This window comes from Anolis sagrei, chromosome 3 (genome assembly GCF_037176765.1).
Source record: "Anolis sagrei isolate rAnoSag1 chromosome 3, rAnoSag1.mat, whole genome shotgun sequence".
NCBI classification, from domain to species: domain Eukaryota; kingdom Metazoa; phylum Chordata; class Lepidosauria; order Squamata; family Dactyloidae; genus Anolis; species Anolis sagrei.
In genome coordinates this window covers 10,047,140-10,108,087 of record NC_090023.1, presented here as the reverse complement: position 1 = coordinate 10,108,087, position 60,948 = coordinate 10,047,140, and the positions used below count along the sequence as shown (strand labels likewise).

Below are 60,948 nucleotides of genomic sequence, written 5' to 3'. Positions count from 1 at the left end.
CTTTGAATTGTACTCGGAACTGGATCGGCAGCCAGTGGAGCTGACATAGCAGGGGGGTGGTATGCTCCCTGTATGACGCTCCGGTGAGTAATCTGGCCGCCGCCTGTTGGACTAGTTGAAGTTTCCGAACAGTCTTCAAAGGCAACCCCATGTAGAGCACGTTGAAGTAATCTATTCGGGATGTAACAAGAGCGTGGACCACCGTGGCCAGATCCGACTTCCCAAGGTACGGGCGCAACTGGTGCACAAGTTTTAATTGCGCAAAAGCTCTCCCGGCCACAGAGGGTATCTCAGGGTTACTTTCTCACAGCTTCTAACATAATAATAATAATAATAACAATAATAATCCTTTATTTATACCCCGCTACCATCTCCCGAAGGACTCGGTGCGGCTTACAAGAGGCCGAGCCCAAATACATCAATAAAAAAGCAACAACAGCAATACAAACAATAAATAAACTCATAAACAAAGCAATAAACAGTAACAATAACACCACGACGCATTAAAAACCTATGGCAGGGCCAAATGTCATAATTAAAATTTTAAAAATGCTGGGCATGACAAGGTGACCTATAACTAGGATAACTCCTATAACTAGGATATCCCTGGGGAGTGAGTTCCAGAGTCGAGGGGCCACCACCGAGATGGCTCTCTCCCTCGTCCCCACCGATGGTGGCGGGAGCGTGAGCAGGGCCTCTCCAGATGATCGAAGAGATTGTGTGGGTTCACACGGTCACGCACATTTGATTCTTATTCATCCAAAGGTTCATATTTCTGGGTTTTGTCTCTCCGAAACATGAGTAAATATGAGGAACAGAAAGACACACAGATGTGCTACTTGTTTTGGGGTATTTAAATAATGTAGAACCAGAATCAATGAGTCAGTTTGACTTGATATATCAACTATATCATAATTTGTAGTACACACATACACACATATATATATATCAAGTTTTTTATTATATGTATTAGTATTATGGCAGTAAACTCATATAATCCTCTTCAAAGCAGATAATCTCCTCCTATGAACCAGTTAGGATGTTAAGATCGTCTGGGGAGGCCCTGCTCTCGGTCTCGCCGGCTTCACAAGCACGCCTGGCAGGGACTAGAGACAGGGCCTTCTCAGTGGTGGCCCCTCGGCTGTGGAATGCCCTTCCTACAGACATTAGATCGACCCCCTCCTTATTGGCATTCAGGAAGAGAGTGAAGACCTGGCTCTTCGAACAGGCTTTCAACTAAGCAGCACAATTGATTGATTACTGGAATATGGATTAATGGACGAGATCGGATGCTGATTCTATTGATGAGACGTAGAATCATAGAATCAAAGAGCTGGAAGAGACCTCATGGGCCATCCAGTCCAACCCCACTCTGCCAAGAAGCAGAAATGTTGCATTCAAATCACCCCTGACAGATGGCCATCCAGCCTCTGTTTAAAAGCTTCCAAAGAAGGAGCCTCCATCACACTCTGGGGCAGAGAGTTCCACTGCTGAACGGCTCTCACAGTCAGGAAGTTCTTCCTCATGTTCAGATGGAATCTCCTCTCTTGTAGTTTGAAGCCGTTGTTCCGCGTCCTAGTCTCCAAGGAAGCAGAAAACAAGCTTGCTCCCTCCTCCCTGTGGCTTCCTAACACATATTTATACATGGCTATCATATCCCCTCTCCACCTTCTCTTCTTCAGGCTAAACATACCCAGCTCCTTAAGCCGCTCCTCGTAGGGCTTGTTCTCCAGACCTTTTATCATTTTAGTCGCCCTCCTCTGGACACATTCCAGCTGATGGATTGTTGTTTTCCTGTATTGTTGTATTGATGTCCTGATGTTAACTAATTGATATTACTGTTTTAAATGACTAATGATTTTGTACTGTATTTTTGATACTGGTTGTTAACCGCTCTGAGTCGCCGTTGGCAAGTGAAGGAAATAAATAATAATAATAATAATAATAATCTGGATTATGTGCTTTAATAATCTGAATTATATGGCAGTGCTGAAGGGGCCAAAATAAGGGAAACCACCAAATAATAAATATCAAGTGTAGATTATGTTTCATTTCCTGAGATAATCCTATGAAATTAATGGAGCCAGTATAAATCAACAGGCTGATTGGGAACACATCCAGAAACACACACTTCTCCATCTTCTCCAACATAAACATACCTTGCTCCCTGAATTCTTATTACATTATTAGTTTTTAAAATAATTCATTCCCATTTAAATCAATGGGATAACACTGATCTCCACCAAGTGCTCACCCTAGGAGTTGGAAAACCAATGAATGAATGAACTATGGAACACATTCAAAAGCAGCGCGCAGGCGCAGTGCTTACACGATTTCCCCCCTTCCGCACATGCGCACTGAGGCAAGAAGCCGTTCTTCAACACAAACTCGCGGGCGTGGCGCATGCGCATTCGATACCGACGACTCCGCGTGCTGCTCTTGCCTCCTACTACGCATGCGCAGCAAAGGAGACTGTCATGGCGGCGGAGAGAAGCGGCGGGTGGTTCTTACCTGTGGCCTTTGGAGTCACCCTTCTTAAATTCCTCTTCATCCCGACTTAGTAAGTGACTCAGTAAGATTCGTTATTCTCCATCCGATAGAACTGGCGGGGTTTGTTTGTGTTTAAAGTGGGTTGAAGGCCTCTGTCTTGTTACCATGGGATACGGCTGTTCTAACAAGGGGTCTCCCTCCCGCTTCTGTGCTGTGTGGCTGTTCCTTTTGGCGGGAACCCCTCCCTCCGGTGTTTTGAAAAAGTTTGCATGGAATTCTGTACCTTCTGTAGAAACTTTATTGGGAGCTCCTCCCCCAGCAACAATATAGTAATATAGTATATAGTAATATATAATACTATAATATAAATATAATATATATAGTAATATATAATACTAATATTGTGCTGTGCTAATTTTATAATATTTTGTATACACATGCAATATTGGTAATGTTATAATGTAATATATATATATATATATATATAAATGCTCTGTGCACAATGAGTACCTTAAAAACAAAAGAACCAATGAACGAAATCACACCAAATTTGGCAACAAAACGTCTCACCACACAAGGAGTGACCATCACTCAAAAAATTATGATTTTGTCATTTGGGAGTTGTAGTTGCTATGATTTATAGTTCACCTATAAGCAAAAAACGTCTCACAACACAAGGACTGACCATCATTCAAAAAATTATGATTTTGTCATTTGGGAGTTGTAGTTGCTGGGATTTATAGTTCACCTACAAGCAAAGAGCACTCTGAACTCCACCAATGATGGAATTCTACCAAACATGGCATACAGGACTTCCATGACCAACAGAACACACTGGAAGGGTTTGGTGGGCATTGACCTTGAGTTTGAGAGTTGTAGTTCACCTACATCCAGACAGCACTGTGGACTCAAACAATGATGGATCTGGACCAAACTTGGCACAAATATTCAATACACCCAAATATGAACACAGATGGAGTTTAAGGGGAAATAGACCTTGACATTTGGGAGTTGTAGTTGCTGGGATTTATAGTTCACCTACAAGCAAAGAGCACTCTGAACTCCACCAATGATGGAATTCTACCAAACATGGCATACAGGACTTCCATGACCAACAGTACACACTGGAAGGGTTTCGTGGGCATTGACCTCAGGTTTGGGAGTTGTAGTTCACCTACATCCAGAGAGCTCAATATGCTCACATGTGGACACTAGTGGAGTTTGGGGGAAAGAGGCCTTGACATTTGGGAGCTGTAGTTGCTGGGATTTTTAGTTCACCTACACTCAAAGTGCCCCTTGAATCCCACCAACGATAGAATTGGGCCAAACTTCCCACATAGAGCCCCCCTAATCAACTGGAAATACCGCAGGGATTTGGGAGGAATTGACAGTGATTTAGGGGTGATGTAGTTCACCTACCTCTGGAGAGCACTGTTTTCCTAAGACCATCAGATATATGTGTTTTCTGATGGTCTTTGGTGACCCCTCTGACACTCTCTTGCGACCCCGTCAGGGGTCCCGACCCCCAGGTTGAGAAACACTGCTTTATTGGGTCATCAGTTGGGAGCCCTTACCCCCAGCAACAATATAGTAATACTAATATTGTGCTGTGCTAATATTATAATATTTTGTATACACATGCAATATTGATAATGTTACAATGTAATACAATATAATACTAATAAAAATACAATAAAATAATTATATATTTTATATTACTTGTAATATTACTAATAATGTAGTAGTAAAGTATGATATAGTAAGATAATATTGTGTAATATATGTACATATATAATACTGATGATATTCTAATGTTATGCAATATAATACTAATAATGCAATATAGTAATTTATATTTCATATTACATGTAATATTACTAATAATATTACAGTTTACTGCTAACCCCAGTGAATGTGGAAAGGTTACTGTCTTTATATTTGTAAGAAAACATGCATAGGTATACAGTAAGGAAATATGTACTACAGGGTGAGGCTGCATAACTTCCTTTTTTAAAATGCGCGCCATTCAGTCTGTTGAAGGCTGTAGCGGACCGCTTGTGGTCTCGTTTGAGAGGTAGGGGTATAAAGTTTTGTCCTGACACAGTTTAGTCGCCATCATGCGTTGGAACAATGAGGAGCATGCTTTTGCCATTGAGGTCTACTTTTCGAGGGGATTTGGAGTGGCCGGCCCACTCTCCAGATTTGGCCCCTTGTGATTTTTTTCTATGGTGATTTTTGAAATCCTGTGTTTATGTGAAACGTCCAAGGGCCCTACAAGATTTGAAGACCAACATCCAGGAAGAAATTGCCAACATAACACCTGCTATACTGGCAAGAGTCATGACAAATGCCAGAAATTGGTATACTCAGTGAATGGAGAACGGGGGACGTCACCTACCTAATTTGATCTTCAAAACTACGTAAAACAAAACTTTAGGTATGCACCTTCATTATAGAAAAAATTCTGATTCATACAATGGGTTTTATTAAGTTTTGAAAAAAGGAAGTTATGCTGCCTCACCCTGTATATATGAATACTATAGTCAAGTGATTAAAAAAGGAAATCTATGTTAGCACAGAGGGGCTTTACTGAACAACTTGAATTGCACAACCACTTACAAAACTGGATTGACTTTTTTGTAGACTAGGGTGTCATTATTTAAGTACATGTTTGAGACTATCTTTTTTATCTTTGATTCCTAGCAAATCCAGTTCTGCAAGTGTCAATCTGCGTGTAAGCAAAACCTTTTCCTCCATGCACCACAATGGAAGCATTGAGACATTTTGGGGGAACCCCGGACATTTAGAAAAAGAACCTAAGTGTTTGGGGCACCCCAAAAAACTTAAATTGGTCTAGAACAATGGTGCCCAACCTTTTTTTTTTGACCGGGGACCACTCTCCAACATTAGTACCGAAAGGGTTACTAATCAGTTTTGGACAACTTTAGTTTTGGTTTGGTTATTTGGGGTGCTGATTCAGAAAATTGCATTGGATAGACCACATCAGCTCTAGTTTCTGATACGGAATATATGCCATCCAGTAATTGCCACCTGCTCACCCATATAAAACTATATTTAATAAGCCTTTGCACTATAAGGGTTTTGCGAGACCAGTTGCTCTTGTTGCAATGGTGAAGCCGCGGACCATATTATATTCTTGCGGACCACTAGTGGTCTACAGACCACAGGTTGAGAACCACTGGTCTAGAATGAATATATTGACTGCAGGCTGAGAAATTGATAAAATTTAATATCTTGAAGACCCAATTGGCAAACAGGTGCAGATCACGATTACATTTTGTTACAGACTTGTTTTAGGCCCCATCTAAACTGACAATTTAATGTACTTCCAAGCCGGTATTGAAGAAAGGAGCATTACTGTACATAGAAAATCTTAGAATCAGTTTGAGGCCCACCTCAAACTGATTGAGGGACTGCCTCACTCCCTACCAACCCCAGAGATCCCCCCGTTCTGAGGACCAAGATCTATTGGAAATTCCCAGTGTCAAGACTTTGCGTCTAACGGCAACCAGAAGCAGAGCCTTTACAGCAGTGGCACCATCACTCTGGAATACTCTGCCACCTGAAGTCCATGCCTTGCGGGACTTATCAACTTTCCGCAGGGCATGTAAGACATACCTGTTTCGACAAGCCTTTGATTGTTGATATTGCTGTTTTTAAATTGTGTTAGATTTTAGTCATTCTTGTAAGCTGCTCCGAGCCCCAGGGGAGTGGCAGCATATAAGTTCAAATAATAAATAAATAAATAAATATGGTATTACATAAACAACAGAGCACTAATGCATATGAAGGGCTTTCTTTTCCACACTTTTGTGGCCATTTGTTGTCTGGCCGCCGCTGTTTGAAGCTAGTTGCAGATCATATTGAAAGGAAGGGGCACACATTAGGACAGAATGGAAAAAAATGCAGTGCAGCTATTCCAGCAAACACCCATTAGGTTTAATAATGCAGGAGGTATGAGGTTCTTTAAAACACTGCTATTTCTGGGGAAATTGGAAGCTTTTCAAGTCATAATTTAGATGTCGTTATTGGTATTTCTGTTGCAAGATGTGGTCAGAGGCTAAGAAGTCTTTACTGGGGGAAGGTTTTTGATTGCAAGTGCAATTGGATTTAAATCTCTGTCTGTGCAAAATGAAGACTGGACAGAAACCGCTTTGCAAAGGCAGCATAACATGGCTCCTCTTTTATGTTCCAAAAAGGACCCCTGCACACACACAAATGTAAATCAGTGCAGTATAATGTTGATACTGCTGTATCACTTCACCATTTAGGCTAGCAGCTTGCCTTTGTGGCACATCTTCTGAATATAAGAGAAAGAGGCCATAGAAGATCCATATTAACAAAGAGATTGGGCCCTCTGTCCCTAATAGTAATTTAAAGCAGGGGATTTTAGTAAGTGCAACTTGTCATGAAAAAAAAACCCACAGAATTTCATGTTCTGTGTAACTTTGAGAGGTACAGAAATCTTATCTCTCTGGAACTCAGATCATGCAGCAAACCTGCAGTATGTTGTGCTATGACTGTTATGTACAACCTATAGTTCTAATTGAATTAACGTGTGGGCAGGGAATTCCTTTCTGGTGCTTATTTACCAGAAAAAATGCAGGCCAAAGAAAGCTCTGTTGTATGCCATCCTCATATACATCTACTAATTGTTAACTTCTTGTAGTCATTCCACAGATTTTGAGGTGCATAGGAACTGGCTTGCCATAACTCATAGCTTACCTGTCTCTCAGTGGTATTATGAGGTAAGTGTGTCTGTTTCACTGTATTGTATAAAATCTCCCTCGATTAAAAATGTGACTGCATCTCATTTTGAAAACCAACCTCCTGCCATGCAATCAATCATAGCACTCTTAGCTGCTCATACTTCTTGTACTTGTGTCCAGCCTTCAGATCTTATGACTGAAATATTTTAATACATAGAGAAGAGCAATGATTGGATTTTTGTGTGATTGTTACTGGAAGTTGAATACATTGCAGGCAAATGAAATATCTTTTGTCTGTGCTTTTCAGACTTCCTAGAATAAAGTGAAGGTCTCTGTCTGGTTTAGAGCAGTCAACTAAGCCAGATCGTTCCCCTTTGCACATTTTTGAAATATAAAACTACTCAGAGCCAGAATGTAACAACAGATCTATAAATCTTGCATGTTCTTGTGTCTTGTGTGTTTTAAAAGTTTGCATACTGAGAACAAATCTCAACATGCTTGGATATTTTACATAGCACATTCTACTCTTGTTTATCAAGATGTGGGAGAATTTTGTCTAAGTTAGGGATGGAGTATGGTGATATGTATCAGCATTGTGTATGTATATGCAATCCTAGATTAAAACTTTGAGAGGCAAGGTGGGACAGGCATGGAAACATTTTCTGTGGTTTGCTTTATGGTAGTCTGTTCTCTCAGTCAAGTCATCCTTTGACATTGCACTCACCAATTTTATTATATTTTATTTGTTTATGCCGGACCTTTCTCTGTGTATGATGTCCAGGTATGCAACAGTGTATTGTTTTACATTCCACCAGTAATTGACTCCTACAATCTCACATATATTTTTGTTATGTCTACTTCATTTCAGGCAACTTCTGAGTGGACTTTGGACTACCCTCCCTTCTTTGCCTGGTTTGAGTATGTTCTTTCACATGTTGCCAAGTACTTTGACAGAGAGATGCTGGTGGTCCAAAACCTCAACTATGCCAGCCATGAGACCATACTGTTCCAAAGGCTTTCAGTCATCTTTACCGATTTGCTCTTCATATATGCAGTTCATGAGTACGTTCACGCATTATTGTTTGGGTACAACACCTTCTCAGAAGAGAGGAGTGATTGAGTGAATACTGCCACCATGAAAAGCCTCCATTACATGGCTGTATCTCAGTAAACAAAGTAGATGTGTTCTTGGACAAATACCTTTTTAACAGAAATGTTGGTAACAGAAGTGGAAATAATATGAGAAAGAACAAGGATAGTTTCCTACACCACAGATTGGAAAAGTGGGTAATTTAACCTCATTTCACATATGGGCTCCTGTAAATTATCCTTGTAAAAAGCAGCTTCTTTGTAAAGGCTTTGTTAACTGAGCCATGCCTCTGTTCTACAAGAAACTTTGAAAAGCCATTAGCGGTATCGATATACAATAGATACCCTTTGCAAAAATGGTGTGAGGTTGCATATTATACTGCAACACAGTCTGGTTGTCACAGGTTTGAGAAGGGAGGCTTCTACTTCTTTGCTTTCTCTCTTACCTGCTTTTCACTCAGCAGGCAAGAACAAGATATGAGCATTTACTCCAATGGAATATGCACCCAGTGTGTTGGTTTCTTCCTTTTGCATATAGAACTTGCTTTTTTAAAAGTGATACTTACAGTGGAAGTGTGCACAGGTTTGGAGAACTTGCCAAAAGTAATTGTGATTCTTAAAGAGATGCATAGGAGAATAAGGCAAAGCTCAGATTATGTATTTTGCATTCTTCTTTATTCAGGTGCTGTAAATGTGTAAACGGAAAGCAAGGTGGAAAAGAGCCTTTGGAAAACCCTCAGTTTGTTCTTTCAGTTCTCCTCTTGTGGAACTTTGGCCTTTTAATTGTGGACCGTATCCTTCCAAATCAATACTTAAATTGAAACCAGGTCAGGTTATCATAGCCAGCTATTAGATATGGGGTGTGTGTGGGGGGGGGGGTACTTACCCAGTTATTGCTAATGAGATCAGTTGGACTTGCTTGTAGTTTGATTTATAAAACATAAATCCTCCCTTGACTCAGTTTCAGATATTCACTTTCAATATAATGGCTTTCTGTTCGGGTTCATGCTTCTATCCATTGCACGACTATTTCAGGTAAGACATAAATAATTCCAGAAAGTGAAAGTGACACTCAGTCTCTGTTGTGCAGATGTAATTCTTAACAAGGAGTCTTCAGCTATGATATGATAGAAATATGGGCAGACTCTAAGTTTAGCTTCATTAGAAGCTTCAGCATGTCCTGCCCATCTCCTGTGTGGGTCAGCAAGCTTATTTTTTGGGCCGTCTGCCCTATGATTCGGTAGAGGTTGTATGAGTTCTGATGCAATAAAAAAGAGCCATCTTCATTTTTAAAAGCACCCTCTCTAATGCTGTTCTGTACCAATCAAGGCATACTAGGAGTTGCCATTGGACTTTCTGTTCTAGAAATCTCATCCTGTTGTTGGTCCACATTTATTTATATTTACTGCAGTTATATACCGCTTTTCTCAACCCTAAAGGGACTCAAAGCAATTCCCAACATAATAAATGGCAAAATTCAATGCCTCACATGTATAACACAACACATAGAAACATAGAAAAATAGAGTTGGAAGAGACCTCATGGGCCATCTAGTCCAACCCCCTGCCATGCAGGAAAAGAAAACTCAAAGCACCCCCGATAGACATATCAAAACAAGGACAATAGATTTAAACCCTTAAAATTATAAAACAATAAAACAACAGTCACTCGTAATACATAAAACATTTAGGCCTTGCACAATTTTAAATAAGCTTTTGACCTTTGGTTCCCTTCAGTAACCACCTACCCCTTTCTCTTACCCATCCCTGCTTCGTTTCAGAAAAGGCACTTAGAAGGAGCTTTTCTCTTTGCCATCCTCTTACATCTCAAGCACATCAATCTCTACGTAGCCCCAGCATATGGCATGTACCTACTCCGATCTTACTGCTTCACTGCAAATAATCCAGGCACGTTGTGAGTGATTTCTTAATTTGGAGAGCAGCTGGGAGTTGGGTGCTTGCAGTTGGAGTACAGCATATGCATGTTTTCAAAATAGTTCCGAGAATGCAAAGTCCTCCCAGTATCTTAAGTTGAAGCATGTCAGGCCAAACTCCCCATTGGTACAACCCCTGCTTCCTGTAAATAATGTTTCTCATTCCTGGGCTCAGTAGAATTACCCTCTGTGTTTTGTGGAAGTATTTTGTTTTCCTTGGGATTAGCTCAAGTAGGCTCTGTCTTTTATAGCAGAAGGACAAATGAATTGGAGCTGATTAACACACTTTAGCTATTTCAGGTATAATGAATCTCCAGCCTTCAAGCCTAATCTAGCCCAGGTGGGACTGGTTGGCTATACCATTTTTCCTTCAGATTCTATCTTTAATCTTCATTTTTTGCTGCTTTTGTTAGTTTATTTACTCATGTGGCTGGCTGTCATAAAATTGTCTATTTTTTGTTTTGTATGCATTATGCCTTTAAGTCACCTGTTAATTTATAAATTATGTAAACGATCAGTTATTTTTCTTAATACTGCCAACTTGCTTTTGCACTTTCTTCCTTAACTTTCTTGAGTAGTTGTCTCAAGTCTTGATTATTTTCTGCTAGCAATATAGTATCAGCCCATACTGTAAATTGTTGATATTGCTTCCCCTAGTTTTCACACTTCTTCCCTTTAGATATATGTCTAATGCCACTTTCTGTAGGGTGTGTTCTATACATAAATTAAACAGATAGGATGATAAACTTGTTTATCAGAAGATTACTGTTTATTTCCATGTGTATTCTTCTGTAGAATCATAGAATCAAAGAGTTGGAAGAGACCTCATGGGCCATCCAGTCCAACCCCCTGCCAAGAAGCAGGAATATTGCATTCAAATCACTCCTGACAAATGGCCATCCAGCCTCTGCTTAAAAGCTTCCAAAGAAGGAGCCTCCACCACACTCCGGGGCAGAGAGTTCCACTGCTGAACGGCTCTCACAGTCAGGAAGTTCTTCCTAATGTTCAGATGGAATCTCCTCTCTTGTTAATTTTTTTTTTTTTTATAAATTTTTATTGAGTTTTATAGAATAACAGCGAAAGTGGGGGAATAATGTGAGGAGATAGAAAAGTAGGAAAGTAGCAAAAGTCCCACACACCCTAAAGAGTAAAGAACAAGATGCACACTCCACTAAACAAAAATACAAAAACAAAAAAAAAAAAAACAAAAAGAAAGGAAAAAAAAAAAACACCCCTAATGTCCAAAACCAAAAAAAAAGAGGGGTGATAATAAAAAAAAATAAAAAAAAAAGGGGAGGACTTCCTTCTGAATCCGGTTGTATCAAAAATTTCGTTTCATATTAAGTATTATATATAGAAAAAAGATATAGAGAAAATGTCTATTTTGTATCCTTCTAGTAACTTCGGTCTCCGTTATAGTACTTTGTATCTTGTGTCCATATAATCATCAATTATTGACCAATTTGTCTCTTTAATCATATTGCCTGTATTCTTTTTTAATAAAAACGTTAACTTGTCCATGTCCTTAATTTCATTTATTTTATTTGCCCAGTGGATCTTTTCCGGTATTTCTTTCTGTTTCCAATTTTTAGCAAAGACGATTCTAGCGGCTGTCGTCAGATATATAAACAAAATATCTTCATTCGCATCTAATTTTATATCGTCGTCCACAATACCCAATAAGTAATATTCAGGTTTTCTTGGAAATTTCTTATTAAAAATACGTTGCATTTCTTCATGTATATTTTTCCAATACTTCTGTGTTTCTAAACAACTCCACCATAAGTGAAAGAAGGTCCCATCATGTTCGTCACATTTCCAACACGCTTTGGATACATTCTTATACATGCAATTTAACTTTACCGGAGTCATGTACCACCTATGGAACATTTTCAACCAGTTTTCCTTTAAGTCCATTGCGTAAGTGTACTTAAGCTTTTTCTTCCACATTAATTCCCAGTCACACAAGGCTACTGGTCTTTTGAAATTTTCTGCCCATTTTATCATGCAACTTTTTATCATTTCAGTCTCCGTAGACCATTCTAGAAGTTTGTCATATAACTTTGTTATGCTTTTCGTGTCTGTTTTCATAAAATTATCCCAGAAGACTTCTTTTATTTGGAAGCCCTGTTTTATATCCTGGTTATACTGTTCCTTTATTTGTAAATAATGTAACCATGTTATTTTTGGGAAACTCTGATTTACTTCTGCCTGTGATTTTAATTCCGTTGTGCCATTTCTTAAGAGTTCTTTATAAGTGGGCCAGGTTGTCCACCCCAACAGCCTTCTCTGTTTGGCTTCCATTGGGGAAATCCAAAGAGGAGTCTTAGAATAAAAATGCTTTTTATATCTGTCCCAAATTCTAATTAATGATGATCGAATGAAGTGATTTCCAAAGTTTCTTTCCTTCTGTTCTCTCCCATACCAAATGTAAGCGTGCCATCCAACACATAGGTCATGGCCTTCTAAGGTAAGGAGGTTCTCTCTTTTCAGTGCCACCCAGTCCTTTAACCAGATTAGGGCACATGCTTCGTGGTAAAGTTTAAAGTTAGGAAAACCAAAACCTCCTCTTGTTTTCTTATCTGTTAGAATTTGGTATTTTATTCTTGGTTTTTTCCCTTTCCAGATAAATTTCATGAGATCTCTTGTCCATTCGTTAAATTTCTTAGTATTCCTAATTATTGGTATGTTTTGGAACAGATAAAGCAATTTTGGAAGGACTGACATTTTGATCAGTGCGATTCTTCCCATAAGAGATAGATTTAAGTATTTCCATTTCTCCAAATCTTTTTGAATCTCCTTCCAAAGTCTCTCGTAATTATTTGTAAGGAGTTGAGCATTTTTTGAGGTAATCCAAATACCTAGGTATTTCATCTTATTTACTACAGTAAGTCCCGAAATTTCCTTTAATTCTGCTTGCTTTTCTTTCGTCATATTCTTTGTTAAAATAGTTGTTTTTTGTTTATTCAATTTAAAGCCGGCCAACCTACCAAATTTTTCAATCGTGTATAACCAACTTTTGATGTTCTCTCGTGGGTTTTCTATTATCCCAATTATATCATCAGCATATGCTCTTGTCTTGAATTCCTGTTTTCCAATTTTGACCCCTTTAATATTTCCATCTTCCTTTAAATTTTTTAGCAGAATTTCTAATGACATTATAAATATCAAGGGGGAAATAGGACAGCCTTGTCTAGATCCTTTTCCAATTGGGAATTCCTCAGATATTTGACCATTTATTTGTACTTTAGCCTTCTGATTCTTATAAATTTCTTCAATTGCTGTGGTAAATTGGTAACCCAAATCCATTTCTTTCATTAAAATTTTGAAGAAGTCCCAGTTGAGATTGTCAAAAGCTTTTTCTGCATCTATGGCTAGAAAAGCCATCTCTTTTTGGGGATTTGCCTCAAAATATTCAATCATATCAATAACAATTCTCAGATTGTCTTTCATATTTCTCTTAGGTAGGAAGCCGACCTGTTCCTCTCCAATCCAGCTATTTAAAAAAGTTTTTAGTCTTTGGGCCAAAATATTTGTGAATATTTTGTAATCCACATTTAACAGTGAGATTGGCCTATAATTTCGTACGTCTGAGGAATCAGTCAGTTCTTTATGGATAACAATTATTTCTGCAGAATTCCATGTCTCTGGAATTCCCTGGCCTTGGAGTACCCCATTCATTACCATTCGTAATGACGGTATAAGTTCTTTTTTAAAAATCTTGTAATAACCTGCGGAGAATCCGTCCGGACCCGGCGCTTTATTTGCGTCAATTTTCCTTATGGCAGCTTCCACCTCCTCCTCTGTAATTTCTCTATTTAGATCCTCTCTTTGAGATTTTGTAATCTTAGGAATTTTAAATTTACCTAAGTATTCTGTAATCTCCTCTTTTGGGATTTTATCGCCCCTATAAAGTTGTTCATAATATTCTTTAAACACCTTTAAAATCTCTTTGTCGGTCGTTACTTTTTCCTCAGTTTTAATTTTAGTTATCCTCTGTGCCTGTTTCTTTTTCCGAACTTGTTTGGATAACCATTTGCCTGCTTTATTCGCATTTTCAAACTGGTATTGTTTTAAGAACTTTAGTTGTTTAGCTTGTTCCTCTACTTCTATATTACGTCTTTTCTGATGTAGAAATTCAATTTCTTTCAAGATTACTTTATTCCCTGGTTTATTCTTCAATTCATTTTCTTTGATTTTTAGTTTGTTTAGAATTTCCCGTCGATCCTTCTGTTTAAGTCTATAATTTCTTGCATTGTGTTGGATGAAGTGACCTCTCAGGACGGCCTTTGCGGCATCCCAAATTATATTGTGATGTACTCCGGGGGTATTATTTAATTCCATATAAGTATTAATAATCTTTTTATATTTTATTATGTCAGGCTCTTTTTTCATTAAATTTTCATTTAATCTCCATCTTCCAGTTGTTTCTTTTTTATTCAGAATGATTTCTAGAGGTGCATGATCTGAAATGTCTCTTGGTAAAATATTTATGTCCCAGACCTTTGTAATTATATTATTAGTTGCCCAACACATATCTATTCTTGACCACGATTGGTGTCTGTGAGAGTAGAATGTGTAATCTTTCTTTACCGGGTTCTTCCATCTCCATACATCCTCTAGCATCTGATCCTCCTTAAAATCTATCAATTTTTTTGGCAAGATACTAGCCTTACTCCTAGCTCCTTTTTTAGAAGCTTTTGTTTTGTCCAGTTGACTATTGAGTATTCCATTAAAGTCTCCCAGGAGTATAAGATCATCAAATTCCACTTCATCCAATTTCCCTTTAAGGGTCTCCACAAATTGGGATTTAGGGCCATTGGGAGCATAGATATTACATATTAAGATCTTTTGATTGCCAGATGTAATTATTGCTGCCACAATTCTACCTTCTGTATCCTTGAAGGTAAAATCAGATTGTAATATGTCATTGATGTATAGGGCAACACCCCTTTTCTTTTTTTCAAAAGAGGAATAGTATATTTTACCCAGTTTCTTGTTAGTTAAATGAGCAGTATGTTTGTGCATAATATGAGTTTCCTGCAAAGCCACAATGTCGTACTTTTCCCTTTTTAATTTTTTGAATAATAGTTTCCTTTTATTGGGAGAATTAAGACCATTCACATTGAGAGAAAGTATTTTTATTTGTTGTTTAATTGCCATTGGTAGCATCATCTATGTTCAAACCAGGGTCATCTCTCTCTTCATTGGAGTTAGAAGATTCATCGTCATCTGTTCCAGCAATGTCATAATCCGGAGAGTTAAATCTTGCTCTCTTGCTGCCTTTACCCTTTCTCGGGCTAGTGGCCATCTTTGTTGTAGTTGTTTCAGCAAATTTTCTTTGCGGTTTCGGAGAAATCTTTTTTGGTTTGTCGGGCTGTTGATCCTTCATCAGACTGTCGTAGAAATCCTGCGCTTTCTCAACTGACGTCAGCCAGTATTTTTGGTCCTTAAAAGTTGTCATTATACCTTCCGATTTCTCCCATCTAAATCTCAGGTTTCTTTTCTTCAGCTCATCTGTCAGAAAAAAATACTGTCTGCGTTTCATCAAAGTCGATTGAGGAAATTCTTTTAACACCGCCACTTTTGAACCTTTATACTGCAAAGGAATTTTACTATTAATTTGAAGCACCTCATCCCTTGTCCGTTTCCGAAGGAATTTGATAATCACATCTCTAGGAGTTTTATTCTTTCTAGAGTATGTAGTAGAAATACGATAGATTTGATCCACTTCCTTCTCCAGTACGTCTGCCGGACGTTTTAATGCAGTTGCCAAAATTTCTAAAGTGATTTCTCTAATATCCTCATTTGGATTTTCTTCTAAATTCCTTAAGCGGAGCTGGTTTTCCAGATCTTTCAGTTCTAATCTTTCTTGATTTTTCTCCAATTTCTGTCTCTGTTTATCCCATGTGGTTATCTTCTCCTCTAAATTCTTTTGCTTCTTGTCTTTTTCTTTTGTTTTCACTTTTAGCTCCTTTATCTCCTGTTTCATCGTGGTCAAATCTTTGTCTACTTTACTCATTTCTTCCTTAATTTCCTTCTTTAATTCATTTTTTAATTCCAATTTTAATTCATCAAATTTATTTTGGATATCTTTATGGTGCTTTTCCTGCTTCTCCTTTAAATCTTTAATTCCTGCTTCAAACGACGTTTGTAAATTGGTTTGTGCCAGTGCTAGATTTTGGATTTCTTTCACGACGTCCTTCAGACTAGGTTCCTGTGAGCCCTGGGAGTTCCTTCTTTGTAGGAGTGATTGATCGATCTTCAAATCTTGTTTTATTTTTGTGACTGTGTCCTGCTTCACTTTTGGTGTTGCCATTGTGAGTAATTGTGGATTTATAAAATTGTATATTTGTAGAGTTAGAAATTATCAGCCAATTAAATATTGAATTAATTTCTTCAATTTAGTCTGAGCCAGGTCCAATCAAATTAATTCTTCTTAAATTAAATAAATATATCCGTGAGGAGGATAAACAATTCTTTATAAATTAATTAATTCTCCAATTAATTGCTTGCTTATTATTTAATTACTAGAGAAGAATCACTTATCCATTAATTTATTAAAATTGTGCCAATTAAAATTAATAATATTCAAGTATTCAAATAACTGATTGGGCCCTTCTTCAATTTTTGACTCTGATCTGCTTTTCCTTTCTTTGCTCATTCACCTCCGATGTCCTCTGTCGTCTCCGTCTGTCCTTCTTCTGCCGTTGCTTCTCCGTCGCTTCTTCTCTAAGTCCGCTGGATCGTTCCTTCTTCGTGCCTTCCCTGGCCACACACCTTCCTTTCCCTCCGCTCCTTCTCCTGCCCTCTTCTCCCTCCTTCCTCCTTCTACCCCCTTTTCTCCGTCTGTGTCGAGTGTATTATATAAATATATCTTCTTTATTTCAATCACTTCCGCCCTTCTTCACAATGGCGGGATTTTCTCTTCCGCCCTTAGTAGCTCACTTCCGCCCTTCTGGTGTAGCGGCAATTCCTTCCGGCCTGCCACCAGTTCTCTGGACGTACTTCTTAGTCTGCTGCACTTCCGGCTCGTCACTTCCTTTCTTTGACCTTCTAGTTCTTATTGTTTACAAGAAGGCAGCGAGGGAGTCAAAACAACATGGCGCCAAGGTCGGGTTGTTTTTCTTTTACCCACTTTGCTTTAATTCTGCCGGGCGGTCCGTACGGGATGTTCTTTAGTTTAGTACATAGCAAGGTATAACAAGAGGGTTTAGGGGGGTGGAGGGGGGGTTTTCGAAGGTTTCGGGGGTGATAAGTTCTTTTAATTGTTAAATTTATAGCTTTCTTCTGCACGCGTAAATTACATTAAATTCGTCCAGTCAGTCAAATTGATCAAATATCCAGGCTTGCTTATTCCTTTCGTATCTATTATTTTTATAGAATTATGGTACCGAAGCGCCGAGTGACTTTGCCTCGGTTATTTATCTTCTTGTTCCAACTCGGGATCAGAGAAACTAAGATTTTACTTACTTACCCCCTCCGATTTGGGGGGTTGTTATTAGCTAGTTGTCTTCTTCGTTCTTCGTTCTTAGTTTGGTGGGGGGTGGCGATAGTTCATGCAGCGGTTTCCCCCTGCTTCCCACGAGGTGGCCCGCTACCAGCGGATTTCTTTCCCGGACCCCTTTTGCCCCCACCCTTGAGGGGATAGCGGCTTTTGGGGTCTTCGGGTGATCCAGCTGGTTTCGCGTACCTTCAGCTCTCAATCCGGCTGAAGAGGGGAGCTACTCGCTCTACCCGGCCACTCTCCGTGGATCCTTGCTGAGGAGCCTCAACAAGGCACTCCTGCCGCCATGCCGTCCCACCGGAAGTCCTCCTCTCTTGTTAATTTTGATGTCTTTTTTGTCTTCTAGATGGATCCATCCAATGGCGCAGATTTAGCTTTCTTCGCTTAAGTGCTCTGGGATTAATAGTCTGCCTTGTTACAGCATGTTCACTGGGACCATTTATTGTCTGGGTAAGGACCTTGATCCTCCTTAAACCAGTGCTATTCACTTAAGTCAGTGGTTCTCAACCTCTGGGTCCCCAGATATTTTGGCCTTCAACTTCCAGAAATCCTAATAGCTGGTAAACTGGCTGGGATTTCTAGGAGTTGTATGCCAAAACACCTGGGGACCCCTAGGTTGAGTATCACTGCGCTAAGTGATCCAACGGCAACACATAAACCATCAGTTGCTGGTCCCCAGGTAACTTGAGAGGCGCTACTGAACAGCCCGTTTGTGTTTTCCAAATGATTACTGTGCAAAGCATTCTTTTTCTGTGTCTGAGAAAATTATTATTATTACTATTATTTACCTGCCTCTCCCTGTGACTCAAGGTGGAAACAATAACAAATAGAATCATAGAATTGGAAGACAGCACAAGGGCCCTTACCAAACAGGAACATGCAATCAAAGCGCTCCCAACTGATGGGCATCCAGTCTCAGTTTGAAAACCTGCAGAGAAAAAGACTCCACCACAGTCCGAGGCAGCATAACATTAGTTAAAGGAGCAAATCAAGCCAAAACACATTAAAATCCATCAATCCATACTTTAAATAACCACGATTTTATAATTATCTAGATAGGACTGTAACTGGTCTTTACTGCTGATTTAAATTCAGACAGTGTCTCAAGATGACAGGTGTCTTTTGGCAGATCATCCCACAGTCTCTGCTGAAGAAAATGTCCTCTAAGTAACATTAGTCTAGTTTGGCTGACAGAAGTAGATGTCACCTAGAATAAAATCCCACATTATATGCTTTGAACTGAAATATAATATGGCTGTGTTAAGGGCCCTGTGTGTCCAGGGAGGATTATATGAGAGATAGTAATATTGTAGATAATCTGGACGCAAACTATGTAGGGCTTTCAAGGTTATAAACCAATACTTTGTACTTTGTGTAGAAGTCCATACATAGACACATGTGTACATATGTATATACCTGTGTGTAAGTAAGACATATGTTGAGAATTACCAGCGATTCATTTAGATTTTGCCTGACATGTCTTTTCTTGGGTGGATAGGTTCGTTGCCATTTTACAATATTGGAATTGATTTAGGAAAAGCATGATACAGGATTATTTTTCTGAAAATGTCTGCCAATCAAAACCTCTCCAAAGATGGAAAACTTAGTTGTCAGGGAAACCTCTTATATGTAAGAAGGAATTGTTGAAGAGTTGGTTCCAAATCACCCAAAGCTTCTTACAATAAGTCAAAGCTATTTTTATTTATTTATTATTTATTTACATCGCTTCTACCCCGCCCTTCTCACCCCTGAGGGGGGACTCAGGGCGGCTTACATGGGTAACAATTCAATGCCATAATATCAATACAACAACATAAAATCAAATACATAGAAAATTAACAATAACATTCATTAAAATCACATACTCATATACTAACATATTTTGACAAAACAATAACAACTGGAGGGGGGGCGGTAACAGCAGAGTTAAAATCATACATCTAACAATAGTATATTACTTTGTTTTGTATTGTAGTTTAAGTAAAATTTCAATACAGTTAATACTCTTTTTTTCTTCATTTAGGGTCAGCTTCCACAAGTCCTCTCTCGCCTCTTCCCTTTCAAGAGAGGCCTTTGTCATGCATACTGGGCTCCTAACTTCTGGGCAATCTACAGTGCTGTAGACAAAGCTCTCTCTGTTATTGGTACAGTACATTAATCCTGTATTTTTCAGCTGCAAACAAGTTGCAAATTTATTTCTTTCAGAGATGGTTACTTTGAGAGATGACCAGGCAGTACATTCATCAATGTAGGCTACCAGGGGTTCTTTAGGTTTTCTGTTTTACTGCTATAATTAGTCCCAGACATCGATTTAGGTGAGGAGGGTTTGGAAAACTATCTGAAAATGTCTGGAAGGCACTAGGCTTCCTAACCTCTGAAAGCACAAGAAAATGGCCTTCACCCCAGTATGTCAGTCTTACAATTTCAAAATGTGCACAGGAATATTTGAAATAAGGGCACAGTGTTGGGCAAGTGACTCATCAGATCCAGCCTTTTGCCTCAGACAGACTTGGCATGCAGACGCAGCACTGGAAAGGTCACTGCCTGTACGTTCCTCGGACTAGCTTGGAAGGTCAGACAGAAAAGCTGGAAATGTGCACTGAAACATGAGTGGATGTCATGGCCATTAATGCAATCAAGTTCTTTGGAATGTCACTTCTGATTTCCCCATGCTTAGGCCTTTTGGTTTTTTACCGCCATAACTGAAATTAACTTGTGTCTGCACTGTAGAATTAATGCTATGGAATATGGGGATTTGTAGTTTGGTGAAATACCAGCGTTCTTTGGCAGAGACTCTGTAAAACTACAATTAGCACCAAACTCCATCAACATCAATTCTCCCTTACATATCAGAGAAGTTTTTTCAGAAAGTTTTCTCAAACTTTCCAGCTTTGAAGCTATTTGGTGTATAGAAACTGTCAGAGACCTTCAACAATTAAATGATTGTACAGATAGGTCTTTTAATGCAATTAGGAGTATACTATTCATTTATTTTTAATATCTTTTACACTGTTTAAAATTAGTGATGTTTTAATAGCATGGTTTATGTAACTTTTAAACTTCTATTGATTTTAACAACCCTGCTGTGTGGCCACCTTGGGTCTCATATCAAGAGAAAGACAGGCTATAAATTAAATAAAAATAAATAAACTTGCTAAAGAAGTGTGACATTTCATCTAAGTGAGCTTAAGTGTTTTTAATTAAGTGACTGAAAACCGACTATGATTCGAAGATTAATCACTTGATCATAAATAATACTGAGATTTTCTTTAATATTTACTTTGATAGCAGGATTGACGAATAAAGTATTTTTTCTAATCTACATTCATTTTATCCTCCAGGTCTGAAATACAAATTCCTCAACCCTGAAGGGATGCCCAAGGCTGCCATGACTGGAGGGCTGGTCCAGGAATTTCAACACACTGTCCTTCCATCTGTGACCCCACTGGCAACTTTAGCCTGTACTGCCATCTTTATGCTGGTAAATCCTAGATTTGATAAATTCTTATTTGATGTGGGTAGCATCAACTGGGATCTTCGCACTGTTGCAATGGGGTCTCTTACAGTAAATTTCTCGCTTCTTAAATGCTTTTAACCATCTTCTCCAATTGTCAGGTCTGATGGAAATTGCTGTCCAATCTCTGGGGGATTGGGGACAAGATTTATTTACTTACTTATTTACAGTATTTGTATACTGCTTTTCTCACCCCGAGGAGGACTCAAAGCGGTTTACACATAAGTAATGGCAAAAATTCAATTCCAGTACAAACAATTACAATTATACACTACAATTAGACATAAATCAAATTAAAAATAATTCCAAGAGCAATAAAATAATCATTAAAACAATAAAACAGTTCTGTCCGTTGAATCGCCGTTCCAGTCATTGTCTTTCCGAAATGCTGCATACATTTACTTCTACTGCCCGAAGATTCACCCCCCACTGGCCTAACAAGTTTGATGTGCAGTAGTTTAATACATGACGCTTTTCCTTAACTACCAGAGAAGAACTCTGTATTCTAATTTGTGCATATCAGGATCTTTTTAAAGATCCGGGAATAATGTAAACAACTGACCGCTCCTCTAATATTAGGTATATCTGTGTTGGAATAGCACAGATTGGTTTGGTTAAAGTTGAAAGGGCCCTCTACTTCAAATCCTGCCATACACAGCTAAATATTCTCTTTATAAACTTCCTTTGGAAAGTATTGGGAGATTTAATCCAGTCTTTTACTATTGGGGATAATGGGTGGATGGATCACGACCTGTTAGGATTGCAACCCATCAGGGGTAGCAGAGTTTGAGAGGAGTATTCCTTGAGTTTATTTGATGCTTTAGGCAGGCAAAGATTCAAGCAGACTTCTTTTAGAATAACAATGTTTAATTGATAATATTAATTGATAATATTATAATGTAATACAATATTATAACTATATATTTTATAGTACATGTAATTTTACTAATAATATTACAGTATAATGTTATAGCACAATATCATATATAATATTAATATTGTGCTAAGGTGGCGCAGTGGCTTAAAGCACTGAGTTGCTGAGCTTGTTGACCGAAAGGTCGCAGGTTCGATTCCAGGGAGCGGCGTGAGCTTCCGCTGTCAGCCCTAGCTTCTGCCAACCTAGCAGTTCGAAAACATGCAAATATGAGTAGATCAATAAAACATGCAAATATGAGTAGATCAATACTCCGGCGGGAAGGTAACGGCGCTCCATGCAGTCATGCCGGCCACATGACCTTGGAGGTATCTATGGACAACGCCGGCTCTTCACCTTAGAAATGGAGATGAGCACCACACCCCAGAGTCAGACATGACTGGACTTAATGTCAGGGGACTACCTTTACCTTTACTATGGTAATAATATAATATATTGTATTTATATATTACTCGTAAGCCGCTCTGAGTCCCCTTCGGGGTGAGAAGGGCGGCATATAAATGTCGTAAATAAATAAATAAATAAATAAAATAATGTTTGTTTACTTAGACTTCATGCATTCAATGATACAGGAACATTTCTTTTGAGTGTTAAAATACTTCAGAAACGTTTGGAGAGTTTGTATCTTAAAACTTATAAACTTTAACCATTTATTCACAAATTATGCTGCTCCTCAAATTATGCTCCTCCTCAATAAGAGTTCACTTTAAAAGAAAATACAAGCCTCAACAACTTCTACCTCCAACAGACATTTTCTAACAAGGCTCAAAGCTCAACTGATTTCTCTAACTGTCATTCCTTTTTAAAACTGAACATCCTAAACTGTCAGCCACATGATTGCAGCCCCTCCCACTGCTTCAGTACAAAGAGACGAGGTAACTGCAAACTACAAACAAGATGAGCAGTTCAGGTTACAAAATGACATACTAATAAAACGTTATTGCACAACAGACAAACATTACATAGAAGAGCCTTGAGAGGTTGCATTCTCCAACATTTTCCATACCCTCTATACTTGGATTTCTTTATATGTCGATTGACTGCTTAATATTGGAAATACAGAGTGAGGCAGCATAACTTCTTTTTTTCAAAACTTAATAAAACCCATTGTATGAATCAGAATTTTTTTTATAATATAGGCACATACCTAAAGTTTTGTTTTACGTAGTTTTGAAGATCAAATTAGGTAGGTGACGTCCCCCACTCTCCATACACTCAGTAAACCGATTTCTTGTGTTTGTCATGACCCTCGCCAGCATAGCAGGTGTTAGGTTGGCAATTTCTTCCTGGATGTTGGTCTTCAAATCTTGTAGGGTCCTTGGACGGTTCACATAAACACGGGATTTCAAAAAAACCCATAGAAAAAATCACAAGGGGCCAAATCTGGAGAGCAGGCCGGCCACTCCAAATCCGCTCAAAAAGTAGGCCTCAACGGCAAAGGCAAAAGCACGTTCCTCATTGTTCCAACGCATGGTGGCGACTAAACTGTGTCAGGACAAAACTTTATACTCCCGCCTCTCAAACGAGACTCCTAGCGCTCCGCTACGTCTTCAACCGACTGAATGGCACGCATTTTAAAAAAGGAAGTTATGCTGCCTCACCCTGTAGATCTTCTGTTTGCCTCTTGCTATATTTATTTGCAGAAAAATAACTAGAGGAATCTCTGTGATATAGAATTAATGCAGCTTCACGCCACTTTAGCTGCTATGCCTCAATGCTGTGGAATCTTGGGTGGTGAAGTTTTACATTTTTAGCCTTCTTTACCAAATAGTGCTAAAGCCTCACTAAAGTATCAATGCCCAGGATTTCATAGCATTAAGTCATGGCAGTTCAAGTGGTAGCTGTCTGCATTAATGCTGCAGTGTTGGTACGTCCCTCACTCTTCAGTGTTGTGTTCTTGCTTGGGGTCTGTCTTCACACACAGTAGAACGGGGTAGTGAGATTGACTATAAAGACCAGACTTTTAAGAAGGGGGGACTATAAGGGCACGGGTGGGCTATATTGCAGAGGAAGTTGGTACTCTTGTAGCCCCTTTCCCTTCCATTTGAAGACTGTGATACAAGAGTAACACTGAATTTTTTTGCATTTTCCTCAAAACTGCAGAATATTGGAGACATACCAATTAAACTGGTGTGTATTATGGATGTGCCTATAGTCTCTTCAAAGTAACTTAACTTTCTCTGACATTTCAAAACAGATTTATAAAGGTCAAAACCCAGCCCCTTGCATCCCAGAAACAGGAACCGTAGAATGTTATCCTATGTGTCAGATGTCAGAATGCCCACTGAAGCTTTGTTTCTGCTGTCATTTCTAGCCCTCTGTTTTCTGTCTTTGGTTTAAACCCCAAGGGCCCCGAGGCTTCCTGCGGTGCTTGGTTCTCTGCGCACTGACCTCCTTCATGTTTGGCTGGCACGTTCATGAGAAAGCAATTCTCCTTGTCATTCTCCCTTTGAGGTAAGAGTGCGGTTGTATTTGAGGGCCAGCTGTCTTCTACAGTCGTAGTCAGATAGCTCTTTCTATCAGGGAGTTCTTACTATATTTAGGTAGATTTTTCCTGGGCTTGAAGCAATTGCTCCATATCTTAGTCTCTGGTGCAGCAGAAAAATGAACTTGTCCCCTCCCGTGGTAGCTGCTTTCCAAACACTCCTCTGTCTCTTTTTTTAAGTTTACTGTCTGTAGAGAGGTCAAGAGATGCTGGTGTCTATCTAATCCTGGCTACTACAGGACACCTTTCCCTCTTCCCCCTGCTGTTCACAGCTCCAGGTAAGCCTTTTCCTTCCCTTTCACACTGTTTGCCACCTTGAATCCCCCTGAGGAGATAGGGTGGTTTATAGATAAAAATTATTATTGTTGTTGCTATTATTATTATTTGCCTCAAATACATCTTGACTTTGTTAAGGCAGTGGTTTGGTGGCCAGAAAACAGCTTTTCCAAGCTATACTGAAAGATGAGGTCAGAAAAAGTTTACTTGCCTGTGCTGGTTATGCGTCACCTATAGAAAGGAAGGACAGAGTTTGTGACCTCGGCTCCATGCTTAGTGCTAGCCTTCCTTCTGATATTCTGCCACTTGCTGGATTGAACATTATTGGTGTCTTCATGTTTCCACTAAAATGCGTGGCAAGTCCAGAAAGTTATTTTTGTTCTTTACACTATGTTCTGTCTGCTTGATCTTTATGAAACAAATTGCTTTTCTTCTGTCCCTTATTATGCAAGTATTTCTACTTCTGTAACCCTAAAAATAGTGTTAAGGTTTCCATATATGTATTCGATAATACTGCTTCCTTTCATTGTTGAACTACTCTTACTTCCAAAATACTTTGTTTAATAAACTGGGAGCCCTCGGCCGATGGCCCTGATTAAACCCTTGTGCCAGCAGGATTGCTGAACGACAGGTTAGTGGTTTGAATCCGGGTTGAGCAGGTTCAGCTCCCTCGGTCAGCTCTAGCTCCCCATGAGGGGACTTGAGAGAAGCCTCCCACAAGGATGGTAAAACATCAATCATCTGGGTGTCCTCCTACTTGCAGACTGCCAATTCTCTCACACTAGTTTCTCAAGTCACTCTTGACACACACACAAAAAAAGTAAACTGGTGGCATGACTGAGAGATAGAACTACAAATTAGGAACCCATGAGTCCATATCTCACTTCTGGAGAGCTTCAGAGGGGGAATTTGCAGCTTCCCTTTGCAGCATAAAGACAACAAAGGGCAGTTAAAGTGTAGTGGTTTGAGGGAATCTGGGAAAGACAGAATCTAATCTGCACTGAGCCATGAAACTCTCCAGGAGACTTGGGCCAGTTATTACTTGCTGACCTACCTTATAGGATTGTTGAATGAATCAAGCGGAAGAGTGGATTGAGCTCATTTTAGCTCAGCTTATACTTAAATAGGTACTAACTGTCCCCTGCCACACATTGCTGTGGCCCAGTCTGTTGATCTGGAAAATAAAGTAATGAGAAAGTGTTGGTTTCTAATATATGTAATTTCTTTATGCTTGTGGGTAAACAGTATTTCTTGTTGTTTCTTTGTCAGTGTTGATTTAAAGATTGTCTGGATCTGTTATATACATATATGTGTGTGTGTGTGTGTATGAATCATATATATCTATATCTATGGCTGGACGGCTCTTTGTCAGGGCTTTGATTATGTTTTCTTGCCCTTGTGAAGGGAGTTGGATTAGACAGCCTTAAGGCAGCATTTCTCAACCTGAAGGTCAGGACCCCTGGGGGGGGTTGTGAGGGGGTGTCAGATGACTCTTCTGAGTCATCAAAGAAAACACAGTATTTTATGTTGGTCATGGGGGTTTTGTGTTGGAAGTTTAGCCCAATTCTATCATTGGTGGGGTTCAGAAAGCTCTTTGATTGTAGGTTAACTATAAATCCCAGTAACTACAACTCCCAAAAGTCAAGGTCTGTTTCCCCCAAACTTCATCTGTTTTCATATTTGGGAATATGGGGTATTCGTGCCAAGTTTGGTCTAGATCCTTCATTGTTTGTATCCACAGTGCTCTCTGGATGTAGGTGAACTACAACTCCAGAACTCAAGGTCAATGTCCACCAAACCCTTCTAATGTTTTCTGTTGGTCATGGGAGTTCTGTGTGCCAAGTTGGGTTCAGTTCCATCATTGGTGGAGTTCAGAATGCTCTTTGAATGTAGGTTAACTATAAATCACAGCAATTACAACTCCCAAATGACAAAATCATTTTTTAGTGATGGTCGCTCCTTGGCTTAGTAGGTGTCTTGTGGCCAAATTTGACGGCAATTCGTATGCAGATTTTGAGTTATGATGTAACTCAAAACAAATAGAGCATTTATATATATATATAGAGAGAGAGAGAGAGAGAGATTTATAAAAACAGCAGCAGGTGCTTTTTCTTGGTATATGCATATTATGCTACAGATCATGAGAAACCAGTGAAATCCCCCCTTTCAAAGCTTTTGATTTAGCCTAATGCCATCCTTTCTTTGTATTTCAGAATTGCCACTTAAAATACTGCTCATGCTGCTTTTCACAGTGTACAGCTTTTCCTCACTGAAGGCCTTATTCAGGTAATAAAAAAATAAATTGTACAGACTAAGAGAAGGTGGTTTCCCAAATTTCTGGGATAATCAGGTTGTGCATTTCCTACTCTCCAGTCCCATGGTTGTTTCCTTAGCTGCGATGAGGGTCATATAATGTTTTTCACATAAAACAGTAGGTGTGCAGTTTAATCTTTACTAAAATGTACATCCTACTATTGTTAAAGGGCCAGTAGTAGATTGTTATACAACTGCAATTGTAATGAGGCTTGATAAGCTATTAAAACATAATTGTGATTTATATATATATATTGTAAACATGTTTGTGTATATCGTATGATCCCCCATTTCCCTATGCAACGTGTCCCTAAACTTCCTCTTTAGGAATTTGCTAAGTCCTCTAAAGCAGTTTATGGTAACTTCTGGCAGAAAATAACGTAGAATTGTCGAAAGGAACTAGAAAATTCCTTGAGAGGACCTGTATTTTGTTTAGGCAGATAGGTTGTACTATATTTACTGTTGCTTGTAGAAAACAGCAGTATATTGAAAATATACTAAAATACTTTCTCAACCTCATCCCCACTCCCTTTTCTCTTTCTGTAGGAAAGAAGGGCCTCTGCTCAACTGGCTGGAAACTCTCTACCTCCTTGGTTTGCTCCCTCTTGAAATTTTCTGTGAAATTGTGTTTCCTTTCACGGCCTGGATGTCGAAGTTTCCCTTCCTGCCTTTAATGCTCATCTCTGTGTACTGTGCTCTGGGCATCATGTATGCTTGGCTCAAACTGTACATCTCTGTCTTCAGGGGACCATTGACTTTCAGGCAAAAGAAAGAGTAATAATGTTTACAAATGGACAGAGTCGACAGGAATCCTTCCAGAAAATGATCCAGGGCTAAACTGAAGACTTAGGATCATTGGGCTGTACATGTATCAATATCACACCTTGTTCCACAAATGGCTTATGTTTCTTTAAGGGCTTTGAAGCAAGAAAGTGGACTGCAAAATACTCAAAGAAGTTTGGACAGTTCCTGTATGAAATGAGAATCCGGGGGAAGAAACCTTGTTTACAGAAAAACTTTGAACTTTTTAAAATTGAATTTTTGACCTTCAATTTATGTGTGCCAAATACTGGTTTTTGGGATTTAAATGGATCTGTCTTTCCTTATGATTTGTAAGGGTTACAATATATCACACTGGTCTCTAGAAAAGAAATTGAATTACAATCATGTGTAGGGAAGGGTGTAAATAAAATAATTTTTATATATATATTTGCCTGTTAGAAAAATCTTAATTGAGGATACCTCTTGTGGTATAAAAGGTAAAGGTTTCCTCTGACATTAAGTCTAGTCATGTCCCACTCTTGGGTAGTGCTCATCTCCATTTCTAAGCTGAAGAGCCGGCATTGGCCATAGACACCTCCAAGGTCATGTGGCCAGCATGACTGAATGGAGCGCCGTTAACTTCCCTACTCACATTTGCATGTTTTCGAACTGTTACATTGGCAGAAGCTGGGCCTAACAGTGGGAGCTCACCCCACTCCCTGGATTTAAATAGCCGACCTTTCGGTCAGCAAGTTGAGCAGCTCAGTGGTTTAACCCACTGCGCCACCCTTGTGGTGAACTTCCATTTATATTCTCATAAGACAAATTGTGTAATAGAACATAGATTTATTTCTATATTTTAGTCATCAAAGCCTGCAGAAAAACACTGATCTATAACAGGGGTATCAAACTTGTTTTCATGGAGCACCACATCATCCTTTCTGGTTACCTTCAAAGGGCCATTGAATCCATGGACGGATAATCCATGGAAACAGGGCAAATTATCATTTTTACATAGTGGTTGGTGCTCTAGCTTTTGTCAGAAATATTAAGCACTGAAAGGGTTAAATTGATACAATGACTAAGCAAAAGCTGCAGTCCTATATAAGCAGGAGTGCCTGTAGCTTAGTAGCAGTCAGTAAACTTCGGTGGGCTAAAGGTCTCAGTTTGAGAGGGCCTCACAGTGTGAGGTAGGCCTTAGTCTATGAGAAGGCCATGTGTGAGAAGCTTCAGTGAAAGGCCCCAGGTGAAAAGCTGAGTGTGTGAAGCTACAGAGTAGCTTTGGCCTGCATCAATAGGAGCATAGTGTCTAGATCTAAGGAAGTAATACTACCCCTCTATTCTGCTTTGGTTAGACCACATCTGGAATATTGTGTCCAATTCTGGGCACCACAATTCAAGAGAGATATTGACAAGCTGGAATGTGTCCAGAGGAGGGCGACTAAAATGATCAAGGGTCTGGAGAACAAGCCCTATGAGGAGTGGCTTAGGGAACTGGGCATGTTTAGCCTGAAGAAGAGAAGGCTGAGAGGAGATATGATAGCCATGTATAAATATGTGAGAGGAAGCCACAGGGAGGAGGGAGCAAGCTTGTTTTCTGCTTCCATGGAGACTAGGACGCGGAACAATGGCTTCAAACTACAAGAGAGGAGATTCCATCTGAACATGAGGAAGAACTTCCTGACTGTGAGAGCCGTTCAGCAGTGGAACTCTCTGCCCCGGAGTGTGGTGGAGGCTCCTTCTCTGGAAGCTTTTAAGCAGAGGCTGGATGGCCATTTGTCAGGGGTGATTTGAATGCAATATTCCTGCTTCTTGGCAGGGGGTTAGACTGGATGGCCCATGAGGTCTCTTCCAACTCTTTGATTCTATGATTCTATGAGTAAGCTTTGTGAGAGGAGGCTCTCTTTCTAAGATCTATAGAGACACTCGCTGGAACACCTCAGCAAGCGAGAGTCCAAAAGTGGCAGGCTCAAACCCAGAACCTCAATCAATGGCTGATACCAAATGAGAGACTCCCCCCTGGGCACACAGAAACTGGGCGACTTGGAAGGCGCTGAACAGACTACTCGGGCACCACGAGATGCAGAACGAACCTTAAGAAATGGGGCTACAAAGTGGAATCCACAACATGCGAGTGCGGAGAAGAGCAAACTACAGACCATCTGCTGCAATGCAATCTGAGCCCTGCCACATGCACAGTGGAGGACCTTCTTATAGTAACACCAGAGGCACTCCAAGTGGCCAGCTACTGGTCAAAGGTCCTGGGTCTGGTCCTGTTCAACTTCTTTATTAATGACTTAGATGAAGGGTTAGAAGGCAGGATCATCAAGTTTGCAGACGACACCAAATTGGGAGGGATGGTCAATACTCCAGAGGACAGGAGCAGAATTCAAAACGGATCTTGACAGATTAGAGAGATGGGCCAAAACTAACAAAATGAAGTTCAACAGGGACAAATGCAAGATACTCCACTTTGGCAGGAAAAATGAAATGCAAAGATACAGAATGGGGGACAATGCCTGGCTCGAGAGCAGTACGTGTGAAAAAGATCTTGGAGTCCTCGTGGACAACAAGTTAAACATGAGCCAACAATGTGATGTGGCGGCAAAAAAAGCCAATGGGATTTTGGCCTGCATCAATAAGAGCATAGTGTCTAGATCTAAGGAAGTAATGCTACCCCTCTATTCCGCTTTGGTTAGACCACATCTGGAATATTGTGTCCAGTTCTGGGCACCATAATTCAAGAGAGATATTGACAATCTGGAATGTGTCCAGAGGAGGGCAACTAAAATGATCAAGGGTCTGGAGAACAAGCCCTATGAGGGGCGGCTTAGGGAACTGGGCATGTTTGGCCTGAAGAAGAGAAGGCTGAGAGGAGATATGATAGCCATGTATAAATATGTGAGAGGAAGCCACAGGGAGGAGGGAGCAAGCTTGTTTTCTGCTGCCCTGGAGACTAGGATGCAATGGAACAATGTCTTCAAACTACAAGAGAGGAGATTCCATCTGAACATAAGGAAGAACTTATGTGAGAGCCGTTCAGCAGTGGAACTCTCTGCCCCGGAGTGTGGTGGAGGCTCCTTTTTTGGAAGCTTTTAAACAGAGGCTGGATGGCCATCTTTCTGGGGTGCTTTGAATGCAATATTCCTGCTTCTTGGCAGAATGGGGTTGGACTGGATGGCCCATGAGGTCTCTTCCAACTCTTTGATTCTATTCTATGATTCTTGTGATATCTTCAATCATCTGCAGTGGGAACGAAATATCTCCGGAACCTTCGTGCTAGAGATGCGTGTTGCGAGGGGGACGGTATTACGACACGGGCCTTCAGCCCTTGCACTGAGGAAGCCGCTTTGACCTGACTGACTCAGCCAGAGCGGAACCAAAAGCGGCGGAACGTTTGTGCTGGCGGCGCGCGTTGCGAGGGGGGCCGTGTTAGGGGACGGACTCGTGCCTCGTCCTTGGGCCCTTGAGGGAGGCAGCCATGGTCTTCTTCCTGAGGCTGCCGGACGAGGTCTTCTCTCTGCCGCCCCCTCCGCTGCTCAACCACGGCTCGGTCTGGGGAGCCTTCATGGGCTGGGTGGCCGCCCTTGGTGACAATGCCGTCAACCGGAGGCCCGCCCTCAGATCCGGTCAGTCATGGCGCCCCTCTATTCTGCTTATTTATTTATTTATATTTATTTTTTGCATTTATTGCTTTGGTCAGACACCTCTTTACCTGGAAAGCTGTGCCCAGTAAAGAGAGATTGACTCTAAACTGGGAAGTATCCCGCTTAGAGGAAGAGAGAGAGACTAAAATGATCTAAGGTCTGGAGACTATGAATCCCTATGAGGAGCGGCTTAAAGAGCTGGAGTGGGCATATTTAGCCTGAAAAAGAGAAGGTGGAGAGGAGGCATGAGAGCCATGTATACATATGTGAGAGGAAGTCACAGGGAGGAGGGAGCAAGCTTGTTTTCTGCTGTCCTTGGAACTAGGACTCGGAACAATGGTTTCAAATGATAGGAATGGAGATAATAATTATTTATTTATTTATTTATTTATTTACTGCACTTGTAGACCGCCGTTCTCAGCCCTGGGGCGACTCACGGCGGTGTACAACATATAAAATCAGGTACAATTTACAACATCAGCAATATCAAAACAACATTAAACAGCATCACTATCAATAATACAATTACACTAAGTCATTCGCGTCGTCTCATCGTTGAATCACAATCCAAATCTCATTATCCATGTTCCGTTCCAATCGTCATTGCCAATTGTTGCAGCACTTACTCAAATGCCTTCTCGAACAACCACGTTTTTAGTCTCTTGCGGAATGTCATAAGGGATGTCCTGATGTCCACAGGAAGGGTGTTCCACAGCCGGGGGGGCACCACCGAGAAGGCCCTGTCCCTCGTCCCCGCCACCATCTCACCAAGGGGACTCGGGGTAGCTTACATGAGGCCAAACCCAACAACACATTGGTAAAACAACAAAGCAGCAAGCAAATAAAACAGTACAATTAATATTATTTATTTATTTATTTATTTATTTATTTCGTCCAAAGCACTTTACGTATTAGGTCTGCTTGTACGTTTTCCACAAACGCCACTTTCACCTTTTCGCCCATGTCCCGGCATCATTTCCAATTTTAATTTTACATTTGGCCTTCCCATTGTTTTAATTGTGCGTTGTCTTATTGTTAATTGTTGCATATTTTATTGTCTGTGTTTTTTATTTTAATTGCTTGTATTGTTGTTATTATTGCTTGTATTGTTGTATTTGGGCTCGACCTCATGCAAGCTGCACCAAGTCCCTTGGGGAGATGGTGGCGGGGTACAAATATTGTTATTATTATTATTATTATTATTCTATGATGGGTTTATGGGTGCAGGACCCTGTGTGAGTGGAGGAAAGGTGAATTTAAAAAATGCTGTCCCCCCACTCCCTGAGGGAACATCTGTTTTGCAATTGCGAGATCCTCTAGTGCAGAGCTATAGTCCGCTTCTGGCAAAAATTGAACATAGAATTGCACCGGAGGACTTACAAATGCCTTGGAAAGTGTTCTCTAGATTCTCTATGTTCTCTACGTGACTCTAGTCGACTTCTGGCAGAAGTCACATTAGAGAACCTAGAGATTTCTAGAGAGAGCATGAAAATCAAATCTGTGAATGCTGAAATCCACAAAGAGGGGGGGTGGGTAGGAGCTGGCTATTTCTCAGTGTCAGTTCCTGAAAGCATTGCTTTGATCCGGTTTCAGGTACTAGGATGATTTCCCCCTGCCTTTGGAGTTTGAAGAGTTGTGGCCAAACAGAAGAGAGAACCCAAGCTGGATGGGGAAATAACCTATCCCACTAAACATCCAAACAAGAAAAACAAATCTGGAGAAATAAAGATTAGGTTCTTGTGGGTTTTTTCGGGCTATAGAGCCGTGTTCTAGAGGCATTTCTCCTGACGTTTCGCCTGCATCTATGGCAAGCATCCTCAGAGGTTGTGAGGTCACAACCTCTGAGGATGCTTGCCATAGATGCAGGCGAAACTAAACATGCCTCTAGAACATGGCTCTATAGACCGAAAAAACCCACAAGAACCTAGTGATTCCAGCCATGAAAGCCTTCGACGAAATAAAGATTGTTTGTTTCCTACAGATCCAGCATGCTCTACAGCAGGGGTCCTCAAACTTTTTAAACAGAGGGCCAGGTCACAGTCCCTCAAACTGTAGGAGGGCCGGATTATTATTTGAAAAAAACATGAATGAAATCCTATGCACACTGCACATATCTTATTTGTAGTGCAAAAACACTTAAAATACAATAATTTAAATGAAGAACAATTTTAACAAATATAAACTTATTAGTATTTCAGTGGGAAGTGTGGGCCTGCTTTTGACTGATGAGATAGGATTGTTGTTGTGTGCTTTCAAGTGGTTTCAGACTTAGGTTGACCCTGAGCGAGGGCCGGGTAAATGACGTTGGAGGGCCGTATCCAGCCCCCGGGCCTTAGTTTTAGGACCCCTTCTCTAGAGAAATAAACGGCTCTAATCAGGACTTTGGTTTGGGAGGAAAGTGACATGAACGGGGCCAGTTGATTCCATGAATAAATATTCAGACTCTTAGGAATCTATTCTCTGAGCAAGGAAGCATTCACCGATTTTAGAATGATGCTTGCCATTCCAGTTTTGATGCTATGCTTATTGATTAATTACTAAACAATGTTTTAATAATTTTATGTTTTAATAGCTTTTATCATTTACTACTGTTGTTGGCATTGAAAGAATTGTGAAGCCGCCCTGAGTCTGAGGGTGAAAAGGATGGGATGCAAATATGCAAAATAAATAAATAAATATTGATACTTACTTAATCTCATTGTTATTGCTTTTTAAAAAAATGAATTTGAAGTACTGTGCTGTGATTTCTGGCCATCTACCAGGCATTCCTCACTCTTCCTGTTTGTATTTATATATGCTTCTGAAACATGGCCATACAGCCCGGAAAACTCACAGCAACCCTGTATTTGTTATGTTCCAGGGGTCCATCGGCAACTCCTGTGGCTTTCTGCGGGCTTCTACCTTGGCCACTACCTTGTAAGACGAGCCAATTACACATATGCAAAAAGAGACAGAGACATCTCTGAGTACATAAGGCACCACCCTGAAGACTTTAAGGAAAAAGGTACTTTACGTCAAATGGTTCTATGTAGAGTGACTTCCATGGGCAGATTCACTCACATGTATCTTGTTGACCACTCCAAGAACTGGGTCCTGGAGTACATGGGTCTTTGGTCATATTTTTGAGGGTTTTCCCCCCATTATGTATAACCAAAAAGGAGAACTTTAGTTACAGTCATTCCTCCACATTTGTTGGGGTTAGAGTCACTGGACCCCCATGAAAGTGAAAAACTGCAAATAAGGAAATGTCTAGGTTTCCTTACCTAAGAGAACGCCTCTCTAAGATTTCTAGTTCTTCCAGCATGACTCAGTCTGCTTCTATACTGTAGAACAGTGGTTCTCAACCTGGGGTCCCCAGATGTTTTTGGCCTTCAACTCCCAGAAATTTTAACAGCTGGTAAATTGGTTGGGATTTCTGGGAGTTGTAGGGCAAAAACATCTGGGGACCCCAGGTTGAGAACCACTGCTGTAGAATGAATGCAGTTTTGATACCATGGCTCAATGCCTTGGAATCCTGGGAGGTGTCATTTGGTGAAGCATCAGGACTCTTTGGCAAAGAAGGATAGAACCTTGTAAGACCATTATTATTTTTTAATTATTTACTTGCTTTATTTATACCTCTCCTTTCTCCGTGAGGGGATGAAGACTCCCAAAATTCCATTGCCTTGAGGCATGGTAGTGAAAGTGATGTCAAACTGCATTAATTTGGTAGTGTAGGTGCACCCTCTATGGCAGTGGTTCCCAACCTGGGGTCCCCAGATGTTTTTGGCCTTCAACTCCCAGAAATCCTAACAGGTGGTAAACTGGCTGGGATTTCTGGGAGTTGTAGGCCAAAAACATCTGGGGACCCCAGGTTGAGAACCACTGCTCTATGGTCAACTTCCCCAATTAAGATTGTCAGCCAGACGGATGCATTTACTGGTAACACATCTGTTGCAACTCACAACGAACGTATTGAATTAAAAAATAATAATATTAATATATAATTATAAATAAATAACATTATTGACATAATATTATGGCAGTGTTTCAGAAGAAGATGACATGACTGTATGTGAATAATTTTCTTTTCTACATGAATAAATGCAGATTGTTGTACATAAAAAATAAGACCTCCCCCGAAAGTAAGGAGCAAATATGAATATAAGAGCCAGTATATTCAAAACCGATCTCTTCTGGAATCAGAATATTGCCCCTTTTGAATTTAGTTAGTATATTACCCTTTTCCATGGACATAACTTTGGAACGTCTCAGTTTTGTTTGGCAGGAAGAATGGCCATGCTGGCTGGCATTAAGGGGAAATATAGCTCAACAGATGTAAAGAGGGACCAAACTGGGGAAAAATGCCTCAATGCATGTTGCATAGTTTGATCATAGGATTCAGAGTTAGTTTTTTACACCATGTTACAAGATCTTGTGAATTGTGTGCAATTTGGCTTTTTGAAGAGTGTTTCCTTTTCTTTTGATAGATAAGAAAACCATGGCAGAAGTCCTGGAGGGCTTTCAACCCATTCGCTGAAGACTTTGCAAACAGCTATAGCATGTCTCTTATGTATGTTGACTTGTTTTCAATGTATGTCAGCATTTAGGGCAGAATATCTGATATAAAGAAGGACTGCAATCTTATTAATAAACTATGAATAAATACAATCTGCTTTTAATCCCTTGGGGTTGGGAGTGAGGAGATGCAGATTTCTCAGGTCAGATTACATTGATTTCATGGACTTCAATGCCACAAGATGTGGTAATAGATCTGAAGTGGACACTTATAACAATAGGCTTTTTGCACTGTCAGAAAGACCAACAGAGGAGTCAGAAAGCAATCAACCTGACCTTTTCTTAGGAGCCAAAATCAATAATGTGCTGTTGCAGTTTGGAAATACTAGGATGGCTGTAATGTTGAGTAAGATTGAAAGAGTTGGGGAAGAATGCATTGTGAATGGATACATTAATTCACCCTGAGTTTGCAAGGCCTGGGAAGAGTTACCGATGGAGGTTTCTCATTCACAGGGTCATTGTAAATTGGGACTGATGTGATGACAAATAAGAAAAAATAGTGGTGCAGCCAAGAGGTGTGTATGTAGCCTCCAGGTACACTGCCAATGAATTAGTTTCTGGGATCCTGCAATGAGATTTAGCTATTCTCTTCCTGCTTCATTTATGTGTTTCTCAAAAGCCTCTAATTGGCTGCCATATTAATTGTCAGATACCTCCATTTGCCTTCTATCTCCCAGATTGGTCAAATTGATGTATGTAGCTCTTCTACTGCTCCCTTTATTTTCACAACAGCCCTTGAAGTTGATCAGCCTGAAGAAGAAAAGGGAGAAATGAAGGAGAGAGAACTGAGAGAAAATAGTTCAGCATCTCCCAATATAGTTCATTCCTCTGTAGGGATTTGAACCTTAATCTCTCAAATGCTGGTTGGATTATCCAAGGATGAGCACAGTGTCACTTTTGGATCAGATATGGGCCCTAGACCCTACTTTTGTGGCCCCATTTTTTATTATTGCAAAAATACACCCCGCCCCCCAACACACACATTCCAAATATCTCCATTTGCTTCTTGTTTGTTCTCAAAATGGTACCATTTTGAGAAAGTCTGCAAAGGAAATATAATATTGAATGCTAAACACCTTGAAGAAGCTGCTGGTTGCCACAGCCAACAGGGAGCTCTGGCGTGGGCTGGTCCATGAAGTCACAAAGAGTCGGAAGCGAATGAATGAATAAACAACACAAAGGTCTCCCCGTAAGAACCAGTGTGGTATTTATTTATTATTTATTTACTTTGCTTATATACCGCTGTATCTCAAGCCCGAAGGCGACTCACAGCGGTTCACAAACAGTAAAAACAGTAGAAACAGCAGTGGTTCCATACAACATATAACAATTGACTTAACACATTATCCATAAATTACCAATAAGCAATTACAATGCACAATTATTACAAAAAACAACCGTACCCAATCTTCTCATCATCCAAGCGTAGTCCAGGTTCGTCGTCCATTGTTCCATTCCTATGTTCCATTACCAGATTGCACTAAATGGTATAGTGGTTTGAGCACTGGATTACAACTGGACACACAGGTTCCAATCCCTGATTGGTCATGAAAACCCATTGGGTGAGTCACACACTCTTAGCCTCCCAAAAAGTCCCATTATAAGTTCGCCTTGGGATCAGCATAATTTGGAAACAAAGGCGCCCAACAACGTCTCTACATGACTTCCTGATTCTTCATAGTACCACAGATGGGAGAACTTGAGAAAAGATAGATTTTTAAACCATCATTTGCACCATTTCCCTGTCTGGCACCATTGCAAATGGAGATGTATGCTCCAGCTACATCTTTTCTGGGATTTATAAAGGAGATCAGGGGCCCCATCATGCCCTGTACCATAAAAGACCATTATAATGCAGTGTGGATGTACACTTACATCAATGCCACCATGAGCAGATCCAGCAAGGCTTTCAGTGTCCAGAAACTAACACTGAACAACAACAATAATATTAAAATGTCCAAAGCAGCAGCTGCTGCTGAAATGCTGACTTGGCAGGCTGCAGATTTGGAGAAGCTGCTTGTTCAAACAGACCACCCTTATTTGTGAAACTTGTACCCATCTTTGTTTAGGTTGGCACAAACATATTGAAGACCCAGTACAATGTGACCTGAATGTCTTTTTGATACCCTTTAAAACTTCTCTCTCTCTCTCTGTCATCTTGTACATGACCTGCCTACTTTCACTAGATACCAAAGAGGCTTCTAAAGTTCATGCATCCATTTTAATCTGGAACCAATGGGTTGTTTCCCTGCAACCCCACCTTGATCCCCTCCCTTTGTCAACAAACTTTACAGGTTGCCTGCAAGGCCACTCTCATCACTGATGGGGATGATGGGAGGTGGAATACCCAGGTGGCACTTCTATACCACCACTGCTGAGTTTGGAGTTGTGTCTACCAAGAAAGCAATGCTACAATGTGATATTTCTGCTATTCACTGCTACAAAGTATAGTGATGGCAAGTAATTTAAGTAAATAAAGGTAAAGGTTGTCCCCTGACATTAAGTCCAGTCGTGTCCGACTCTGGGGGTTGGTGCTCATCTCCATTTCTAAGCTGAAGAACCAGTATTATCCGCAGACACCTCCAAATTCATGTGGCCGGAATGACTGCATGGAGCGCCATTACCTTCCTGATGGAGCGGTACCTATTGATCTACTCACATTTGCATGTTTTCGACCTGCTAGGTTGGCAGAAGCTGGTGCTAACAGTGGGAGCTCACGCCGCTCCCTGGATTCGAACCTGCAGCCTTTCGGTCAGCAAGTTCAGCAGCTCAGTGGTTTAACCCACTGCCCCACCAAGGGCTCCTAGTAATTTGAGTGTCTTCAAAAATTATTCCCAGGGCATAAGCACAATCTCAGTAGCTTTTATATTAGCTATATGAAGCCTCCATACATAGGTACAGTCTATCACTGGGTGCATTTTGCTGGCAACCAGGAGAAAGGCCTTGCCTTCATGATGGCATAACATGCACATGTTGTGTGCTTTCAAATCTGTTCTGATTTAAGGTAGTTTCTATCATAGAATATTCTTGGCATTTATTCAGACAGGATTTGCCATTGCTTTCCTCTAAGGTTGAGAGAGAGTAACATGCCCTATGATATCCACTGGATTTCCAGAGTTGAGTGTGGACACAGCTCCTGGTCTCTTGGAGCCATTCATGTCAACTTCGTTTTACCGTAAACATTTAGTTCTATTATAATATCTATCTTTTGCACGCTTTTAATTGTACAGCTTTTAAGGTTGGATCCCAAAAGGATGAGATGGTGGATAGGAGAGAAAAAGTGTACCCATTAGACCCCGTATTGCCTACTCCTAATATATAATCCTAGAAGAGCCCTCCAGGGGCCATCCAGTCCAACCCCCTGCCATGCAAGAAGGCACACTCAAAGCGCTCCCGATAGGCAGCCTCTGCAAAAAAGCCTCCTGAAAAGGAGATCCACCACACTTCCAGGCAGCCTGTGCCACTCTCCAACAGCTCTTACTCTCAGGAAGTTCTTCCTAATCTTTTCCGTCAAATCTCTTTTCCTGCCATTTGAACCCATTGCTCCCTTTTGCCCTAGTGTTTAGAGCAGCAGAAAGTCAGTTTCCCCCCTCTTCCTCAATGGGTAAAGGTTAAGGTTTTCCCTTGACATTATGTCTAGTCGTGTCCGAATCTGGGGAGTGGTGCTCATCTCCATCTCAAAGACGAAAAGCCAGTGACGTGGTGACGTCTGTAGACACCTCCAAGGTCGTGTGGCCAGCATGACTGCATGGAGTGCCTCAATGGGGCACTCTTTTAAACATGTTCCCTCTCTACCTTCATCAGCTAAACATTCTCCAGGCAGTAAGGAAGAAGGAAAAAAGAAGGGAGGGAGGGAGGAAGAAAAGGAAGGAAGGAAGGAAGGAAGGAAGGAAGGAAGGAAGGAAGGAAGGAAGGAAGGAAGGAATGGTGGAAGAGAAGGAAGGGAGGGAGGGAGGAAAGAGAAGGAAGGAAAGACAAAGGGGAAGAAAAGGAGAAAGAGGGAAGGAGAGAGGAAAGAGGGAAGGAAGGGAACGAGGAATGAAAAAGAGGGAGGTAAGGAAGGGAGGGAAGTAGGAAGGAAAGACAAAAGGAAAGGAAGGGAATGAGGAACAAGAAAGAGGGAGGTAAGAAGTGACGAGCGGAGTGCCGCAGGGTTTTCCCGTCCTGGGCCCGGTCCTGTTCAACATCTTTATTAATGACTTAGATGAAGGGCTAGAAGGCAGGATCATCAAGTTTGCAGACGACACCAAATTGGGAGGGAGAGCCAAGACTCCAGAGGACAGGAGCAGGATTCAAAACGATCTTGACAGATTAGAGAGATGATTGGCCAAAACTAACAAAATGAAGTTCAACAGGGACAAATGCAAGATACTCCACTTAGGCAGGAAAAACGAAATGCAAAGATACTGAATGGGGGACAATGCCTCACTCGAGAGCAGTACGTGTGAAAAAGCTCTTGGAGTCCTTGTGGACAACACGTTAAACATGAGCCAACAATGTGATGTGGCGGCAAAAAAAGCCAATGGGATTTTGGCCTGCATCCATAGGAGCATAGTGTCTAGATCCAGGGAAGTAATGCTACCACTCTATTCCACTTTGGTTAGACCACACCTGGAATATTGTGTCCAATTCTGGGCACCACAATTCAAGAGAAATATTGACAAGCTTGAATGTGTCCAGAGGAGGGCGACTAAAATGATCAAGGGTCTGGAGAACAAGCCCTATGAGGAGCGGCTTAAGGAGCTGGGCATGTTTAGCCTGAAGAAGAGAAGGCTGAGAGGAGATATGATAGCCATGTATAAATATGTGAGGGGAAGCCACAGGGAGGAGGGAGCAAGCTTGTTTTCTGCTTCCCTTGAGACTAGGACACGGAACAATGGCTTCAAACTACAAGAGAGGAGATTCCATCTGAACATGAGGAAGAACTTCCTGACTGTGAGAGCCATTCAGCAGTGGAACTCTCTGCCCCGGAGCGTGGTGGAGGCTCCTTCTTTGGAAGCTTTTAAACAGGGGCTGGATGGCCATTTGTCAGGGGTGATTTGAATGCAATATTCCTGCTTCTTGGCAGAATGGGGTTGGACTGGATGGCCCATGAAGTCTCTTCCAACTCTTTGATTCTATGATTCTAAGGAGGGAGGGAAGTAGGAAGGAAAGACAAAAGGAAAGGAAGGAGAGAGGGAAGGAAAAGAACGAGGGAAAGAGAAAGAGGGAGGTAAGGGAGAGAGGGAAGTAGGAAGGAAAGAAGGAAGGAAGGAAGGAAGGAAGGAAGGACAGGATGGTGAGAGGAAGGCCTGAGAAAATAGTCCGAGGGAAAGCGAAAGAGGGAGGTATGGGAGAGAAGTAGGAAGGAAAGACGGACGGAAGGAAGGAAGGAAGGAAGGAAGGAAGGAAGGAAGGAAGGGAAGGAAGGACCCAGGTTTGCCCATATCTGGCATAAACTATATGTACCTGCAGCTCTCCTTTACTAATGGGGTCAATGGCTAAGAAGCCCATAAATGGACTATAACTGAGAGCTATTGCCACTCCAGAATCTTTGCTCCCTGAGGTTGATTAGGCCAGTTCAGTTTCTAACTTAAATGAAAATATTTTTGTGTGTTTGTGCTTTAATACACTGTGCACCTCCTGCATATCACAACAACAGTGGCAATTGTTTAAAAAATATAAGCAATTTATTTGTGTTTATCGGAAATTATCAACCAAGTGAAAAAACGTATTGAGAAATACAAAAAATTGTACTATTTCTTAATCATATTAATGTAATATCTCTTAAATAATTAGGAATTTCGGTGTGTAATACCAGCTGAGGCATAGGTATGCCCAGATACAGGTATAAATAAAATAAAATAACACTTAAAATAAAATACAATAACACAAAACATATGCTTGAAATGTTCAGAGATGATGCTGTTAAATGACAGCTATTCGTAATGTCTCAGTGTCGTCCGGTCAAGCAATTTCTTTGCAGAAATCTGTTCAAATAGATCCTCGAGGAAAGAGATCAGGCTCGTCTGCGAATGAAAAAGAACAGGGGGAAAGTTAGTTTCCAGAAGGACATTTCCAGCGATGTGTCAACAAAGCAATAAGGCTTGAATACCGTAATTACATTTTGAGCAGGTATAGAATCCTAGAATCAAAGAGTTGGAAGAGACCTCATGGGCCATCCAGTCCAACCCCATTCTGCCAAGAAGCAGGAATATTGCATTCAAATCACCCCTGACAGATAGCCATCCAGCCTCTGTTTAAACGCTTCCAAAGAAGGAGCCTCCACCACACTCAGTGGCAGAGAGTTCCACTGCTGAACGGCTCTCACAGTCAGGAAGTTCTTCCTCATGTTCAGATTGAAGTTCCCAGTATTCCCAAACATAATTGCCACCAGTTATGCTGGCAGGGGATTCTGGGATAAGCAGTCTAAGGAAAGCAGCCCCTTTTGAGTGTGTTTTGGCTAAAGCTTACCTGGAGATGATACTATAATACTATAGTATCAAATATGATACTATAATAATAATAATAATAATAATAATAATAATAATCCCAAGGTTGGGGTGTCAAAGCTACTTATAAATAGTTAAAAGTTCACAGCAAGCAGAAGATAAAAATCAAACAAATTTTCAAAAAATAAAATCAGGTTTGATCTACGCTGCTATATAATAGAGTTTCCCATTGCAGACCAACTTATGGCATTGTAGACTTAGGGCCCTCAAATACATCCCTATATCTCAGAATCCCACAATATCTGCTTTGGATTATCAGAGTCCACACTCAGATAATTTGGGATTTTCTGCCCTGATATTCTGGGATATAGGGCTGAGTGGAAGAGCCCTCAGTTAAAACGCAAACCATTAAAAAGAAGAGCAACAACAGTGTGTTGTTGTAGGTTTTTCAGGTTATATGGCCATGTTCTAGAAGCATTCTCTCCTGACGTTTCACCTGCATCTATGGCAGGCATCTTCAGAGGTTGTGAGGTCTGTTGTGAACCCGAAAAACCTACAACAACCCAGTGATTCTGGTCATGAAAGCCTTCGACAATACAATAGCTACAACAAATCAAAGCACATTATACAGTATCTGTGTATTGTCGAAGGCTTTCATGGCCGGAATCACTGGGTTGTTGTAGGTTTTTCCGGCTATATGGCCATGTTCTAGAAGCATTCTCTCCTGACGTTTCACCTGCATCTATGGCAAGCTTCCTCAGAGGTTGTGAGGTCTGTTGTGAGCCCAAAAAACCTACAACAACCCAATGATTCCGGCCATGAAAGCCTTCGACAATACAATATCCACAACAAATCAAAGCACATTATACAGTATCTGTGTATTGTCGAAGGCTTTCATGGCTGGAATCACTGGGTTGTTGTAGGTTTTTCCGGCTATATGGCCATGTTCTAGAAGCATTCTCTCCTGACGTTTCACCTGCATCTATGGCAAGCTTCCTCAGAGGTTGTGAGGTCTGTTGTGAGCCCAAAAAACCTACAACAACCCAATGATTCCGGCCATGAAAGCCTTCGACAATACAATATCCACAACAAATCAAAGCACATTATACAGTATCTGTGTATTGTCGAAGGCTTTCATGGCTGGAATCACTGGGTTGTTGTAGGTTTTTCTGGCTATATGGCCATGTTCTGGAAGCATTCTCTCCTGATGTTTCGCCTGACCTCACAACCTCTGAGGATGCTTGCCATAGATGCAGGTGAAACATCAGGAGAGAATGCTTCTAGAACATGGCCATATAGCCTGAAACATTTATACAGTATCTGCTTCCCATAAAACTGTACTTTTTGCCCTATTATGCCTGGCTACTGGGAGTTTTAGGGAGTTGCTGTCCAAAAGTGGGGTTTGATCAAGGCTACAGACCAGGAGCTGGGCATGGTGACGGCCGACAGGGAGCTCTGGCGTGGGCTGGTCCATGAGGTCACGAAGAGTCGGAGACGACTGAACGAATGAACAACAACAACAGACCTATTTCCTGGAAATAGCCTTGTTCAACAACTATTTCGTGTACATCTCTTTTGTCTCTAATATCCCATCCACACTGCAGAATTATAGCACCACTTTAACTACCATGACTCAATGCTATGGAGTACCAGGATTTGTAGTTTCGTGAGGCTGCAACACTCTTTAGCAGAGAAGGCAAAAGACCTTGTAAAACTATAACTTGCAGGATCCCTTGGCAGGTAAAGTATTGAGCCTTGACATTACTCACCAAGGTACAGTCCATGCTTTGAGGTTCACCAACGAAGAGAGATTTCGTTCATAATTTCATTGTATCTGGACGTCACGGCGTCGGCTCTCCTGGTCAGCTGCTGGAGGATGCGGTGCAAGGCCGAGACGTGGTAATAGAAGACTCTTTCAAGATCTTGCTCTTCGCTGGCTTCTGGTTCTTTGGCTCGGTTGGCGACGCCAAGCAGCCGGCGGTTGTCCGAAGGCACTAATCCCCCTTCCACCATCGGCTTGATGGATTTCAACTGGGTGAAATATTCATACAAGTCTTTGGCACCGTCCGAATTGCAGGTGTCCTCCTTCTCTTCGAAGGAGACTCCTTGAAGGAGGCTGGGGAACATCACTGTCTGCTCCATCTTCTGGACGGCCGAGAAATAACTTTCCATGGCTGCGAGGGAATGGATTACTCTGGATTTGTGGTCCCAAGAGAAGGAGTGGATTCCTCCAAGGCAAGAAGTGAGCTCTATTCGACGGCTCTGCTTTCTGGTCTGGTTTGGTGGCAGCTTATGTAGCAAAGCGTCCGCAAAAGCCCAGGCACGGAGAACGTGATTCGAATCCATGCCAAGCATAGACACCCTGGCCAACCTCCTCTTATGTAATCCCGCAACCTTTATCCTTGCCCATCCATGCGTTGTGGGCAGCCGTGTGCTTCTTATTTGCAGACTGAAATCTCTCCCCAAAATAGAACTGCGCTGCACACAGAACCTTGACCCCTTCTTTACAAAACCAGACTGTCTTGCCACACCGGTCGATAATAGACAGGGCCATGCACTAGGCAGGCTGCCGGAAAATGGAACGAGAAATGTTCCCAAAGGTGGCTGAAATTCCAGATCCTAAAGCACGTCTCAAGCACAGAAGAGTGGCATAGTGCAACGTTGGTTTCTACTATTTATTTATTATTTATTTATTTATTTACTTTGCTTATATACCGCTGTATCTCAAGCCCGAAGGCGACTCACGGCGGTTCACAAACAGTAAAAACAGTAGAAACAGCAGTGGTTCCATACAACATATAACAATTGACTTAACACATTATCCATAAATTACCAATAAGCAATTACAATGCACAATTATTACAAAAAACAACCGTACCCAATCTTCTCATCATCCAAGCGTAGTCCAGGTTCGTCGTCCATTGTTCCATTACCAGATTGCACTAAATTACTCAAACGCCTGCACAAACATCCAGGTCTTCACCTTTTTGCGGAATACCATTAGAGATGGTGCTAGTCTAATGTCCGTAGGAAGGGCGTTCCACAGCCGAGGAGCCACCACCGAGAAGGCCCTATCTCTCGTCCCCGCCAGCCGAGCTTGAGAAGCAGGCGGGATCGAGAGCAGGGTCTCCCCGGAAGATCTCAAAGTCCTGGTGGGTTCATAGGCAGAGATGCGGTCAGATAGGTAGCTTGGGCCGGAACCGTTTAGGGCTTTAAAGGCCAACGCCAGGACTTTGAATTCAGCCCGGTAGCAGATCGGTAGCCAGTGGAGTTGGCGCAACAGGGGGGTTGTATGCTCCCTGCGCTCCGCTCCTGTTAAAATCATGGCTGCCGAGCGTTGGACTAGTTGGAGCTTCCGAGCTGTCTTCAAAGGCAACCCCACGTAGAGAGCGTTGCAGTAGTCTAAACGGGATGTAACCAGAGCGTGGACTACCGTGGCCAAGTCAGACTTCCCAAGGTATGGGCGCAGCTGGCGCACAAGCTTTAGCTGTGCAAATGCTCCCCTGGTCACCGCCGAAACCTGGGGTTCCAGGCTCAGCGATGAGTCCAGGGTCACACCCAAGCTGCGAACCTGCATCTTCAGGGGGAGTGCGGCCCCATCCAACACAGGCTGTAACCCTATGCCCTGTTCGGCCTTACGACTAACCAGGAGTACCTCTGTCTTGTCTGGATTCAATTTCAATTTGTTCGCCCTCATCCAGACCGTCACAGCAGCCAGGCACCGGTTCAGGACCTGGACAGCCTCCTTAGTAGCAGGTGGAAAAGAGTGACAGAGTTGGACATCATCCGCGTACAGATGACACCGTACCCCGAAACTCCGGATGATCTCCACTAGTTTTAGATGTGTGGACATGCTAATGCACGGTGGCATTCTGACTTTGGAAACCTTTATCCCAGATAGAATCGTGGAGTTGGAATAGACCCCCAGGGTCATAAACCGTGACTCCAACCCCAAATGGGGACCCCTTAGCTCAAGACTGGGGTCACAAGACTTTGCAACAGTAGTTCCGAAAGCCACCAATTTACACAAATATGTTAGGAACAATATACAGTGTTTACTGTGGATTCTGCAGAAAATGCTTCAGCCGCAATCCACAAAAAGGCAAATTTAGCAAGCCTTGCTATTGCTGATTTATTACCAGTACATAATTGGTATGTACCGGTGGCGCAGTAGGTTAAACCCCTGTGCCAGCAGGACTGAAGACCGACAGGTTGCAGGTTCGAATCCGGGGAGAGCGCGGATGAGCTCCCTCTATCAGCTCCAGCTCCTCATGCGGGGACATGAGAGATGCCTCCCACAGGGATGGTAACGGATCAAAAATATCCGGGCATCCCCTGGGCAATGTCCTTGCAGATGGCCAATTCTCTCACACCAGAAGTGACTTGCAGTTTTTCAAGTCACTCCTGACATGACAAAAAAAAAACACCCTATTTTATATACCTGTATACCTGGGGGTCACACAAAAATATCTCAGCCAGAAGGGGATTCCAAGTGGGAAAAGTTTAAGAAGCGCTGATCCAATCCAACCCCTTACTGCCACGAATGAAAATACAATCCAAGCAATGTATTGTCAAAGGCTTTCATGGCCGAAATCACTGGGTTGTTGTAGGTTTTTTGGGCTATATGGCCATGTTCTAGAAGCATATAGTACAAAAAACCTACAACGCTATCCAAGCACTCCCAACAGATAGCCATCCAATCCCTGCTTAAAAACCTCCTGAGAAAGACACTCCATCAGAATCCCAAACAGTATGTTCTACGTGCTCAGCTGAAACATTCACACCTAGCTTCAGCAGAGAGTGCTTTGTCTCACCCTGGTCATTCCACAGATATATAACCCATTTTCCTAATTCCAACAGACCTCACTACCTCTGAGGATGCTTGCCATAGATGCGGGCGAAACGTCAGGAGAAATGCCTCTAGAACATGGCCCTATAGCCCGAAAAAACCTACACGAATCTAGCATGTTCTACAGTCAAACAACTCTAACTATCAGGATGTTGGGTGGCTGTGAGCTTTCCAGGCTGTATGGCCATGTTCCAGAAGCATTCTCTCCTGACGTTTCACCTGCATCTATGGCAGGCATCCTCAGAGGTAATCAGGTCCGTTGGAAACTAGGAAAATGGGGTTTATATATCTGTGGAAAGTCCAGGGTGGGAGAAAGAACTCTTGTCTGTTGGAGTTAGGTGTGAATGTTCCAACTGGCCACCTTGATTGGCATGTAATGGCCTTGTAGCTTCAAGGTCTGGCTGTTTACTGTCTGGGGGAATCCTTTGTTGGTGATTTCAACAGACAGAAGGAAACCATGAATATGAACAAAATTTGGCTATCAAAACAGGGGAATTTCAGACAAGAAACAATCAAGGCCAGCTAACCGCCTCCCAACAAAGGATTCCCCCAGGTAGGAAGCAGCCAAGCCTTGAAGCTGGAAGGGTATTCAGTGCTAATGAAGGTGATCAGTTGGAACATTCACAATTGCCTCAAGCAGAAAAGAGTTCTTTCTCCCACCCTGGACATTATTCCACAGATATATAAACTCAATTTGCCTCATTTCCAATAGACCTCATAACCTCTGAGGATGCCTGCCATAGATGTGGGTGAAACGTTAAGAGAGAATGCTTCTGAAACATGGCCTACAGCCCAGAAAACTCACAGAAACTCAGTGATTCTGGCCATGAAAGCCTTCTACAACAGAGAGATGAAAAAAATGGCCTTTTTGGAATCTTGTAGTGCATCTACACAGGCCGTTTGACACCACTTTAACTACTATGGGTCAGTGCTATGGCAACCTGGGAGTTGTAGTCGGGTGAGAAACCAGCATTCTTTGATAGAAAACACTTAATAAAGATCTTATATAACTCTATTGCACTGAGCTATGGCAGTTAAAGTGCCCAACAGCATTCGTGCATGCCAAGGGGTTCGACTAAATGGCCCTTGGGGTACTTTCCAACTTCATGATCCTATGATTCTATAGAGGTAGCCTATATTGTCTCTGTGGTCTGTTTTAGGGTCAAGTGTAATTGTGTCTAGAGGACTTTGGTCCTTCACGTTTCTGCTGTCTGGGAAAGAGAAAGAGCATGCAGTGAAAGTGTGCTTAACCTTCCCCCACCCATAACCTCTGCACTACACTTCACTCCCTTCTCTCTAGAGGAGCATTTACACTGTAAAAGCAATGCAGCTGGAAAGCACTTGAACTGCCATGGCTCAAAGCTATGGAAGACTGGGAGTTGTAGTTTGTTGGGGCACCAGCACTCTTCGGCACAGAAGGTTAAAAGACTTTGTAAAATGACAACTCCCAGGACTTGTAAATAATATTTTTACAAACTGTAAAGTAGAGTAAAAAAATCAACTTTGCAATGATTTCAATTGTCCTTTCCTTACCTTTTGCTGATAACTAGAAATCAGAATATCTTCCAAATATATGTTGTTATTTATTCCGACTCTTCGTGACCTCCTGGACAAGCCCAGGCCAGAGCTCCCTGTCGGCCGTCGACACCCCCAGTTCCTTTAAGAATGCCATCCATCCATCTTGCCCTTGGTCGACCCCTCTTCCTTTTTCCTTCCATTTGTCTTCTCTAAGCTTTCCTTTCTTCTCATGATGTGGCCAAAGTACTTCATCTTGGCCTCTAATATCCTTCCCTCCAATGAGCAGTTGGGCTTTATTTCCTGAAGTATGGAATGGTTGGATCTTCTCACGGTCCAAGGCACTCATAGAATTATAGAATCCTAGAGTTGGAAGAGACCTCATGGGCCATCCAGTCCAACCCCCTGCCAGGAAGCAGGAATATTGTATTTAAATCACCCCTGACAGATGGCCATCCAGCCTCTGTTTAAAAGCTTCCAAAGAAGGAGCCTCCACCACACTCCGGGGCAGAGAGTTCCACTGCTGAACAGCTCTCACAGTCAGGAAGTTCTTCCTCATGTTCAGATGGAATCTCCTCTCTTGTAGTTTGAAGCCATTGTTCCATTGCGTCCTAGTGTCCAGGGAAGCAGAAAACAAGCTTGCTCCCTCCTCCCTGTGGCTTCTTCCCACATATTTATACATGGCTATCATATCCCCTCTCAGCCTTCTCTTCTTCAGGCTAAACATGCCCAGCTCCTTAAGCCGTTCCTCATAGGGCTTGTTCTTCAGACCCTTGATCATTTGAGTTGCCCTTCTCTGGACACATTCCAGCTTGTCAATGTCTCTCTTGAATTGTGGTGCCCAGAATTGGACACAATATTCCAGGTGTGGTCTAACCAAAGCAGAATAGAGAGGTAGCATGACTTCACTAGATCTAGGCCAAAATCCCATTGCATCAATAGGAGCATAGTGTCTAGATCTAGTGAAGTAATGCTACCCCTCTACATCTAGATCTAGTGCAGTAATGCTACTACTCTCAGCATTTTCCTCCAACACCACAGTTCAAAAGCGTCTCTTTCTTCGCTCAGTCTTCCAGATCTCACATCCATAGGTTACTATGGGGAATATAATTGCTGTAACTTGTGTCCAAATTTGGTGTCAATTCATCCAGTGGTTTTGGAGTTAATCCCACAAACAAACATTACATTTTTATTTATATAGATAATGCATTTGATGGATTCGAAGGTTTGTAGTTCGATGGAGGCTGAGAATCCTGATTATGCCTTCCTAAACTACAAATCCCAGATGCCATAGACTGGAGCCATGTCAGTTACAGAGAACCAAGGGATAGGAAAGGCCCCAAACTCAATTCTTACCATGTCCGTCTTGAAAGGAATAGGTGAAAGGACATTTTCCAGAACCTTGGACAGTTCTTCTGAAGTCAGGAATGCAATCCAAAGTTTCGGGTGCATCTCTACTGTAGAATTAATGCGCTTTAATTACCATGGCTCAAGGCTATGGAATCCCGGGAGCTGTAGTTTAACAAGGTCTTTAGCCTTTAGCAAATCACCAGCTCCCTGCCATACAATTCCTATAATTCCATAGCCTTCAACGGTGTCAATTAAAATGAAATCAAGCTGTATTGGGTTGTTGTTGGTTTTTTCGAGCTATATGGCCATGGTCTAGAGGCATTCTCTCCTGACGTTTCGCCTGCATCTATGGCAAGCATCCTCAGAGGTAGTGAGGTCTGTTGGAACTAGGAAAACTAGGTCATTCCACAGATATATAAACCCTTTTTCCTAGTTCCAACAGAAATAAATTATAATAGAAAACATCTGCACTATAAAAGGTAAAGGTTTCCCCTTGAAATTGAGTCTATTTGTGTTCGACTCTGGAGGGTGGTGCTCATCTCCATTTCTAAGCCAAATTATAAACTGTGCTAATAATATAATATAATGTAATATAATATAATATATTGTTGAAGGCTTTCATGGCTGGAATCACTGGGTTGTTGTAGGTTTTTTCGGGCTATATGGCCATATTCTGGAGGCATTCTCTCCTGAAGTTTCGCCTGCATCACTACCTCTGAGGATGCTTGCCATAGATGCAGGCGAAATGTCAGGAGAGAATGCCTCTAGAACATGGCCATATAGCCCGGAAAAACCTACAACAACCCAGTGATTGCAGCCATGAAAGCCTTTGACAAGCTGTATTAATTCTACAATGGAAATATACCCATAGTCATGACACCCTTGAAGTTGGAAGCCACTACTTTCTGCAGAGTTCACAACAGCAGGCTAAAGGACAGACAGTCTGGCTTAAGATATGGCCACTTGCTATGTCTTTTCCCAATATTCCCTTTGACACTCTTAAGGATATATTTAGAGGAGACCTGGGTTACCAGACTTGGGCCGTTGCCCGACGTCTTGTGGTTGGAGAAGTGTCCTGAAAATAGCTCCTCCAGATACTCAGCAAAACGATGGGGAGGACCCATTTCGCAAAGTGAGCACCAGTGACGAAACGTGGCTGTAAGTCCCTTTCACAGCCTTGGCTCGGCTCTCCGGCCATCAGGAAGGCGTCTTGCCAAAAAAAGTAATAGGAGATTTCCATTCATGTTCAGCCCTTTCTTTCCTTCTTGCTATTGGCCAACAGCGAGGCAACATGAGCTCTGATCTGGGCAAAAGAGCTTGGGAATGAATCCAGATTGTAAATAAAATCACGTTGCCAACTGTGAGCAAGAAACTGCTAACTCAGCTGGAAGAAGAGTGTCCAGATTGGCACCGTCCCAATCATGCGGTCCGGCATGTGCCAGGAATATTGCATCTTGCTTTATAAAGGGATGCTGCAAAGTTTGGAGCTACGGCTGCCTGAGAGTCTTGAGAAAGCAAAACTTAAGACTCAGAGAATCTCTTTACTCTTCACCATGGAAGGCTACTTTGCCGCCGTCCGCAAGATGGAACAAACGGTGATGTTCCCCAGTCTTCTATTGGGAGTCTCCTTGGAGAACCAGGACGACAAAGACTTGCACGAATATTACAGCCTCCTCAAATCCATCAAGTTGGCGGCAGAAGGAGGCTTGGCTCCTCTGAAAGAGAAGAGCCTCAGCGAAGAGGAAGGCAAGGAGGAGGCAGACCTTGAAGGACTCTTTCATTTCCACGTGTCCTGTTTGCACCACATCCTGACGCGACTGACCAGCATGGCCAACACCGTAACATCCAAATACAACGAAATCATGGGGCAGATCGGCCAGAATGAATTTTCTCTCCGGTGGTGAAACCCTGTGCCAGGTGAGCTATCTACTAACTCTGGAACCACCTTATTTCACTTTTGTATGGCCTGTTCTTCTAATCTTTCTTCTCTTGGCATCATTCGCCAGTAGAAATTCAAGGAATAAGCATTAATTTGCATCACACAAACCGGCCAAACCATTAGGCGGCTGGTTGGAACCAACTGGTAGCTTTGGTGTCAATGAGGCAGCGGATCTGCTTTGGGTTTTAGTCCAAACTTTAAAGGAGCTCTCCACATTGAACATCCTTTTGCTCCTTGAAGAGCTCATTTAAAGTTCAGTCTTAAATCTGGGGTCAATTCACTGCTCCAATGGCATTTTAGGCCCCACCTACATTGCCATTTAATGCGGTTTGAAACTACATTGTATGGCAGTGTAGGTGGGGCCATAGCTACTATCCAATGCTGACCATCATCTCAATAGTAGTTTTTAGGTGTTGTTATAGGGTCATGCTGACACAATGGGTTAAATCTCTAAGCTGCAGAACTTACTAATCAGAAGGTTAGTCATCCGAATCTGTGGGATGGGGTGGGTTCCCTTTGTTAGCCCCAGCTTCTGCCAATCTAGCAGTTCAAAAACATGAAATTGTGAGTAGATCAATAGATACCGCTTCTGCAGGAAAGTAACGGCACTCCGTGCAGTCATGCTGGCCGCCTGAACTGGGAGGAGTCTACAGACAATGCCAGCTCTTTATTTATTATTATTTATATATTTACAACATTTATATGCTGTCCTTCTCAACCCAAAGGGGACTCAGAGTGGCTTACAAGTAACATTTAAATATAATATATTATTAGCATAGCACAATATTAGTATTACATATTACTATATTGTACTATACCATTATACTGTAATATTATTAGTAATATTACATGAAATATAAAATATATAATTATAATATATTATTAGTAGTAGTACCATATTGTATTACATTGCGTCTATGGACAACGCTGGCTCATTATTTATTATTATTTATCTATTTATGACATTTATATGCCATCTTTCTCATCCCGAAGGGGACTCAGAGTGGCTTACAAGTAACATGTAAATATAATATATTATATTATTAGCATAGCACAATGTTAGTATTACATATTACTATATTGTACTATACCATTATACTGTAATGTTATTAGTAATATTGCATGTAATATAAAATATATAATTATAATATAATATCATATTATTAGTAGTAGTATATCGTATTATATTGTAATCAATATTATATGTATATAAATTATATTATATTATATTATATTATTATATTATTAGCACAGTTTATAATTTGACTTAGATATGGAGCTGAACGCCACCCTCCAGAGTCGAACACAAATAGACTCAATTTCAAGGGGAAACCTTTACCTTTTATAGTGCAGAACATTTTCTATTATAACTTATTTCCATTGTCAGGAAAGATGTAGAATTTTCTGCCCCATGTGCCAAAATAAGTTATTGACACTAAGGAGCAGAACTTTTAGGTAGTCCCAGCTAAAATTGATCCATTGAATCAGCTTCTGAAGACGTAAACAAATCTCATTGAGTCACTGGCTCTACTTTATTTGGCGTTAATAATATGAAAACTCTAACAATATACAGCACTAGCTGTCCCCTGCCACGCGTTGCTGTGGCCCAGTCTGTTGATCTGGAAAATAGAATATGTTGGTTTCTAATATATGTAATTTCTTTATGCTTGTGGGTAACAGTATTTCTTGCTGTTTCTTTGTCAGTGTTGATGTGGAGATTGTCTGGTTTGCCTACTCTCGAACATGCAACATAGATTTGTCCTTCTTTACGGGTCCCTTTCAAATCTATGATACTATATCTTTCTGTGTGTGAATCATATCTAACTATATCTATGGCTGGATGGCTCTTTGTCAGGAGGGCTTTGACTACGTTTTCTTGCCCTGGTGAAGGGAGTTGGACTGGATGGCCTTGAGTATTTTCTGTTGGTCATGGGGGTTCTGTGAGGGAAGTTTGGCCCAATTCCGTCATTGGTGGGGTTCAGAACCCTCTTTGATTGTAGGTGAACTATAAATCCCTGCAACTACAACTCCCAAATGTCAAGGTCTATTTTCCTCAAACTCCACCAGTGTTCACATTTGGGCATATTGAGTATTCATGCCAAGCTTGGTCCAGATCCATCATTGTTTGAGTCCACAGTGCTCTCTGGATGTAGCTGAACTACAACTCCAAAACTCAAGGCCAATGACCACCAAACCCTTCCAGTACTTTCTGTTGGTCGTGAGAGTTTTGCATGTTCAATACTATCATTGGTGGAGTTCAGAATGTTCTTTGATTGTGGGTGAACTATAAATCCCAGCAACTACAACTCCCAAGTGACAAAAATCAACCCCCCCTCCCAAACCCACCAGTATTCAAATTTGGGCGTATCAGGTATTTGTGCCAAATTTGGTCCAGTGAATGAAAATACATCCTGCATATCGGATATTTACAGTACGATTCATAACAATAGCAAAATTACAGTAGCAATGAAAATCGATATATATAAAAATGCTCTGTGCATAATGAGTACCTTAAAAACAAAAGAACCAATTAACAAAATCACACCAAATTTGGCAACAAAACGTCTCACAACACAAGGAGTGACTATCACTCAAAAAATTATGATTTTGTCACTTGGGAGTTGTAGTTGCTGGGATTTATAGTTCACCTACAATCAAAGAGCATTCTCAACGATGGAACTGAGCCAAACTTGGCACACAGGCCTCCCATGACCAACAGAAAATACTAGCAGCATTTGGTGGGCATTGACCTTGAGTTTGGGAGTTATAGTTCACCTACATCCAGAGAGCACTGTGGACTCAAACAATGATGGATCTGGACCAAACTTGGCACGAATATTCCATATGCCCAAATACGAACACAGATGGAGTTTGGGGGAAATAGATCTTGACATTTGGGAGTTGTAGATACTGGGATTTATAGTTCACCTACAATCAAAGACCATTCTGAATGAACCCCACGAATGACAGAACTGGGGCAAACTTCCCACACAGAACCTCAACAGAAAACACTTAAGGCCATCCAGTCCAACTCCCTTCAACAGGGCAAGAAAACGTAATCAAAGCTCTCCTGACAGAGAGCCATTCAGCCATAGATATAGATAGATAGATATGATTCACACAGAGAGAGATATAGTATTATCGATTTGAAAGGGACCCCTAAAGAAGGACAATGGTATGTTGCATGTTCCAGAGTAGGCAAACCAAACAATCTCCATCTCAGCTGTTAGGAATTATGGGAGTTGAAGTCCAAAACACCTGGAGGGCAGAAGTTTGCCCAGACTTGCTATTTAAGGACCAAATGATGTTGAAGATTGGGGTCTTTGTAGATTCTCAGAGGCATTCTTCAATTACTTCCTATATTACAAAACAGATTTTGGAAATCTAAGAGTACATCTACACCTCCAAGTAGCATCCCACAAATAGCTTGACTTCAACGATATTGTGATTCATTCCCCTTTGCTAACTCCTTTTTTCATTACTAATTTTACAGGACAAACTACATTTTGCAACTTGGACGTATGTACAACCTTGGCCTTGTTCCTGGGAAGGAACTCATTGCCGACACTGAAAGATCTTCGATGCCATCTCCATCCCACGGACCATTGTTGCACGAATCATACTTGAATGACTTTCGCACTGATCTTTGTTGACCAAAGATATCGTATCTAGGAACCCAATGGCAAATCGTATGCCTTGGGCACTATTGCTTTCTGACGCTTGTAAATTGCAACTGCTTTCGAGAAATAAATGATATGACACTGACTTTAATTAAATCATCACTTCACTTTGCCCAATATCACATGGTGCCATAATAAAGGGGGCTCTTAATATAACTGGACTACAAATCCCAACATCCCAACACCCTGGACATTATAGTTGAGGTAGATGGGAGCTTGAGTCCAACAACATCTGGAGAGCTTCACATTGCCCACATACAGCTCTTCAATTTAACCAGTTTCTAGTAGTTATGCAGGTGGGTGATTCTAGGAGCTATATGTATTATCAAAGGCTTTCATGACTGGAATCACTGGGTTGTTGTAGGTTTTTCGGGCTATATGGCCATGTTGTAGAAGCATTCTCTCCTGACGTTTTGCCTGCATCTATGGCAAGCATCCTCAGAGGTTGTGAGGTCCTCAGAGGTTGTGGGACCTCACACCTCTAAGGATGCCTGCCATAGATGCAGGCGAAACGTCAGGAGAGAATGCTTCTAGAACAGTGGTTCTCAAACTGGGGTCCCCAGATGTTTTTGGCCTTCAAGTCCCAGAAATCCTAAAAGTTGATAAACTAACTGGGATTTCTGGGAGTTGTAGGCCAAAAACATCTGGGGACCCCAGGTTGAGAACCACTGTTCTAGAACATGGCCATATAGCCCGAAAAACCTACAACTATGGGAGCTATAGTTTAGCTTAATTTGCTAGTGAGGTCTTTTGACATGAGACAGGTTTGATTTTAACTCATAGTTTGTCAATACAGCTGTCACAGAATCATAGAATCATAGAGTTAGAAGAGACCCCAAAGGGTCATCCAGTCTGCCCCCTGGCCTGCAGGAAGACACAATCAAAGTACCCCCAACAGATGGCCATCTGGTCTCTGATTAAAAACCTCCAGAGCAGACTCCATCACACCCAATTTCATAGAATCATAGAATTGGAAGAGACCTCATGGGCCATCCAGTCCAACCCCCTGCCAAAAAGCAAGAAAATTGCATTCAAAGCACCCCCGACAGATGGCCATCCGGTCTCTGTTTAAAAACCTCCAGAGCACACACCATCACACCCAATTTCATAAAATCATAGAATCATAGACTTGGAAGAGACCTCCTGTGCCATCGAGTCCAACCCCCTGCCAAGAAGCAGGAAAATTGCATTCAAAGCACCACTAACAGATGGCCATCCGGTCTCTGATTAAAAACCTCCAGAGCAGACTCCATCACGCCCAATTTCATAGATTCATAGAATCATAGAGTTGGAAGAGACCTCATGGGACATCGAGTCCAACCCCATTCTGCCAAGAAGCAGGAATATTGCATTCAAAGCACCCCTGACAGATGACCATCCAGCCTCTGTTTAAAAGCTTCCAAAGAAGGAGCCTCCACCACACTCCGGGGCAGAGAGTTCCACTGCTGAACGGCTCTCACAGTCAGGAAGTTCTTCCTAATGTTCAGATGGAATCTCCTCTCTTGTAGTTTGAAGCCATTGTTCCATGTCCTAGTCTCCAGGGAAGCAGAAAACAAGCTTGGTCCCGCCTCCTTATGACTTCCTCTCACATACTTATACATGGATATCATGTCTCCTCTCAGCCTTCTCTTCTGCAGGCTAAACGCACCCAGCTCTTTAAACCGCTCCTCATAGGGCTTGTTCTCCAGACCCTTGATCATTTTAGTCGCCCTCCTCTGGACACATTCCAGCTTGTCAATATCTCTCTTGAATTGTGGTGCCCAGAATTGGACACAATATTCCAGGCAGAAATAGAGGGGTAGCATTACTTCCCTGGATGTGACATCCTTTCAAATGTTTACAAATGGCTATCAAGTCCCCTTTCAATCTTCTCCAAGCTACACATACCCAGCTCTCTAAGCTGCTCTTCAGAAGGATTCATGGTTTCTACATCTTCTAGATCTTAGAATCATAGAATCCTAGAGTTGGAAGAGACCTCATGGGCCATCCAGTCCAACCCCTTTCTGCCATTCCCCTGGCAATAAGCAACCAGACTTTGAAGCTGCAAGGCCATTCAATGCTAATCAAGATGGCCAATTGCAACATTCATAGAATCATAGGATCACTGAATCATAGAGTTGGAAGAGACCTTGTGGACCATCCAGTCCAACCCTATTCTGCCAAGAAGCAGGAATACTGCATTCAAATCACCCCTGACAGATGGCCATCCAGCCTCTGTTTAAAAGCTTCCAAAGAAGGAGCCTCCACCACACTCCGGGGCAGAGAGTTCCACTGCTGAACGGCTCTCTCTTCGTCCATTTTAGTTGCCCATTTCTGATCTTGTACCTATTTGTCGATATCCATCTTGAATTGTGGTGCCCTAAACATTCCAGGTGAGTTCTAACCAAAGCGAAATAGTATGGGACTATGATTTCCTTCAATCTGTAGATCTAGATCAGTGGTTCTCAACCTGTGGGTCCCCAGATGTTTTGGCCTTCAACTCCCAGAAATCCTGACAGCTGGTAAGCTGGCTGGGATTTCTGGGAGTTGTAGGCCAAAGCACTTGGGGACTCCAGGTTGAGAACCACTAATATGGACGATATATTTCCTATTGCTGCAGCCAAGACTCCCATTGGCTTTTTTAGCTGCCGCATCACATTGTTGGCTCATGTTCAACTTGTGCAGTATCAAAAGACTCCTAGATTTGGTGTGCTGTATGTTTTTTGTGCTGTATGGCCATGTTCCAGAAGCATTCTCTCCTGACGTTTTGCCTGCATCTATGGCAGGCATCCTATCTATCTATCTATCTATCTATCTATCTATCTATCTATCTATCTATATCTATGACTGGGTGGCTCTTTGTCAGGAGGGCTTTGATTACATTTTCTTGCCCTGGTAAAGGGAGTTGGACTGGATGGCCTTAAGTATTTTCTGATGGTCATGGGAGTTCTGTGTGGGAAGTTTGCCCCAATTCTGTCATTGGTGGGGTTCAGAATGCTCTGATTGTAGGTGAACTATAAATCCCAGTAACTACAACTCGCAAATGTCAAGGTCTATTTCCCCCAAACTCCATCTGTGTTTATATTTGGGGATATTGAGTATTCGTGCCAAGTTTGGTCCAGATCCATCATTGTTTGAGTCCACAGTGCTCTCCAGATGTAGGTGAACTACAACTCCCAAACTCAAGGTCAATGCCCACCAAACCCTTCCAGTATTTTCTGTTGGTCATGGGAGTTCTGTGTGCCAAGTTTGGTTCAATTTCATCATTGATGGAGTTCAGAATGCTCTTTGATTGTAGGTGAACAATAAATCACAGCAACTACAACTCCCAAATGACAAAATCATATTTTTTTTTGAGTGGTGGACACTCCTTGTGTTGTGAGACATTTTGTTGCCAAATTTGGTGTGATTTCGTTCATTGATTCTTTTGTTTTTAAGGTACTCATTACGCTCAGAGCATTTTTAGATAGATAGATAGATAGATAGATAGATAGATAGATAGATAGATAGATAGATAGATAGATAGATAGATATAGATAGATGATAGATAGATGGTTTCTTGCTCTGTTAAGTCCATTGCAACCTTTCCCGTCTGACCTCTCCCTGCAGTTGTTGAACCCACCTTGGGCAACACGAGAGCCTGGGCCAAGGATGTCCTCATTTGTTCATCTTCTGAATACCTCCTTTCTTAATTTCTGTGTGTAATACATATGCTTTATTTCTGCTTCTTGCATCACATCGTTTACATCAGAGCCAGCTCCAACATTAGGTAAAGTTTGCTCAACATTAGGTAAGGTTTGGTGGTCACCTCTGGAGCCAAGTGGTAGAAATAAGGTGTCGAGGGACAGAGCTGTGGCATTATTCGTTTCCCCAATCCAGTAAAATGAACTTGACAGCTTAGGTATAGCATAGAAGGGCTGCCATGTAACCCTTTGCCTTTGCTGGCAAAATACCTTGGACGAGTTCTGATTCAGGCACACTATTGGTTATTGATTGGGAAATGAGTCTATGAACTTCCAAAACAAACGGGAATGCCGTATTAGCTATGCAGGTGGACGTTGCCAGCTGTACAAACAAAAAGGAACCATTTTGCTAACTTGTTGGCATTGCAGAACATCCAAATCTATGCTTCCCAAACCTGACTGCTTTGCTTCATGTTAACAATACTATTTTCTTTATGAATAGAGGCTGGATGGCCATCTGTCAGGGGTGATTTGAATGCAATATTCCTGCTTCTTGGCAGGGGGTTGGACTGGATGGCCCAGGAGGTCTCTTCCAACTCTTTGATTCTATGATTGTATGAATAGATTAATCTATATAGTGTGAAGAACCTAATAGCAGCAGGAATGGATTTATTTTAGATTTAATGAGAGCTTTACAAACTTTGCAAATTTCTTCAAACATGATCCAGAAAGAATTTGAGATTTTAAGAAAGTCTGTTCAGCAGTGGAACTATCTGCCCTAGAGTGTGATGGAGGCTACTTCTTTGGAGGCTTTTAAACAGAGGCTGGGTGGCCATCTGTCAGGGGTGCTTTGAATGCAATTTCCCTGCTTATTGGCAGAATGAGGTTGGACGGGAGGGTCCACGAGGTCTCTTCCAACTCTTTGATTCAATTATTATATGAATGTTGCAATTGGCCATCTTGATTAGCATTGAATGACCTGGCAGCTTCAAAGCCTGGCTGCTTCCTGCCTGGCGGAATCCTTTTTTGGGGGGTGTGAGCTGGCCGTGATTGTTTCCTGTCTGGAATTTTCCTTTTTTTCTGGGTGTGGCTCTTTATTTACTGTCATGATTTTAGAGTTATTGTTTTTTAATACTGGTAGCCTCCCTTGTCTAGTTTCCAATAGACCTCACAACCTCTGAGGATGCCTGCCATAGATATGGGCGAAACTTCAGAAGAGAATGCTGCTGGAAGATGGCCAGACAGCCTGGGAAAACTCCCAGCAACCCAATGTGGAAAATGGTGA

At 41.5% G+C, this 60,948-nt stretch overlaps 4 protein-coding genes and 1 non-coding gene across 6 annotated transcripts; 4 read left to right on the top strand and 1 right to left on the bottom strand.

Annotated features, from left to right (window-relative positions):
• The first annotated feature begins 2,443 nt into the window (after positions 1–2,443).
• Positions 2,444–28,478, top strand: ALG8 (ALG8 alpha-1,3-glucosyltransferase). 2 transcript variants are annotated; one of them, XM_060771222.2, is made up of 13 exons: positions 2,444–2,560; positions 7,181–7,259; positions 8,089–8,282; positions 8,992–9,101; positions 9,277–9,344; positions 10,090–10,216; positions 18,096–18,199; positions 19,773–19,893; positions 21,091–21,230; positions 24,512–24,651; positions 24,863–24,960; positions 27,172–27,244; positions 27,818–28,478. In XM_060771222.2, exons 1-13 carry the CDS (start codon positions 2,478–2,480, stop codon positions 28,047–28,049), a joined length of 1,569 nt encoding a protein of 522 aa, XP_060627205.2. In that variant the 5' UTR covers positions 2,444–2,477; the 3' UTR covers positions 28,050–28,478. The 2 variants fall into 2 exon arrangements, with proteins under 2 accessions (XP_060627205.2, XP_067322578.1); XM_067466477.1 differs by lacking the exons at positions 2,444–2,560; positions 7,181–7,259; positions 8,089–8,282 and adding an exon at positions 8,289–8,503.
• LOC132772457 (small Cajal body-specific RNA 3) lies at positions 7,472–7,603 on the top strand. Its single transcript, XR_009631190.1, has one exon. It is a non-coding gene; the product is annotated as a small Cajal body-specific RNA 3 (non-coding RNA).
• Positions 28,479–31,410: 2,932 nt separating the features above from the next.
• NDUFC2 (NADH:ubiquinone oxidoreductase subunit C2) lies at positions 31,411–36,341 on the top strand. Its single transcript, XM_060771223.2, has 3 exons — positions 31,411–31,662; positions 34,541–34,684; positions 36,150–36,341. The coding sequence occupies exons 1-3, from the start codon at positions 31,515–31,517 to the stop codon at positions 36,197–36,199; spliced, it is 342 nt and encodes a 113-aa protein (XP_060627206.2). The 5' UTR covers positions 31,411–31,514; the 3' UTR covers positions 36,200–36,341.
• A 5,575-nt stretch (positions 36,342–41,916) lies between these two features.
• On the bottom strand, positions 41,917–44,984 carry LOC132770091 (thyroid hormone-inducible hepatic protein-like). The gene is made up of 2 exons (XM_060766975.2): positions 44,438–44,984; positions 41,917–42,245 (listed from the first exon to the last, which is right to left on the bottom strand). Exon 1 carries the CDS (start codon positions 44,838–44,840, stop codon positions 44,463–44,465), a length of 378 nt encoding a protein of 125 aa, XP_060622958.2. The 5' UTR covers positions 44,841–44,984; the 3' UTR covers positions 41,917–42,245; positions 44,438–44,462.
• Positions 44,985–51,854: 6,870 nt separating this feature from the next.
• Positions 51,855–56,036, top strand: LOC132770092 (thyroid hormone-inducible hepatic protein-like). The gene is made up of 2 exons (XM_060766976.2): positions 51,855–52,299; positions 55,815–56,036. The coding sequence occupies exon 1, from the start codon at positions 51,936–51,938 to the stop codon at positions 52,284–52,286; it is 351 nt and encodes a 116-aa protein (XP_060622959.2). The 5' UTR covers positions 51,855–51,935; the 3' UTR covers positions 52,287–52,299; positions 55,815–56,036.
• The last annotated feature ends 4,912 nt before the right edge of the window (positions 56,037–60,948 follow it).

Coding starts and splice junctions, on each gene's coding strand:
- ALG8 (XM_060771222.2), top strand. CDS start 2,478: ATGGCGGCGGAGAGAAGCGGCGGGTGGTTCTTACCTGTGGCCTTTGGA. Junction 9,345..10,089: donor CCATTGCACGACTATTTCAG/GTAAGACATAAA, acceptor GCTTCGTTTCAG/AAAAGGCACTTAGAAGGAGC. Junction 24,961..27,171: donor CCTGCTGTTCACAGCTCCAG/GTAAGCCTTTTC, acceptor TTTGTATTTCAG/AATTGCCACTTAAAATACTG.
- LOC132770091 (XM_060766975.2), bottom strand. CDS start 44,840: ATGGAAAGTTATTTCTCGGCCGTCCAGAAGATGGAGCAGACAGTGATG.
- NDUFC2 (XM_060771223.2), top strand. CDS start 31,515: ATGGTCTTCTTCCTGAGGCTGCCGGACGAGGTCTTCTCTCTGCCGCCC. Junction 31,663..34,540: donor GAGGCCCGCCCTCAGATCCG/GTCAGTCATGGC, acceptor GTTATGTTCCAG/GGGTCCATCGGCAACTCCTG. Junction 34,685..36,149: donor TGAAGACTTTAAGGAAAAAG/GTACTTTACGTC, acceptor TTCTTTTGATAG/ATAAGAAAACCATGGCAGAA.
- LOC132770092 (XM_060766976.2), top strand. CDS start 51,936: ATGGAAGGCTACTTTGCCGCCGTCCGCAAGATGGAACAAACGGTGATG.